The sequence below is a fragment of the Vicugna pacos genome, chromosome 1, assembly GCF_048564905.1.
Source record: "Vicugna pacos chromosome 1, VicPac4, whole genome shotgun sequence".
NCBI classification, from domain to species: Eukaryota; Metazoa; Chordata; class Mammalia; order Artiodactyla; family Camelidae; genus Vicugna; species Vicugna pacos.
This window is the reverse complement of record NC_132987.1, coordinates 104,120,614-104,192,702: the sequence shown is the minus strand read 5'-3', so window position 1 is coordinate 104,192,702 and position 72,089 is coordinate 104,120,614.

Below are 72,089 nucleotides of genomic sequence, written 5' to 3'. Positions count from 1 at the left end.
AAATGTAAATTCCCAGGCAACACTCAGAGCTACTCAGTCAGGATATGCGTTGCTATCAAGACTCCCAAGTGATACTTAGGACCATTAAAATTTGAGAAGAACCCCTCTGGCATCAGAGCTGCACATCGATCACTTGGGGGAGCTGATTCCTGAGTTTCACCCCTGAAATTCTGATTTAATTGGACTTACTTATGACCTGAAGCTTGGGATTTTGAAAGACTCCCCAGGTGCCTCTGATGCGCAGGGAAAGTTGAGAATCACCCCTCCAGGAGATGCTGTTTCATTTCTCCTCATATCCTCACACTGTCTAGCAGAACTGCTTGCACTTGTAGGTTCTCAATAAATGCTGATTCACGTAGGGCTTATTTTCCTTAGTGAGACTGGAAGTTTCTACCTTTTTTTAAAAAACAGAATTATTCTTATCTTCAACATGCATAACTGGGTGTTCCCTGCAGCTACAGCTTACAATTTAAAGAAGATATTCAAGGTAAGTATCTTTCAAATGGTTGTTTTAACAATGGCTCAAATTTCATAGACTTGATTCAGATAGAGACAAACGTCTTCTCTAAAAGAGAAGAGCTTATTAATAGTGGCATCCGAATTTTAAAAACTTTACCATTTACTATTTGCACTATAAAATAAATCCCTAAGGATTTATGCCAAGTTTACACTTTAGATAAACAGGCCGTTTTAAACAATCATTTGTGTATGTGCAAATGCACACACACACACGCATCTACACCTCCAAGGCTAAAGTTTAAAAATTTTCTAAGTTAAATCACTGTTTTTACAGATCCAACTCTTCCCAGATGGCTGTGTTTTCACTCCATAAACACTGCAATGTTCTGTACTGTTGAATGATTATGAGTTGATTTCATTTCCCCAAACTCAAGAGATCCTCATGTTCTAGAAAAGATGCATCAAAAGGGAAAGAGAAGAAGTCATTGTCAAATATAATACATAGTAATAAACCTACCCAAAGATACATACAGGAAACAAGATACCATTTGAATTTTTCTCAAATATAAGTCGCCATATAGGACAACAGTTCTTTTACCCCTGCTCTTGTAAGATACTATTCTAAGCAACAAGTATAGAATACCTTATTCTGTGCTTTGTCTAATTTCAATGGCATAACTTGTATAATTTTAAGTAAGTGGAAAATAATTTGGGGGAAATAACTGAAAAAAAAATAAAGAGAAGCATTAGTCTTGTTAAGGTTTACTCTTTGCACTGAGTTACTTTGGGTTTTTCCAATGTTTTCTACATAGCATTATAATGTATTATAATCTTCATTTCAATGTTAGTGCTGCTTATTTGTTATATTAAAGTTAATTCTTTCCCTCATGATCTATCTCTTCAAAGGGCTTCCTATTCCATGCTAAACAAATTGTTGTTTCAATAGAACACATTCAATTATCAAGAATGCTATAATCATTTCTAAGAACGAAATCTACCCTCTTGGGGCATGAGGTTAGTTTGGGGATTTGGCCACCTAAAGCTTGCCCAGGCAGTTTGTGAGCATTTGCCCTTAGGCTGCATTTCTGTACTTGTTTTGTTTGTAAACAAGGGACTTCTGTCTTCAAGGCAGTCCATCTGCCTGTTGTCTGCAGGCGGAAATTGCTTTGCACATTCTGGATGTGCAATGAGCCAGGCTTCCCAGTGAGAGACGAGAGCAAGCATTTTACGAAGCTGCATTAACTCATTCAGCCGCGGAGGTGTCCCATGAGCCAGTTCTATGGTTTCTCACTGGACAGACATCACTAGATAGTTTGAAGGAGTTGAAAGCGAAGTTGACAGGTTCAGTTTCCCTGAGAGGTTACAATCAATAATGTGAGGCTTGATGGTGTGTTCTAATCTGCATAAACCATCGTGAAAGTCAGTTATCTTGTCTGGAATTTACAAAAGAAAATTTAACTCCTTCTACAAGAACATAGAGTTTATTAGGCCAGAAAATGTCAGTTTCTACATTCTCTCTTGGTTTTCACTCAATGCTCTGTATTTATGTATGAATATTTGTCTTTTAAAATATTTTTATAATTGTTTCATATTTTATCAATTTATTTACAGCAACTTTAGCTAATAGAAGGAACAGTAGTTATGAAACTAAAACATGTCAGTTTTAAGGCTACACTTGTAATGTCCTTGATTATCTTTGCTGTTTCTGATATTTTTAAAGGCAAATAATAAGATGTTTTGTATTCTTTCTTTTAAAAATAAGTGGCTCAGGCAACTGTAAGTGGTCCGTGTGTGAGGATGTGTGTGTGGTGTGTGCGTGGTGTGTGTGTGCACACACCCACATGTATGTGGCAGACAGAGGGAGGGAGGGGGAGAGACAGAGATCATGAAAACTGTTACAAGAAATTTTTCAGTCGGTTTTATCCAGGTGTGTTTCCTCTACAGTGTGACCCAAGCTTTTAAGTTGCTCTGTTCTCCAGGTTCACATTGGAAAAACTGGTCCATCAAGAATGACCAAAATTTACTGAGCTTACAATCCTTTAATGACTATTCTCTATAACATTTATAACAATTTTCAAAACAGCTTTGCACACAAGTTATTTCATGATCTACCTATTGCTTACCTCCCCAATCTTATTTTGAATATCTCCCCTATATATAGTATTTGCTCTAGGTTTATGAAACTCATTGTAATAATCCAAAGGGGACATACAATTTCCAGGATATTCTAAACAAAGAATACAGTACGGATGATTCCCATTCGCTGTTTAAAAATTACTTCAAGAGACACTGCCTCTGGAAAACAATTGTACAAATTTCAGTACAAGGTAGACAGCTGCTTTTATGCCCACACATCCAAACTTACACAAAACTATCAGACAAAAAATTACACTATTTTAGTTTCACTGATTTACTCTCCAGATAGACTATAAGATTCTTATCAGTAGGAAACATATTTGAATCTGTTTCCCAATAACTGGCATTGAAGCTGGTACGTGGCAAAATCTCAATAAATTTTTGTTAACTTCGGGTAGGTGATTTTTTTTGCAGTATTTGTTGTCAAACAAAGTGAGCCTCCAGTATCATAACCTTTGTGAAGGAGGATCATTTGTATTCATTTTAATCAGGAGAAAAGTGTTGAGTTCCAACATTAATTGTTTCATGTGTGGATTGATAAGAAGATTGCTTTTACAAGTATATTTGTGATCAACGTCAGTAACAAGGCACGGTGTGCCTGTTTTGAAACAGCTACGTTTTGAAAGCTGTGACTTTCTTGGAATGTCCTTTCAGAGTTGTAATATTAGGAATCAAATTTAATAGCATGTTTTTACTGATTAAAAGATACCCTAGAATTCTATTTTAACTGTGACAGTCTCAATAGACCCTTCTCTCTTCCCCTAAAAATTAAACCTTTCAAAAATTTTCCACCAAACTTGTAGTACAATTGTATCCTATTCATTGTTTTGTAATGCCTTCTATTAAAATCACCCACTTCCTTTCCTGCCAACCAGTTTTCTTACAGAGACTGGCTAGCTAATCTTGTAGCAAGAGAAAAAAGAAGTGTTTTATTTAAATTTACATTAAAATGAATTTTAAGGCAATTCAGAATGTTGGCTTTTGGCAGGATTTTACTTATTGTGAAGAGGAAAAGAATAGGATCTGCCCATCAAAATGATGAAACGGAGCACACATCTGCCAAGCACACTATGCGTGTTGCTGAAATGTATTATTAACCTTGAACACAATATGTTTGTCAAATAAAAGAAATCCCATTAAGACTGCCAATTTTAATATCAGTGACATAGCTCTATTCAAAAAACTACAAGGTTTTTATAAATCATGAAAATTCAAGGTAGAGGTTTTTTTTTTTTTGGCAAATCTAGTCACTTTTATCTACACATGAAAATATGATGTGAACTATGGAAATTTTCTTATTAGTGGCTTTTGTCTAATAGGAAAAAAAATCCAAGTCACCCTCAAATAAAAGCAGTTATTTTTTAGCAATCTTTTAAAACTTCAAACATACTGTTGAAAAATGATTTTTTAAAATATTTTGAAATTCCAAGGAATCAAAACATTGTTAGTTTGCTCACAACTCAGTATCATAGACATCACAGACCACTTTATATCACGAAAGCATTCAGAGCTTTATTGTTGCAGAGGCTTATGAAGAGGGATGCGCAGAAAGAGATGGGGTCAACTGTACGATCAGCCAGTATATGTGGCAAAAATAGTGCAAATTCTGATGTAATCCTGCATTTCTCCTTGAAAATGTCAGGTATACTACAAGTATTTGTTTTGGTTGCTATCATAAACCTTTCCTAGTCTACTCTGTAGTCTGCTTCTTTTTGTCTTCTGGATGTTTATAATGAATAGCTACATTTTTTGTTTTTGTTTTTCCATTCAGTATTTTTCCCTATAGATAATTCCATGTTTGTGATTATTGTTGGAATCTTTAAAAGCTAATACATTTCCATATAGGATATATTCAATTTTATTTTCATTCTTAAAGTAACATGGACAGTATTGGAATATTGCAGTGATTAAGCAAGAAACACCCATGGTGCAGGGATGTGGGGAGTGCATGCATCTGTAGGAGGAAGTCATCAAGAAGATGTGACCACCAGTTGACCCTCTAGCTGGACCAGAGCAGTTGGAGGTTCTCCACCCCCTGCCCTGTCCTTGGAATGTACAATCCTTTTGTCTTCCCTGTTCCCAGAAGCTGCTACAGGGATACAGCCTTGAAATAGAAATGTGGTGTTGAGATGATTATGTGAACTGGGCATGTGACTAAACCCAGCAAACTCCCTTATATAAATTTTTAAGATTCTGTCAGGCAGGTGCAAAAATCTCTTCAACTTGTGGCCACTCCAGTCAAGCCTCTTAACTAAATTCCCTTGCTTGCTAAACCTTCCACCTACCAATCTGGAGTGGTCTGCCTATTTTTCATCTCTCCCTGCCCTCTGCTTAGCAGGGCTGGTTTCAGATCACACCCAGAAACCTCCCCAGGCAGTAGTGAAGCAACAGCATCTCAAATGTGAGTGGGCCATGTTTTATATTCCCAGAAGTGAAGAGCCTGAACTCAGAAAGCAGGGCCTATGATCAGATCTCAAAGGAAAGCATCCCGTTTACTATTGTTCATGATAAAGCCTTTGAGTGTTGACTCAGATACGGAATCAATATGTGGTAGTGAGATAAACTAGGAAGGTATTAGAAAGGAATTACAAAATTAGTGAGTGGTGAAAAGTTAGCTCAAGCATTTACATGTTAAAACTAGATCTGTGACCCTGCATTGCACTCTTTCCTTGAACCTAAGGTCAGTAAACCTTAGGAGATTTTCAAAGTCAGATTTGTGACTGTTTTACTGTAACTATATGTATCTTAAGTAGAGTATAACACCTAATGGAGTGACAGACACTGTCTCATATTATGTATTGATCATCTATTAACAAACACCTCTCTGTCCAAGGTTTTTAGGATGTAATATGTAAAACAAAAGAAACACAATGAACTCTAAACTGCGACCCCGTCTGGTGAACACACAGATCAGCAAGCAGGCTAGTGTGGTCAGAGCAAAGTGAACAAGGAGGCTAAAGGAGCAGGCTGTCCTAAGGGACCCAAAGTGTCCACACCCCCTCAGTTTTAGCATTCTAGTTGCTCCAGTCTTAGGTTAACAACAGCCTCAACCACATTATATTCTGATCTACTACATTCTATATTCATGCTATATCTGCTTTATTATTTCATCATTTTTTGTTGGGGATATGGGCGGAGGCCATCTGGGAGAAGAACTGTGGATATTCCAAACCACAGCTAAAATCCTGTTCATGGTTAGGCATGTGCCCCAATCTGATGGTGTTTAGATAAGGAACATTTCGTTTCTTGTAATTTTGGTTACACTTTCAAGTTCAGAAGTGTCTGTTTTAGAATCAGATATCTTTGCTTTTGCCTCCACTCTCCAAATATTGTTCTCCCTTTAAAAAATGCAAATATTGAACATCATACTTGTAATTGTAAATGCAATATATCAGAGTGCAGAACTAAACATTATTCAAGAATATAAACAGAAGTGTCTGGTTTTGATCAGCTATGGAAGTAAAAATGAGGAGATGGTACAAAATAGAGAAGGGCAGATCGAGAAAGAGAGATTTTTCTCTAACTGGAATGCAGAGAGGTAGAATATTTCAAGAACTTTGAAGACATGGTAATCTATTCTGAAAGCTCTTAACTGTTTAAGGCTTCTTAACACAGAGCTGGGATCTCTGTCTTCTTTAGCGACTTAGAACATTTCTCCCTAGTGTTTTTCATATCGCAGCTCACTGAGAAAATAACAATGTGTTAGACAAACGGAAGAGGCAAACTCTAGTAAAAGCAATCATTCCATGAACCCTGAAAGCCCCAAGCCCCACTGACCACTGTAAGCGTTGAGAGAATCAATAGCACAGCATTACTGTTGGAGTCACGTCTTTTGAATGTTACAGTGCTTGAGAGGTTCTAGGTTGGAGATGAGTAAGGTTTCCAATCACATTTGCATTTTTCTTTCATACTTTCTAAATTTGATGATTTCGCCAATCACCTTCGTATTCAAATATTTGATTTTCATCTGCCATCAATAACTAAAATATTTTATACGCTTGACCAAATCCTACTGGGCTAAAGTCTGATTCTCCCACACTTGGTCTAGTCATTCCGACCTTTTATTTATCTTCTTTTTTTTTCTTTCCCCGACTTGTTACATTGAAGGAAAAAACGAAACAGTGATCTCTGCCCTAGCACTGAACTTCTGGCTCATGTTGTGTTACCAACATGCAGGTAAAAAATCTTTTATATATTAAGATTCTTTACCTGGGGTTCATGATATAACTTTTTAATGTAATTTTCTTGTACAGTGAATATTGATCTACTAAAAATTCAGTACACATTCTAGATGTTAAAAGTAGATTTTCATTAAAAATGATGAAATGACATCACTATGTGTGATTACTTTCCAAAATGTGTTTAAAACACATTCACAATTGAAACAAAATTGCATTTCCAAGGGAACACCACATTATACTTTTAAGATATATGTAGGTAATATAATATGTAATAACAAAGAGCTTTTATTAATTCAGTTCCAACACTTTTTGAATAGTCAGATATATCCGCATTATATCAAATTCCACTAAATTAATAACATATAGTCAATTCCTTTTATTCATGCATACTTAAATGTAGCAAAGTAAAAGCATTGGCATATTTCAATTCAAATATAAGCATTGAAATTATGTAAGTGATTTACTAAAACTCATCACAGCATAGTTGGCTTATATAAAGAATATTTATTTACCAAGCCAGAATGGCCTTTCTGGCAAAAGGCTAATCCACTGGTTAGGAAATATTCAGAATGGAAGTCCAGAAAGAAGAAGTTGTGGAAGACAGCTGATTATAACCTTAGAGAGGGGTCCAGGTTTTGATTTTGATTTTTGCTTTCTTTTGAGAGCAAAAGTTTTCATATTATTCGCTTTATTCCTGTTTTATCAGCATGTATGAAACATAAGAGGGCCTTGTTAAAAGTAGAATTGAATGGATTATCCTTTTTCAAAAAAGGCTTTTCACCATTGTCTGACACCATCTGAAGTGTACTTGAGGAATCAAAGTTGGTCTGTCAACTATATAATTTCTGCTTTGTGATTTGAGAGAACTTTTAATACAGTAATACAGTGTGAAGTCTGGAATTATACAAATATTATTGAAGAAGCTTTTATGTTTTGGAAAATGTAACTATTTTACATTATACAGTTTAGACAAAATTATAACTTCAGTAATACGTATTTCCACTATACCAAATACAGAATAGTAATTTCTCTTATTAAATGGAAACAATATTAAATTATATTTATAAGCTGGAATATATCATCACAAAATGGTATAAATGTGTTTCCTACAATGATCTACTGACTATACAAAAAGGAAAAATTATTAGTTTTCTGCGAAGTTAGATTGGCTCATCAGATTCAAATGGGACATAAACTGGAAAAAAAATGAAAGTACACCCTTTAATTAGTATCTTGGAAACATGGAATAACATTAGATTTTCTTTCTATACACAAGGGAATTGATATTCTAAGATATTTAACTTATTTTAATCTGATTAGCTTCTAAAAATCGACAGAGCTTAAAAATGTGCACTGAATAAAATAACAAAATGTGCACTAAGTGAAATAAAATAATATATTATCTCTTTCTCTTCTTCTCATATATTTTCTCTGTTATCTAATATAACATGTCAGAAGAGGAGTATTTCTCTTCCATAAATAAGCTATTATTTCTCAAAAATTTCTGTCCTGAAGAAGGTGATGATAAGTTTAAAGAGTTATCATGTTTCAATGCCATATCTTGGCAGCTATTCAGCGAATTAAACATTAACCAGAGTAGAGAAAGATATAAAGCTTTGATTAAACAATTCATAATACTGATGATGTTGGCACAAAGAAAAGATTTGTTACAGGATTCTAAGTTATAAGAATAGGGATTTTCCTTAATCATTAGATGGCTAGTGCACACATTTAATTTAAAGCAAAAAAAAAAAAAAGTTATAGTATGGCATGATCATGTTGGCATTTCCTACATTGTAAAGAAAGTCAAAAACTTGAAATATAACTTTCAAAAATTTTTATTTAAGTATAGTTAATTTACAATATTGTTAGTTTCTGATATACAGCAAAGTGATTCAGGCACATATATACATATATATTGCACACATATATATACTTTTTCATTTTCTTTTCCATTATTGTTTATTACAGGATATTGAATATAGTTCCCTGTGCTGTACCATAGGACCTTGTTGTTTATCTATTTTATATATAGTAGTTAGTATCTGTAAATCTCGAACTCCCTGTCTTTTGGTTGGAGCATTTAGTCTGTTTATGTTTATTTTCTGTATCTGTAGGTCTGTTTCTATTTTGTTATATTTATAAATTTGTCTTTTTTTTTAGATTACATATAAGTGAAAACAGGGCATTTTTCTTTCTCTGTCTGATTTACTTCACTGAGCATAACACTCTCCAGATCCATCCATGTTGTTGGAAATGGCAGCAATTCATAGTTTTATGGCTGTGTAATATTCCACCATGTATATATGTCTCATTTATTTTATCCACTTATTTGTCAATGGCAGTTAGAATGCTTACATATCTTGGCTATTATAAATAGTGTTGCTGTAAATATTGGGGTGCATTTATCTTTTCAAATTAGTATTTTCATTTTCTTCAGATAAATGTCCTAGAGGGTGAAATTCCTGGATAATATAGTAATCCTATTTTTCTTTTTTGAGGACCCTCCATTCTATTTTCCAGGGTGGCTGCACCAATTTATATTCCCACCAACAGTGTACTAGGATTCCTTTTTCTCATCCACACTAACACTTGTTACCTCTTGTCTTTTTTATGATAGCTCTTCTGACAGGTGTGAGATGACATCTCATTGTGGTTTGGATTGGTATTTACCTGATGATTAGTGATGTTAAGCAGTTTTTTCTTATGCCTGTTGGCCATTTGTATGTCTTCTTTGGAAAAAAAAATGCCTATTCAGGTCCTCTGCTCATTTTTAATCAGACTGTTTTTTTTTTTATATATTCAGTTACATGAGTTTGGTATATTCTGATATAATTAATTTTACTATTATCTCCATACAGTGTTCAACTAGATAATTTAGTAATAACTAGGGACCACTATACTAGAAAGCATCTAAACAGTTTTTCTCTCTTCTGTCTTCTCTAGAAGAATCTTTTGAGTTCTGGTGTAGTTTTTTTTTAATTTAATATACTTATTTAGATCTAAGATAAGAATAAAGATAAACCACAAAATTGGAAGAATTTGTTGAACTTTACATGCTTGTGTAAGCTTCCATTTTTTTTCCAACTTAAACTATAAAATAAGACACAGTACCTTTCTACTTACACAATGGTCTGATACTTGAAAGCCCAATCATTAATGTACATTCATTAAAACATATTTTTATTTTTTTATTTTTTAAACATTTTTTATTGATTTATAATCATTTTACAATGTTGTGTCAAATTCCAGTGTAGAGCACAATTTTTCAGTTATACATGAACATATATATATTCATTGTCACATTTTTTTCTCTGTGAGCTACCATAAGATCTTGTGTATATTTCCCTGTGCTATACAGTGTAATCTTGTTTATCTATTCTACAATTTTGAAATCCCAGTCTATCCCTTCCTGACTCCCGCCCCCTTGGCAACCTTGGCAACCACAAGTTTGTATTCTATGTGTATGAATCTGTTTCTGTTCTGTATTTATGCTGTTTTTTTTTTCTTAGATTCCACATATGAGCGATCTCATATGGTATTTTTATTACCCTTTCTGGCTTACTTCACTTAGAAGGACATTCTTCAGGAGCATCCATGTTTCTGCAAATGGCATTACGTTGTCAATTTTTATGGCTGAGTAGTATTCCATTGTATAAATATACCACTTCTTCTTTATCCAGTCATCTGTTGATGGACATTTAGGCTGTCTCCATGTCTTGGCTATTGTAAATAGTGCTGCTATGAACATTGGGGTGCAGGTGTCATCCTGAAGTAGAGTTCCTTCTGGATATATGCCCAGGAATGAGATTCCTTGGTTATACGGTAAGTCTATTCCTAGTCTTTTGAGGAATCTCCCTACTGTTTTCCACAGTGGCTGCACCAAACTGCATTCCCCCCAGCAGTGTAGGAGGGTTCCCCTTTCTCCACAGCCTCTCCAGCATTTGTCATTTGTGGGTTTTTGAATGATGGCCATTCTGACTGGTGTGAGGTGATACTTCATTGTAGTTTTGATTTGCATTTCTCTAATAATAAGTAATGTTGAACATCTTATTTGCCTTTTGGCCATTTGTACGTATTCCTTGGAGAATTGCTTGTTTAGGTCTTTTGCCCATTTTTGGATTGGTTTGTTTGGTTTTTTCTTATTAAGTCGAAACATATTTTTAAACATCCCTAACTTGGCTGAAGTAACTTGAAATTTAAACTTATGAAGATCTTCTCTAAATAATTTGATGAAGTAATATACTTACAGAAATTGCAAAATAATAAATTATAGACTACATCATGTACATTGTAATAATGTCCATTCATTAAAAATTGATTCATATTTTCAAATAAATCCTAAATAAAACCCCAGTAGGTTTTTGTGAAAACTGATAACATTGTTATAAAATATATATAGAAATACAAATGGACAAGAATAATTAATCTAAGACGAATAAAGAAAGTTCAAGAAAGAAAATGAGGCCAGAACATACCAGGTATTGAGGTTTAAAAGGAAAAATTTAAGAGAGTGTGGTATTGGCATGTACGTAAATGGGCTAATGAAGCATGACAGAATCCAGACATGGACCCACACACATATTACAAGTTGATTTATGGAAATGATGACGCTATGGAGCTGGGATGGGAAATAGTGCTGGGTCAGTTAGATAGCCACATGTGAAAAATGAAACTTGTACTCCAGATCACATAAAGAAATGCCAGTCCTAAGTGGATTATTGATCTAAAGGTAAAAGGTAAATAAAGCAAGCTTTTAAAGGAAAATATAAGATAATATTATCTTGGCTTTGGGATAGGAAATAATTTTTAAAATTAGACACAAATCTGCTGTCCATAAAAGTACAAATAGATATATTGGATGTCATTAAGATTAGGAACTGATTATTAAAGAATATCTTGGAATGAAAGAAAAGCCACCAAGTGGGAGGAGATATTTACAATATATATTACTTACAAAACCCCAATACCCAGACTATAAAAAGAACATATAATAATTGAGAAAATACAGGCAATCCAGTAGAAACATAGAGAAAATACTTAATGAACACTTTTCAGAGGAGGATATCAAAATGATCTATACACATATTACAAGGCAACCAGATTCATTAGCCACCACCCAGAACGACTGAAATGAAATGTGGGAAAATGCTAAAAGTTAATCAGGATATAGAGCTACTGTTGATGTGAGAATAAATTTGTTAAAAAACGTTTTCAGAAAACTGGCAATTCCATCAAAATCATACTCTAGGTTTCAGAAATTCCAATTCTATGTATGAATGTTCATTGAAAGGCATTAAAATGTCCATCACTAACGGAATAATCAAGTGAACTGTGGAAGATTTACATATTAATTCATACATATGTATTAATGAGAATGACTGAATCACTGTTACATGATTAGCAACAGATTAGCAACAGATCTGAACTCTTAAACTTGAGGAAAAGAAGCAAGAAACAAAAGAAAAACCACTTTATAACTGATTTATATAGCTTAAAAATAAGCAAAACAAACCTAAAAATTTGAAAGACAGGTTAGTAGGTATTTTTCAGGGCCTGTAATTGAGAATGGGTTTGTGAGGTCTTCTGGGTTGCTGGTAATACCCTGTTTCTCAACATGGGGGTTAGCTATCTGAGTGAGTTACCTTTATTAAAAAAAAAAAAAGCCAAAAATTGATTTGTGTAATTTTCAATAGGTATGTTAAACTTCAAGATTAGAAATCAAAATGTAAAAAAAAAAAAACTATGTGTTTGGAGATATGAGTTTTATTTAGGATATTATCTTACTTTTTTTTTCTTTCCTGACATATTTTTAAGGAGCAAGAAAAGTGACTGCTCAATGTCATGTTTGTCCAAAATAAATTTGGCAGTTAATGTTAGTTTCAACATTCTTTTGGCTTTCATTTAAGCCATACTTTATAGAAAGGACAGTTTGCATAAACAGCTCTAAAGTTTTATGTCTCAGAATATCAATTTGGGAAATAAATGCTCTTGGTTTTATACTACCATTATTTTCCCTATAAATACATATTTCTTGTCTTGTGTCTGAATTAAAATGGCTGCATTTGACAGTAAAATATGCTTAAAAGGAAAGTGAATAATCTATTGTCTAAAATGTTCACTATAATTTTGGAGAAGAGAATAAAAGAAGAAACAATTATTTTTAATCAAAATTTTCTTGCCTTGATTACTGTGAATTTTACTTTAAAGTCACCTTACTTCCATTTTCTCTTTTCAGATGTGAGAACAGCAGGGCAAATCCTATTTGATGGAAGTGATGGTCACTAAAAAAATAGTTCACGTTGAGAATCTTTCCACTGCATTTGAGGAGCCTGTTCATGTATTAATTTTATATGTGTATGTATGTGTACATCTGCATATATGCGTATGTAAGTGTATATGTTGGTCTCATGAAAAATTAGAAACGGTATCAAAAAATATGGTCCTTATTAAATTATGTGTTTTGCTCAGAGTTTATGAATCTTTCCCTCTATTTGAATTTCCTGGATGAAAGCCTGAAACTATGACCATTAGCACGTGTGGTTTTCAAAATGTAGCTCATTTATAAATAGATAATGATAAGAGGGCTAAAAAGGTTAAGATGTCTGAAATATTCTAGAAAAAACATCTCACTATTGCAATGCATGTTCTAAAATAATCACTGAATCAGAGAAAAAAGTTTTTCCATTTGTGACTGAAAATAAGAGTTTACTGTTCATATCTTCTAAAAACTGACAGTGCGGATGTTGGACAGGCTGAGGTCATAGTCGGAAATGAGGATGGAACACTTCGTGAAGAAATGTCAAAGTTCCAAGATGAAAATAATAATATATGACTAAGTTTCAGACTATCAGACTGAAAGACTGTGACTTCAGGGAGAGAAATATAGGAAAATTACATCTATAGGTGTTTTGACTTATTGCCTAATCCACAGATGAAGCAATCCTCCTGACTAAATAAACAAACAAAAAAAATCAGGAAGCGTTAAGTGACAAACATGTGACCTAGAAAAGGGAAAGACCTATGTTTATGATTCAATTCTGTTTTATTTAGTATACTTTGAAATGGACCAAAACTATGTTATTAGAACCTTTTATCCTTAAAAGGGTATACTTTAGCCATCTTCATCCACTGGCTCTCTACAACCACATCATTTTATCTACAGTTGCAGTTTAGCTTGGTTAGGGTAAGTCATGAATTTCTTATTCTTGAAAATATCTGGTGTTCTAGTCAGTCATTGACTCTCAGGAGATATTTTTACCTCAGTGTTTTATTAAAATTTATTTCAAATATATGGCTATAGTTCCTATAAAGAGCAATGTGATGATGTTTTCAACCCCAGGCAAATTATCTCCTTGAGTTTCAAGATGAATGCAGGGAATGGGATACAATTAACCACAAGGAGAATAATTTTTGAAATCCTATTTTGAAAGTAGTTAGATCCAACAAGTCAAGCTTAGTGGACTGTAAGAGCTTTGCAGCATCATTTTACCCTGCCCTCTCGTAAGTTTCATAGAGAAGTTCATGTATGTGTAGAATCAAAACTGTGCAAGGATAGATAGTAAATCCTTACTAGATTATTCCTGTCCAATTACATTGATCTAAGTCAATAAACTCCCTTAAAAGCATGTATTCGCAAATTTCCACCACTTAGAAAAATTAACTTTAACTCAAAGATTTTCTGATATGAAGCAAAGAATTTCAAAGAAATGGAAGGGAAATACTGGACCAGGAGCCCCCCTGAACTATATCTGGATATCTTAGAGTATACTTCTCTGTAGCATATGATGGAAGAAATGTTCACCCACTGAGGTTTGAGGAAGTCATTCTGGTTTATACATGATTTAACTTGAACTTTAGGCTAACAAAAACAGCCTGTTTGTGGCCTGTTAAACATGCATTTCACATCTGCTTTAACCATCAAAAAAAAAAAAAGAATGCATTTAAAAATCAAAATGGAGTAATTGTATTTCTGGCATCTAAAATGGTGCTGGGTGGCCATTATGGATGTGGTTTTATACATGTTCCTGTATTATTAAGAACTTGAATTTTCTGAAGTGTATCAGACTCAAAAACACTACCAGTTGTTCTTAAAACAACATTTGCTAGCAGCTGCCAGCTGTAACCTTATGATCTCAAGGTCTCCCTTTGTAACTATGCAACCATTTTGGACCCTAATTAATCCTTACATAACAAGCACCCTTACTTCTTGCCCAGTCCAATTAGAATTCTTGACAAACTTATGTAATTTTACATATTTGCCTTTATAAGCCTCCCCTATTTTGTACTCAGCAAAACACAATTCAAGTGCTTCTTGAATCTGTGTCTCTTGGGCTACTGTCCCCAGTTTGGCTCAAATGAAACTCTGTTCTCTTCTTATTGTAGATTGTTTATTTCCATTGACACTTAGAACGTCTGGCCAGCAACATATTTAAAAGCTATGTATTATAGTGGACTCCTGAACGATATGGGTTTAACTCTGTAGGTCCACTCATACATGGATTATTTTTCAATAAATACATACTACATGATCTGCAGTTGGTTGAATTCACACATGTGGGACCACATCAACTACGGAACTTTAGTATCTGCCATGGATGTTGGTATATGTGGCAGGTCGTGGAATCATTCCCCTACAGATACAGATGGATAACTGTATTTTAAGTTTTTATGGTTCCTTCTTCCTTACCCTCAGGAAGTGTGTGTGTGTGTGTGTGTGTGTGTACTTGCACTTACACGAGCCTTTTCTTGACAAAACATAAGACTGAAGTGGTGCCTTTTTATAATTTTTAATATATTGTAGTGCTTGATAAATACTTGGATGACTAAATATAGCAATCAAAACTGAAAATATGCAGAGTTGCTAAGGTCTAAAATGATGAGAGTCTTTTCAAGGACTGAAATAAAATAAAACCGAGATCAGATATAATGCTTGAAGACTAAGTCCAGGCAAAGAGAACATACACAAATAGGAAATTAAGAAGGGGAGAGAAAAGTGGAGTCACAGGCATTTATTCAGAACCATCCCCAATCTTTTGTCCCTTTATTGGGCTACTCTGGGTGACATATGAATTATCTGACTTGGCTTTAAGGGTCAGAGATTGTTTGGGCAACCTGCTGGTAAGAGGTATATAAGACACATTTTAGTGAATTTTCAAGAGCTGTTATTCCAAGAATAATTTAAGGCTAAGTTTTATCATTCATTTCAAGGACATAAAAGCTCTTTTAAAAGGTGAACATAAGAAAAACAGGTACTTATTATTAAGCTCTTTATAGCCAAAAGTATACCTCTGTAAATATTTACCTTCTGATTATTTTCCTTGAAATCCCAAACAAATGAACTAAACATTTGAAAGAGCAGGAGATTAAAAATATTTGATGCAATAAAATAAGGAAAAGAAACTATTCATGTAGATCTTATATAATGAAAATTAATTATCCCAGAATATCAAAGCCCATCATCTGACCCAAAAGAAACAGCTGTGAACAAAACTCTGGGCATAAATGGAATTCAAGCTTGAAGGAATCGTTCTTGATGGTAACTATTAGGTCAATTCTGGCTCAAAAGGATATGGATCCAATGAGTTAGAAATGGAAATGTGATAGTAAAGGACATAAAGGACTTCAAGTAAATACTTGAGATTGCTTATAATCATAACATATTTTCTTGGGTCCAAATAACCATTCTGAATTGATCATAAAGGTCCCTAGGAGCAATAATGCTTCAGAGGGAATATATTATATATTCTATACATATGTGCAGTATGTATGTGCCAGCAGATAAGCCAGAAATGGCCATTTACAACAGAGGGCTCCAAATTTCCTGTTAAAAACATATGTTAACTTCTGAGAAGACAAAAACACAAAAACCAAGATGACTTAGGGACCTATTTGAACAAAAGCAATCACAACGTAAATTAGTATTTTTTTTTTCAGGTTGTAAAAAAGTATGATAAGGATGTTGATGACAATATACAGTGAAAAATATTTCTAAGATTGAACATCAGTTGTCACACTTTCTCATTTGGGTTCCATACCATCCAAGTTTTCTTCCTACCTCATTTCCACATACAACTCCATCAATTATTCAATGCTTCTTCTTATGTAAACTTTTACATACCAAAATTCCTTCTAATATTTCATTATTTATCCCATGAGTTACTTAGAAATTTTTTTTTATTTTGTCTTTGTGTGAAGATTTTACTTACTAATTTTTTATTGTATTCTTACTTAATTACATTGGGACCAAAGGACCTGATTGATGTTTATGACATATTGTGACATTTGATGATATTTACTATATGGCTAATACATGATCAACTTTGCAAATATCCTATGTTTTATATCAATGTTAAGTATTTAAAGCTCATTAATTATAGTATTAAAATCTTTATTCTTAATAATTTTGTCAGTGTAATCTATAAATAACTGACAAACATAAAGATACATCATTTATGAAGGCAAATTTTTAAACAGAAAAGGAGTAAATCAATTTTAATAATAGCTTTCTATTGCAGTGTATCAAATTACCACACATTTGGTAGCTTTAGTTAATCCACAGGTTAACTCCTGCACAGCGTTACTTTCTTCTCCATTCAGGGTACCACAAGGCTGATATCAAGATGTTGGCTGAACTCAGGTCTCATCTGGGGGCTCTGGGGAAAATTTCTCTTCCAAGTTCATTCTTTTTGTTGGCTAAATTTGTTTTCTTGCAATTTTAAGACTAAGGTCCCTGTTTCTCAGCTGATTGTAAGCTGGTAGCTTCTCTTAGATTCTAGAGGCCACTTGAATTTATTACTATGTTCACCCTGCCCATTTTCAATAAGTCAAATCCTTCCCACACTTCAAATCTCTGACTTCTTTTTCTAATACTTGCTTTAAAAAACTCTTGTGATTAGGTCAGGTATTGGATATTTTCCTTTTCAAAGTCCATTGCACCATGTAACAGAACGTAATCATGACACTACTATTTATTATAACAGTCTTGGGAATTATGCATGGTGTGTATATCAGGAAGGGCAGAAGTTTTGGGAGCCATCTTAAGATTCTACCTATCACAAATATTATAGTAGCCATTCTCATGACAGAAAATAGTTCAGTAGTCTGTTGATTTTTATTTTTTAGAGTTTATCTCTTTTAGGTTTGATTGTCAGGATTTTTCTGGCTTCAAAGTGAACTTAGACAATTTCCATTTTTGTTCAGGAACAATTTCTATAATGTATCTATTCCATGAATGTTTGAAATGACTCTCCCCACAAAAGCATCTGAGGCTGAAAGTTTCTTCAGGCTAATTCTTTACCAGATTTTAAAAAGTTCAATCTATGAGCATTTGTCTAATTTTTCCAGTAAATATTAGACATTTTTATTTTGAAAAGTAACATACTTTACCCTAATTTTTAATTAAGAGATGTACATAATATTGTTTTGGATAAAGAAAATGTGGTATGTACATACAATGGAGTATTATTCAGCCTTAAAAATAAAACTCTGCAATATGCCACAACATACATAAAGCTTGAGGACATGATTCTAAAGTAAATAAGCCAGTGACAGAAAGATAAAAACTGAATGATTTAACTTACACGAGGTATCTAAAATAGTCAAATTTATAGAATTGAAGAGTAGAATGGTGGTTTTCAGAGGCCAGAGGGAGGTAGAAATGAGGAGTAACAAATCAATGGGCATAAAGTTTCAGCTTGCAAGATGAGTAAGTTCTGGTTCTTGGGTATATAACATTGTACCTATAGTCAAGACTGCATTGTATGCTTAAACATTTATTAAAGGATAGATCTCTTGTTAAATGTTCTTACCACAATAAAATAAAATTTAAAACAATAAAAAAATAAAGATTACTCATGAGGTATACTTTTGGTATTTAATGTTATGATTAATCTCATTTTCTAAATATATATTTATATATCAATTTTTCACCCTCCAATAAATTCCCAGTGCTGGAACATTTCTTTTCATGCATTTAATGTCTTTGCCTATGAAAAAAATGATATTTTTCTGGTTTTTCTTCAGTTGAAAAAGTTCTCCATTTTATAACCATCATATCTTGACTCTGATCCCATAATTTTAAAAAACTCATTTTTTTTGCACGTTGACAGTTTCTCAGTTTTGACAACAACATTACTAATACCCAACTTGGATTGTGAATTTTTATTTTTAGTTCAGTTTTCAATTGTGCTAACCATATTATGTTCATTTAGTCTTTTCTGAGTTAGACCTATTCATCAGAGTCTATTGTTTTAGCATAACTCCATTTAATTTTTATAAACATTTTATTTTAAAGGAATTTTAAATTTATAGAAAACCATAAAGATAATACTGTGAGTTCCCATATACTCCACATCCAATTTACCCTTATTAACATCTTAAATTAGTATGATAAATTATCGATTTTAAAAATATTAATTATCATTATTAAAATTCATATTTTTTTCAGATTTCCTTAGCTTTATCTAATGTCCTTTTTTTGCCCATTCCAGAATTGCAATAGAATACCACATTAAATTTAGTAAGCCAGTCTCCTTGGCCTTTGCTTGTCTGTGTCAGTGTCTCAGAATTTCCTTGTGTTTAATGACTGCATTAGGTCCATACTGCTGCTGTAACAAACTACTACTTAGTGGCAAATGTAGTATCTCACAGCTTGTAGATCAGTCTCTGTGTAAATTCGAGGTTTCAGTAGGGTGAGTTCCTCTTGGAGGTTCCCCTTCTTTGTTTTACTAGCTTCTAGAGGCTGCCTGTCTTCCTTGACTCATGACTTCCTCACATTCCAGCTTCTGGCTTCTATCATCCCATCTTCTACTCTTCACTTTGATCATCCTACCAGTGTCCTCCAAGGACCCATGACTTTCCCTATGAAATTTAAACTTGACAATCTGGCTGACGTAGTGGTTTTCAAGTTTGTCTACTGTAAAGATTCATACCCCACTCCCTTTCATAAAGTATTCTTTGGAAGGAAGTCATTACAGCCTACATGTAAAAAGTGGTAGTTATGCTGGCCCTTCCTCTTCTTCTTTTTTTTTTTTTTTAATATGTTTTTAAAAACTGAAACATAGATGATTTACAACATTATAATGTTGTGTTAGTTTCTGGTGTACAGCATAGTGATTCAGTTTTATATATATATATATACACACACACACACACACACACACACACACACACACATACACACACACATACTTTTTCATTGCAGGTTATTACAAGCCATTGAATATAGTCCCCTGTGCTGTACAGTAGGATCTTGTTTATCTCTTCTGTACATAGTAATTTGTGTCTGCCAACCTCAAACTCCTAATTTATCCTTCTCTCCTGCCTTTCACTCTGGTAACTATAAGTTTGTCTTCTGTGTTTGTGAATCTCTTTCTGTTTTGTTAATAAGTTCATTTCTGTCATTTTTTTTAGATTCCACACATAAGTGATATCATATAATCTTTGTCTTTCTCTGACTGACTTACTTCACATAGTATGGTAATCTCCAGGTCCAACCATGTTGCTATAAATGATATTATTTCATTCCTTTTAATGGCTGAGTAGTGTTCCATTGTGTGTGTGTGTGATATAAATACATATAACATTTTCTTTATCCATTTATCTGTTGTTGGACATTTAGGTTGCTTCTATGTCTTGACTATTGTAAGAAGTGCTGTTATGAACAATATAGTGCATGTGTCTTTTCAAATTAGAGTTTTCTCTGGATATATGCCCAGGAACGGGATTTCTGGATCATATGGTAACTATTTTAATTTTTTAAAGGAACTTCCATATAGTTCTCCAAAGTGGCTACACCAGTTTACATTCGCATCAACAGTGCAGGAAGGTTCCTATTTTTCCACACACTTTCCAGCATTTATAATTTGTAGGCTTTTTGATGATGGCCATTCTGACCAGTGTGAGGTGATAACTCATTGTAGTTTTGATTTGCATTTCTCCAATAATTAGTGACATTGAGCATCTTTTAGAAATGTTAACATAAACTCCATGTTCACACAGGAAAATTTTCTCCACATAGTTAGCCCCTGATTTTCTTCATCAGTTTTATAGTTTTTCACGTATAGGTCCTGTACATATTTTGTTAGATTTATACTTCAGTTTTTTTCTTTTTGGAGGGGTTGTTCATAATGGTAATGTATTTGGTTTTCTTTTTAATTTCAAATTTGTGTTGTTTTGTTTGGTTGTTTATTTCTTCAGCATACTTTAAGCTTATATTGTTCTTCTTTCTATATTTTCTAAGATAGACGCTTAGGTTGTTGAATTTTGATCTTTCTTCTTTTCTAATATATTTACTCAGTGTTATCAATATCTCAGTAAAGTCTGTCTTTGATGTATCTCACCAATTTTGATAAGTTGCATTTTTATTTTTATTTAGTTTACAATATCTTTTAATGTCTCTTGGAACATCTGGCTTTCTCATTAAGAGAAAGCATCAATATGGCCATATTTAATTCTTCAAATTTGATCCAATATCACTTTACTGAGGAGAAAGTACTGGATATGACTCCTTTGTGGTGAAATTCTTACTACTGATGTTAGTAAAATATTTCTTTTGCTATTTTTTGAACATAGACTACCAATAGATATTTCTGGAGAGTCCCACTTTTATTTACTTTTATATACATTTATGAGAAGAAAAATATAAGGACAGATACATACTGATTACATTTTGCATTTCACACTACATGAGGCTGGAAGACAAGATTAATAACCATTTCTTTATACACTTTGGCTTATTTGAATTGTTGCCTGACCATGTATTGTTTTGATAAATAAAAATGTTTTATAAAATTTTTTAAAATGTATACTTAAATCTGTGGTTCTTTAAATATTTACGTGATAAAATAAAACCATAATTGCCTATTCTTTATGTATGTTTACAAAGATAGCATATTTTTTCATATATCCCTGTTTATTAGCTTCAAAGTTTTATTCACATCTAGTATTTTGGACTTTCATTTGTAAATATATATAGTCATTTATATGGTATGTATATATTTATATGCATTATATGCTCTCTCTTTCTATATATATAAAACTGCTTTCTATATTGTCTGACAGCCTTTTATACTGTGTCTTCATTTTATTTTTATTCTCAGTCAACTGGAATATGTAATAAAAAAGTTTTTTTCATGAAGTTTATGTGGATGATATATTTTGTGAAATTTTTGAATAGCTAAAGAGTTTCTTTTGATTAACTTCACACATGAATAACAATGTAGTTGTTTTGAATTCTTATATCATAAACTCTTCCTCTCACAATAACACAGCAATATACTTTTTGTCCTTTGACATTTTGTATGACAGAGGATAAACCCAACACATTTTTCTTTCTTTCCACATAAATTAATTAGCTGTTTTGGAAAATCTGGATTTTTTGGAATTATTTAAATGTATTCATTTTACCTAAATTAATTGAAATGTTTCCCTTGATATTAATCTTGATTGAGTTTAAATAAGTCACTCATTTAGCACACTAAGTCTTTCTTCATCACACACATTTTACTTTTCTTTTTGTTCAACATCTTTTTCAGTAACAAGCAGCATTTTATTCTGTCTTAACTCAGATCAACTTCTCCTTTATGATTTTATTTCTAATCTTTACATCTCTGATATCTGTCTTCTCCTCTATTTTAATGTTTGTTATATATGTTGCACATTCTACTATGTCTAATATAGAGATTTTATATGTACTATGTCATTTTAGTAATCTCTGTACAGTTTTTTTATTTTAATTGCTTTTCTTTTAATGCCTACTTCTCTCCATGTCCCAGTTTTAGCCTTCTAGATAGTGGATTATTATTACTGCATATTTTTACAACTTTATTAAATTCATATTTTATAATTACTTCTAAAATTATAAAACCAACGTTAATGATTTTTCTTTTAAATTAATCTTTTTAAAATGATGTAATTCCCCTCTCTCCTAAAAAAATTATTTCCTACTTTCTGGGGGTTGTAGAAAGTTTCCCATATATCAAAATGTGTCTATTTCATCTTTTATTCTTATACCTTCTTCCTCCCTTCTTCTTCTTTCTTTTTCCTTCTCATGTTTTTCTTCTTTCTTTGACAAATACTCCTCTTTATCATATAATTTTCCTCAAATTAGGAATAAAATGGCAGGAGAAAGGGGCAATTGATACTGAACTGGTGCTTTCACCATCAATTAGGATTTTTTCTCATTAAAATAAAGAAATTCTGTATTATATTTAATATTGATAACTCTAAAGGCATGCTTGTTTTAATTAAAACAACATAGTTAAACTAGATTTTATTTATTGAAGATTATCCTAAATCACATGAACTTAAAAAACTTAAAATACATTTGGATTAATTTTTATATTTCTGGAGAGTATACTTGATTTTATAAATTCTTGAATTTCTTTAAACCAATTAAAAAGAGCTGTTTAAAATTAAATTTGGCAATACCATTTGAAAGTAGAAAAAATACCACACATCTGTAACATACATACATTGGCATACATAAGTATACAGACAGATGCAAACAGATCTTATAGCTTTTGTTTTAAAACTGTAGACATGAGACTGGTATGATAATACAAAACCTCATCAGTTTATATAAAGGAACACTTAGATCCAACTGAGACAGGAAGGGGGCAGGGCACAGTCATTCAAGGAATGATACAGCAATTAACATTAAAATGGTGGCAGATTCAACCCCTAGTAGGCCCTGAGGCTCAAGATGGTGGGAGATTTGACTTCTATCAGATCTTGAGCTTCATTATACGCCTGTTATAATATATTAGCATGGTGAATAACACGCCCACAGGTACCATGACAGTCCCAAGGCTAACCACAAAAGGTCAAAGAGTGGGAAATGGCCAGCTTCCTGGGAATCCCAGCCCTTTCCCCAGGGTAGTTAGACCGGTCCTTCCACTTAGTAGCATATGAAACCACCAAGCCCGTATAAGCAGGCAACAGGGTGCCTCAGGGTGGCTGCAGCCCTCTCTCTCCCTCTTCTGAGACAGCCCACACTCTCAATGGAGTGTGTACCTACTTTTAATCTGAGCATCCAACCTCCACACCTTGTGGCTTTCTCTTGCCTTTTAATGTATCTCTCTAAATAAATCTACCTTTACTCAACTGTAGCTCTGCACTTCAATTATTTCCTGCTCGAAGCCAAGGACCCACACTTGACAGGGCACATCCCGGGGCTCAACCGAAGCCTGGGGCATGGCCCTCCTCATGCCCCACATCCATTTTTCCTGCATCACAACCAGGTTTCTAGCAGATGTTTTAAGTTAATGTTACCTGCTCAAGTAACTTAAACTTTGCACTAATATTTATGGAGAAGATTTTAAAATTTTTTCATTTGCCTAGTTTCCAAGTAACCTCTCAGACATTTTTTTATTTCCTAATTAACAATTCTCTCCCTGGAGCTTGTATTTCAAAGAGATGGCCCTGAGTTCCTAGAGAACACCAGTTCGAACATTTACATCTCAAAGGCACAGAGAAAGAATGCAATTTTCTCCAAGAAGGAATTCTGTTTCCTAAATTCAGAACTTTTGCAAAATCTACAATTCTTTTGAAATGAATAAGGGAGGTTGTGAGATTGGATAAAAAGGATAAGTGGGCTTTTTTGTTCTTGTGAAGACTCATTTTGTAAGACAAGATGTACCAGTGGTCCTCAACTTGTCGGACAGTGGTTTTTAGACGAGATCAGGCGCGTTCAGGGTGGTATGGCCGTAGACTGACAGTGGTTTTTAATTCTTCAGAGTATTAGGTTGTAACCTGAATGATATCAGCCAACTACATTATCTCAATTTGCTACTTTATATCATGAAGATCTTCAACTAAATTATAAATTAAGAGATTTCTTTGTTCTAGATTTAGAGTTGTTTGTCTTTGGAATGTCTGTCTTCCCTTGTGGGTATACAGTTTCGTTTTAGTTTAGGGGAGAAGGCCTAAAAATGTTACTCAGGCTTTGAATACCAGCTTCCAATTTAGCCAACTTTTGACCATAAGGCTACTTAAAACAAGACAAAACAAAATTTCAAATATTTTATCAAGTTACAGCTGGAACAAATAGCAAACATTCTTGGCAGTATTGAACAACCTGATGGATGCCAGTGGCATCCCCAAAGAGGATACAAAAGTTATTACCCTCCTAAGATCCAGAACCACTCCCAAATGTAGTCAAAAGAAAGATTTAGACAATTCCCTGGAGAGTGGGCAAGAATTAGTAGGACCCTATCTTCAAATGGAGTGTAACCAACATTTTTTGTCTGGCTATATCTAACCACAAATGAGGTACAACACAAATTGATGTCCTACTGTATTTTGGGGCTCACAACCTGATTGATGGTCAAGCTGCCTGTATGTACAAGAACCAGCAATCTGCACATCCAGGGCAGACAGCAAGCCAGGACACAAAATGAGAAAAAAATAAGAAGGCAAGAAAGGATTGATAACCAAGGGGTACCCCAAACCCATATTCATAAGAGTCCGGATTTGGGGGAAAGAACAGACAATAGATTTTTATCTTTCTTTCTTGACTAGGCATTATAGACAGAGATTCAGGAGAGTTGACTCTCGTAGGAACTGTCACCCTACCCCAACTTCTGCCAGTTGTTCCAGGATCCTATCTGCATGTTCTGGAGGGAGTGATTTTAAGTAGAAAGGGTAGCCTCAGATCTACCAGAATTTGGCAGAGTTTTCTATTCATATTAATTTTAGCTTCCCCTTGGGTATTTAAGGGTGTGAGTGGTAGCAGTTTACCAGATTACCAGACCAATCTCTAGGAGCACTGCAAACCCTAGGAGAGGTCCATATGGGGGCCCTTATTTGGGGTAGTTATAGGGATGTCCTAGTTGGTATGTTAGGATCTGACATAGCCTTGGAGGATAATTTTATTTTTTCAGTGTTTCAGTTAATTACAAATGAGATACTGATTTCTGGGCCAGTGTTTTGATGACAGACCCCTAAGAGGCCCAGGTGTTTCATGTTTCTGGGCTTGGAGCTATTGTGATGGTAAGGCCACTAAGTTGGTGGACTTTTGTTTATGTTGAGGTCTCTTCAGATGGAAAGGTAATTTGGATAGAAGATTAGTAGATTGTGAGCTTTAAGGCAAAAGAGGATAGAGGGCAGTAATAGGAGTCATGCCAGTCTTTTAATCTTTTGTTTTAGGTACCTCTTGTTCCTCTAATTTTCATTAGCCTTATGCAGTTGTGAACGAAAATACTGCAATGTGAGTGAAAATACTGCAAACATATCAGTAAACAAAGAATGCTGAAACCAAGTCATCAGCAGCTGCCGCCACCCCCAAGTGAGGACAGGCCTGTAGCCTGGCCTCTGCAGCCACTCACAATGGTGCGCTCTGAGGAGACTCAGAATAAGAAAGGACAGGATACCGGCCCTAGATAGCTAGGTGCTTGTCAAAGGAGTGAATTCAATGAGCCCAAATGTTTGCTTCCTCCCATGCATAGGAAAGCACTAAATTCTTTAACTTGAGATTCCTGGTTGTCTTTAGATAACAAGTAATCTTTTATTGTTCCAACTACCTGGTCTTTGTTGTAAAGCTCCTATATATCCTAGCTCCTCCCCTACCTCTTGGGAGCAGTCCCTCAGAGCCATCTGAGAGGCTGTCATCCCAGCTCGAGTCCTCCCGCCAATAAAACATAACTCTTAACTTTTAGGCTGCGTGTTTATTTCAGTCGACACAATGAAGGCTTCTGCGTGTCAATTAAAATAGGCATCCCGTTCTGTATGTTGATTTGGGCACCCTTGCTTTCAAGTGTACTTATTAAATGAAAAATCTTGTCTAAATGGAACACTCCCTATAATGGGCATTGTAAGTTTAGGTTGTTTTAGTTAAAATTTGGCCATTTTTGTAGACATATAGCTTCTAGGACCACAGTTTTTGGACATAAAATGAGCAGGTAATGCTGGGAGGTGGCGCACTCAACTCCTTGAAACTGAAGGATCCCATTTCTTTAGCTAAGTCTTGGGTCTCTCAGAGCCAAATTACTATTTAAGAGGGACAAGGCCACTGGGTTGAGGATTTTGTGGTTTTTACAGTTTACTTCACTGCATGGAAATTTTGAGGTTGGTGGGGGACCTAGTGGTTCTGTGGCCAACTTATCCTAGCACGGGGGTCCTAGCCTTAGGTGGCAAGAGCTCTAACAGCTTTTAAGTGTTCTAGCCACGCCCACCAACTTTATGGCTTTGGTTTCCAAAATTCCCACTAGCAATATATCTATTGTTTCTTTCATGAGGAGATTTCTTTTTGGTGGTAGACCCTAATGGCTTTTAATAGTCCGAGTTGTGCCTACTTAGATTTTGATGTGTCATTCGTCAGTCTGGAATTTCCTGTCTTAATTTATTTCTGTAAGTCTCTGAGCAATTAATGCTGTGAATTAACTCAAGCTTAAGTATCCTGACCTACTTGTATCACACACCCAATATAACTACCCTGGAAGATTTCCTGGACCCCAGAGCCTTTCTGAATATATATTCATATTTTTAAAATAAAATTTGGATTGGCAAGCTGCATGCAAGAGAGTGGAACTCAAATCCAAGAGTGACTTACCTCCAGCCCTCAGAGGTGGCGAGGACACTGAACCAGGAGAGCTCAGCAGGAGCCCTGCCGGCATCTCTCATCCTACATGGTGCTAACAGTTAGCTTCGGATCCCATTTCTTGTTGCCAAAACTGTTAAAAATAATTAAAGACGACAACTTAGGTAATGCAATAACCTTTATTTAACATTTCATGAAGCAAATAGTCTCCTTTCAGAGAGCTGTAAAAGGAGGCAGAAGAAAGGGAACTTTCATAGGTTAAAGAATAAAGAATAAGGAAGAGACAAATGGAAAACATCTAACTGGCTGAGGACACACAGTCAACTTTGCAGTGAGAAGGCCCAGAGCTGGTTTGGCGTTTGGGGACTGGCTGACGGAATATGTTGTGTTTCTTGTCAAGTGGAGCACTTCCAGGGACGCAAAAGTTATCTAAGTTTTGTTTCCCTGACTCGCACCCCAGGGAGGAGTGGCTCCGTTTTGGGTCTAGAAATTTATTTCTATATCTGAAAGCATTACAATAATATTTCTAACGATGCCAAACATTAACCAGCTAAAATTACTTGAGAATCTTAATCTTAGTATCGTTTACAGTTCACTCAGGAAACCTGAGCCATTATAAACATAAGAGGCCTAAGAGGATATTGGAGTTAAACATTATCTGAAGCACTGGCAATCACACTGCCCTCATAGATGGGACCAGGAAGGATACGCTCATGGGGACGACTAGGGAAGGTGTTCTCCGTGTGGAGCTACAGGGACGGGTCTGCTATGAGCCTGGGGCTGCCATGGGTCAGCAGCACTGTGTGTGAGAAGATAAGCTGAGTCTGGAATGAAGGATGCTTACTGGGTACTTTTTATTTTGTGGTTTTAGAAAAAATCCAGACAGTTTAATAAAGAATTTATGAATTTATTGGTATTCTTTTTAGTTTTCATGAAAAGACCAACATACATAATGCATGCATATTAGGCACGTCACAAAGTAAATTTTAAAAAACCCTTTCTCAGTTCTATAGAAATACCTGTGAGGAGGGCTATAAGCCCCACCTGACTATATTACCAGTGCATTCTGTGAAAGAATCATTTTACCCATAAAAATCTAAGACTGGTTAACATATAAATAACCAAATAATGCCACCTGGTGAATGGTTATTTACTAGGAGGCTTTGTTTTAAACATCATGGGCTCTTTGGAGTAGAAATAAAATTGCTAAGCAAACAAACAAAATATTCATGAAATTGGAGATAGATTCTTTTCATCAATAAACATTGGGGACCAAGTGCTAATAATAAACATGTATCATATAAATATTTTTCTGCATGAAAAATTAGATAAAGAAAAGATTGTATAGGCCTCACTTGCATATTATATGAGCAAGTATAATTAATGTAATTGAAAGAGCAGAAATGGGAACTTGCCCAAATTTTTATAAAGCCCATTTCCATGTATCACAGGGGATTGCTATAAAGGTCTTTACCACAGAAGAGTTGGTTTCTGTGGCCTTGGACAGCAGCAAAGTGATGAATGCTTCCCTTCAGGGGTGTCAGGACACTTTTGCTTTGGCTCCTTTTCCCCCTCTAAAACAGCTTCCCATCATTTGGCAATATATTAGACACTACATAAACCCAGTTTGTTTATTTATTTAATTTAATGTTTTGACTTTTTAAAAGCTGCCTCTCTCTTGACTGTCTTCTAAAACTTAAGCCATTATCAGAGATTGTTATTTGTACATGTGTAAATCAGCTTCAAAATCTACCCCAAGAGTCAGTTTTTAAAGAAGCACATAAGCAGAACAATGGTAAAACTGAGAGACGCAGCATGAGATACGCACGTATCGCAATTTATCTTGCATCAGTGATTTGATAAAAGTCATAGGCTGGTAAGTAATCATGATTGTATTTTTATTTAAAAGAACAGGGTTTATTATTAATTGTCTTTTAGGATGATGCACACTTCAAAGTCCAAAGTTATCCTTGGCCCAGTAACTTAATTTCCAGGATTTATCTTACAAATGTAATCACATCTGTAGGAAATGACTATTTATAAGACTATTTATTGTGGCATCATTTTTAATGGCTAAAATTGGAAGCCGACTAAACGAAACAGAGATCTAGTCAGATAGATTTGCTTCATACTCACATAAATAATGTGTATTTCTGGGGAAAAAAAACATAAAATGTCTCTGGCTACTGATATAAAATGATCTTCAGGAATATTAAGTTAAAAGCCAAGGTGCAGAACAGCGTGAATAATATCGTTTTCTTAAAAAGAGGAGGAAAAATAGGTACGCTTATTTCTTTGTTTTACATGGAATATCTCTGAAAGTTTACTTTAAAAAAATGATAATTTGGATGTTGCAAGAAGGGAGAAAACTGGGGAAACTAGATGGTTTGGGGAATAGATATAAATAGGAAAATATTAACTGTATATTCTTCCTAGAGTTGACTTTGAAACGGGTAAACATATTACCTATAAAAATTACACAAACTTATGAACAAACAAAAAACAGATGAAAAACAAAGAATTACTTAAACATTTATTTATTTATTTATGTATTTTAGCCTAGGCTGCTTTTCAGTGGAGAAGTGTTTGAAAATGCTATATGATATCAAATTTATAGTAAAAATTTTCATGCAAATTAAATGAGTACAGTATAAACAACGAAGGGATCAAATCTATGGGGTCTACAGGAAAAAGAAACAAACAAAAAAAAAGAGATGTATACATTAGGCAGTTAAACAGAAATGAGCACCAGGCAGGGGGAGACGAAAGGGAAAGGACTAACCCAGAAACTAACAATACACCTGAGCTCAAGATAAGGGGCTTCAAAAACTTACTTTCTCTAAATGAGGACCAGCAAAGAAGCTGGTTACGATGAAACGCTGCAGCTGTGCAATAAAGCGAGGGGCCCGGCTTAACCTGGCCCAGTGCTCATTATAATTAACGTTACAGTTTGAGCCCCCTCCCTTAGGTTTCTCTGTGTGCATCCTGAGTAAGAACCTGCACGGAAGGGATGGGCATGCCTGAGCACAAGGAACTGAGCTGTCAGTCAGCCTGAGCACAAGGAATTGAGCCATAAATCAATCAATCACAAAAAAACGCCCCTAAGCTAGGATATAAACAACAGGAAAAACAAAGGAGCGGCACCACTTTTTCTCTCTTGGATTGGCAGGCTCCCAATGCTCAGGCGTGTACTATATTTTACCACCTGTTTATCAATAAATCTTGTTTATATCATGCTTTTTGTATCTCGTTAAAAATTCATTTTTCCGGGTGACTAAGAACCAAGGTAACTTTTATTCCCCTCCTCCTGGTAACACATATACCATTTGTGATAGGAAAAATAAGTAAATTCCCTAATTATAGGATAAGAGATATAATACAAAAATTAAAAACAAAAAACATAACAGAAGATAGCTATATATTTTCTACACTTTTTAAACTACAATTTTTGGGCCTCAGAGTCTATTTTTCTGTATCTTCCAATTTTTAAGTAAAGAACTTTGAGTGGAGATTACCTCATGTTCATTATATGATTACTTTGAAAAATGTAGAGAGCTCTATCACATAGCAATTGTATAAAATTTTACTTTGTATAGCTACTTAAAAATTGCTTTTCCTACCTCAGAGAGCATGCATATTTAAAATTATGAGTCTAAAAATGAAAAAGCAATTTAAAATGTGTTCTGTTTTTAAATAGAAGGTGGCAGAGTTTATCAAAATGTATTTTCAGTGTCCTCTGACTATATTTTGATAGCTCACTTACTTTTATTGTCCAGAAGATGAGAGTATGAAAAAATAAAGAAGAAAAGTTAAGATTTCTGAAATATTTTTCAAGAGAAGAAAAAGTATGTTTTTCTGCCCTTGGTAAGTTGCTTCTAGTATTATGTTGAGTATATTAAGCATAATTTTACCCTGAATATATTTACTTTTTATGATTTTAAATATCATATATAACTCAAAACCAAACAATAAAAATATATAAAAAAGAAAGTAAGATGTACGCTGATATCAGTATCCATCTAGAAGTAAACATTGCTATGTATACATTGGTATATATACTTTATGGATTTATGTTCTTTATTAACAAATAAAAATATAAATTTACTAATTTTAAACAATGTAGGCTCTTACCTACATGCTGTTTGCATTTTTGTGTTTAAAAGTACACCGTGGTCAGTGGTTCATACATGTGATTAGATATGCACAGATGCACATGTATATATATATTTGCAATGTTGTTTATGTATCTATGCACTACTGTTTAATTTGTATCTCAGGAGATCAGACCATCAGTGGAAATGGGATGTGTACCTTGTTTAACTTCAATAGATACTGCCAAGTGGCCCTCAGAAAAGTTGACCTGACTTCACACTCATCATACCCTTTGCAATTCTGGCTTGTCTTCATCAGTTCAGGCTCTTATAACTGAATGCAATAGACTGGGTGGTTTATGAAAATGGAAATTTACTTTTCACTGTTCTGGAGACTGGGAACTAAAGATCAAGGTGCCAGTAGGTTTACTGTCCCCTGAGAACCAGCTTCCTGGTTGGTAGACAGTTGTCTTTCCACTGTAATCTCATGGCAGGAGGAAGAGGCAGCACTCTGGGGTCCTTTTATAAGGACACTAGCTCATCATAAGGGCTTCACCTTCATGATCTAATCACTTTCCAAAGATTCCACCTCTAAACACCATCACATTGAGTATTAAGCTTTATCATATGCATTTTGAGGGGGATGCAAATGTCAGTCTACAGTAATAAGGATTGCATTGATCTATGGATTGCTGTGGGTAGTATGAACATTTTAACAATATTAGGTCTTTTAATCCATGAATATGAGACATCTTACATTTATTTTAGTTATCCTTAATTTCTTTCATTATGTTTTTTAGTTTTCCATATACAAGTATTTTCAACTACTTAGGAATAAATCTAAATTTATATGTAAGTATTTTATTATATTTATTTTGGGGGGTGGGAGGAGGTAATTAGGTTTATTTATTTATTCTTAGAGGAGGTAATAGAGATTGAACCCAGAACCTAATGCATGCTAAGCATGCACTCTACCACTTGAGCTATACCCTCCCCCAGTATTTTATTCTGTTTGATGCTATTGTATATGCAGTTATTTTCATAATGCCCTTTTGGATAGTTCATTTTTAGTGTATAGAAATGCAACTTCTATTTGCACGTAGATTTTGTATCCTGCAAATGCACTGATTTTGTTTGCTCTAACAGTTTCTTGGTGTATAGTGTCTTCAGGGTTTTCTACATATAAGATCATGTCACCTGCAAACAGAAGGAATTTTATTTTGGGTGCCTTTATTTCTTTTCCTTGCCCTAATTTCTCTGTCTTGGACTTCTAGTACTATGTTGAGTAGAAGTGCTAAGAGTAGGTATCTTTGCCTTGTTTCTGATCTTAGAGGAAAAACTTTCAGTTTTTCATTATTGAGAATGATGTGAACTTGTGAGCTTTTTATATACGGTCATTATTATGTTGAGATAAATTCCTTCTATTTCTAGTTTGCTTAAATTTTTATCACCAAGGAATGATGAATTTTGGCGAATGCTTTTTCTGCATTTATTGAGATGATTATGTGGTTTTTATCCATCATTCTGTTAATGTGCTGTATCACATTAATTCATTTGCATATGGTAAGCTATCCCAAGGATAAATCTTAAGTGATCATGATGTATGATCCTTTTAATGTGTTGTTGAATTAAATCTCATAGTATTTCATTAAGGACATTTTGTGTCTATGTTCAGTAAGAATACTGGCCTGCAGTCTTCATTTTTTGTAGTGTCTTTGTCTGACTTTAGTATCAGGGTAATGCTGGCCTCATAAATTGAGTATGAAAGTCTTCCTCTCCAGTTTTTTTTTTTTTTTGAAAGAATGTGGAATGTGATAAGGATTGGTGATGATTGTTTTCACACGTTAGATAGAATTCACCAGGAAAGCCATCTGATCCTAGGCTTTTCTTTGTTGGGAAGTTTTAGATTACTGATTTAATCTCTTTCTTCTTTCTTGGTCTTTTCAGATTTTGTATATCTTCATCATTCAGACTGAGTAAGATGTGTTTATAGAAATTTATTCATTTCTCCCATGTTATGCAATTTGATGGTGTGTAACTGTTCATAGTAGTCTCTTGTAATCCTTATTATTTCCATGGCATGAATTATAATGTTTCCTCTTTCATTTATGACTTCACTTACTTCTCTTTTTTCTCATTCTAGTTAAAGATTTACCAATTTTTTTTTCTTCAAAAATCAAACTCAGCTTATCAATGAATTCAGTCAAGTTGCAGGATACAAAATTAATATACAGAAATCAGTTGCATTTCTATACACTGAATGAAATAACAGAAAAATAAATTAAGGAAACAATCTCATTTACCATTGCATCAAAAATATTAAAATACCTAGGAATAAACCTACCTAAGGAGGCAAAGGACCTGTACCCTGAAAACTGTAAGACACTGACAAAAGAACTAAGATGACACAAACAGATGAAAAAATATACCATATTCTTGGATTGGAAGAATCAATGTTGTTAAAACAGCCATAAAATCCAAGGCAACATACAGATTCTGTGCAATCCCTATCAAATTACCAATGACATTTTTCACAGAACTGGAACAAAAAATGTTAAAATTTCTATGGAAACACAAAAGACCCTGAATAGCCAAAACAATCTTGAGAAAGAAGAATGGAGCTGGAGGAATCACACTCCCTGACTTCAGACTATACTGCAAAGCTACAATAATCAAAACAGTGTGATACTGGCACAAAAACAGACACATAGATCAATGGAACAGGATAGAAATTCCAGAAATAAACCCACACACTTATGGCCAATTAATCTATGACAAAGGAGGCAAGAATATACAATGGAAAAAAGACAGTCTCTTTAATAAGTAGTGCTGGGAAAACTGGACAGCTGCATGTAAAAGAATGAAATTAGAACATTCTCTAACACCATATATAAAAATGAACTCAAAATTCATTAAATATCTAAATGTAAGACCAGATACTGTAAAACTCCTAGAGGAAAACAGGCATAACACTCTTTGACACAAATTGCAGCAATATTTTTTTGGATGTATCTCTTACAGTAATGAAAATAAAAGTAAAAATAAACAAATGGGAACCTAACTAAACTTAAAGGCTTTTGCACAGAAAAGTAAACCATATACCAAACAAAAAGACAACCTATAGATGAGAGAAACTATTTGTTAACGATGCAAGTGACAGGGGGCTAATTTCCAAAATATACAAACAGCTCATACAGCTCAATATCAAAAAACAAACAACCCAATCAAAAAATGGGCAGAGGACCTAAATAGACATTTCTCCAAAGAAGACACCCAGATGGCCAACAGACACTTGAAAAGATGCTCAATGTCACTAATTATTCAAGAAATGAAAATCAAAACTACAATGTCACAAACCAGTCACAATGGCCAACATTAAAAAGTCTACAAACAATAAATGCTGAAGAGGGTGTGGAGAAAAAGGAACCCTCTTACACTGTTGGTGGGAATGTAACTTGGTGAAGCCACTATAGAGGACAGTATGGAGGTTCTTTGAAAAACTAAAAATAGAGTTACTGTATAATACAGCAAACCCACTCACAGGCATATATCAGGAGAAAATTAAAATTTGAAAAGACACATACACTCCAACATTCATAGCAGCACTATTTACAATAGTCAAGACATAGAAACAACCTAAATGTCCATTGACAGATGATTGAATACAGATGTGGTATATAAATACAATGGAATATTATTCAGCCACAAAAAGAATGAAATAATGCCATTTGTAGTAACATGGATGGACCTCGAGATTATCATATTAAGTGAAGTCAGACAGACAGAGATAAATTTATGATATTACTTCTATGTGGAATATAAAACAAAACAAAACAAAACAAATTTTACTTACAAGCCAGAAATAGACTCACAGACATAGGAAACAAACTCTGGTTACCCAAGAGGGAAGGGGGACAGGGATAAATTAGGACTTTGGGATTAACAGATATACACTACTTTACATAAAATAGATAAACAAAAAGGATCTACTGTATAGCACAGGTAACCATATTCAATTACTTAGAATAAGCTATACTAGAAGAGAATCTGAAAATATATGTATATGTATAACAGAATCACTTTGCTGTACCCCTAAAACTAACATTGTAATCATACTGCTAAGTGACAGAATGCTGTCTGAAAAGGCTACTAATTCTAACTATATGCCATTCTGAAAAAAGTAAAAGTATAGAGACAGTAACAGATAAGCGGTTGCTCAGTGTTTAGGAAAAGAACAGAAGGGATGAGTACGTGGATCAGAGGAGATTTTTAAAACAGTGAAACTATCTTGTGTGATATTGTAATGGTGGATACATGACATTATCCATTTGTTAAAACCAGTAGAAATACAGAACAAAAAGAGTGGATTGTAATATATACTATGAGCCTTAGTTAATAGTAATGCATCATCATTTTTCATCACTTTTCATCAACTGTAACAAGTGTACCAGCCTAACATTAAATACAGGAAAAACTGTAAAGGCAGAGAGGAGAGTAGAAATGGATACATGCAAATTCTTTGTACTTTCTGTTCAATTTTTCTATAAAAGAAAAACTTCTAAAAATAAAGTATATTAATTAAAAGCTGAAGGAGGAGGAAAAGTTAAAGGAGAAGAAACAGTGAAATAATGACACCCGTATTCTCTAAAGATGTCAGTAGTCTTAACTCTGCAACATGTGAATTGTTATTTTACATTGCAAGAGGGACTCTACAGATGTGACTAAGGTTAGGTTTATCAAGACAGGGTGATTACCCCAGATTATCCAGGTGATTTCAAAATAATCACATAAGCTCTTGAACAATGAAAATTATTTCCTGGCTTGAATCAGAGAGGTACCATAGAATAAGAGGTAGGAGAGATTGGTTTTAAATATGGAGGAAGAGGAGTCCCGAGCTGAGGGATGTGGGAAAGGCTACCGCTGACAACCACAAAAAAACTGAATTCTTCTAACAACTTGAATGAAAAGGAAACGGATTCTCCTCTAGGGCCTCCAGAAGGAATGCGGCAGTACTGACACCTTGATTTTAGCCCACTGACTCCAGTGTCAAAATTCCAACCTATAGAACTGCAGTATAATACATATGGATTATTTCAAGCTGCTAAAAATGTAGTAATTTGCTTTGGCAGCAACAGAAAACTAATACAGAGACTAATTGAATTTGTTTTATCATTCTCAAAACACAAAAAGGATGAACTCTCTCAATTGGAATGGATGTGCATCCAATTTCAGTGTTTCTAACTGAAGCACTTTATTTTTTGGCACAGCATATTTTTCTTATGTTTTCCTTACATTTCTTATAAAATAATGTGTATTATATTATATTACAATAAAAATGTCTTATATTTCTTATATTATTTCTTTCTAGTTTTTCAAAGATACATGTTTATCTAAATAAATGTATAAAAAAAATGGGTTGGAAGAAAAAGCTTCAATGTACTTGATAGGCACCTCAGAGAAGCATACGGAATTGGGAAAGGAGAATGAAAGGACTAATAATGTAATATAAAACAAATTCAAAACAAAGAAATATAAAACAAAACCCTTACAAGCTCAATTCAATTCTATGCAACTATAGACCTCAAGAGTGAAATAAGAAAACAAGAAATTACATTAAGATTGGATTTTTTAGATATTATACCATTTTGAATGCCAGAGTTGCACAATCACAAAACATGTTCTCAAGTTAAATTATGCTTCTTCATTTATGGAGAAGTTGAGGATTAAACAAAGAAATACCTCTTTGGGGTAACACATATTCATCTTCTTTTAAAACATTGATTCATATATAAATTAGATCTTTAATATATTTTTCCAGATGCCTTATCCTGGGGTTAAGTATATTATCGTGTTAAATACAATATGTGTAGTTAAAACTCTCAGGTTAGATACTCAGATCTGGCAGTTGGCTGAAGCACAAGCTTAGTCAAATCTTTGCACATTTCTTATTCTTAGTTTAAGCATTGTCTGTCACTGAAGGTAATGTATATGAAAGTACATTATAGACTATAAAGTCCTGAGCACTCTGTAAATCTAATTCTTCCTATCAGGCACTATATTAACTGTGCCATTACTGTAAATGAAAATAGTTACTTTATATTTTTTCCTCTCATTTTGCTACTGAACTAATTAATATTTCCCCATGGTGATTAATTTCTAGCTGATCCAGGACATATTTCATACTGATACTTAATGACATACTAATTTAGGGGGCTTGTTTCTACTTCAAATTATCTACCAGTCCACTTCTTATCAGAATAAACGGGCAGTAAATACAGGAATTTCCTTATTTCACCACTCTCAGCCCCATCTCCATGTCATCTACTGCTATTCTCCATATAGACACAGCCATGCACTGTGATCACACTCTAAAATGATCTCATCTATCTACAGATTTTGCTTACAATTTGACTTCTTCCCCATAAAAATGTAAGCCCCATAAGAACAGAGAGATTTTTAGTTTTATATGCCAATTAATAAATGCATGCAGAATATATGTCACACTATGCAAATAAATAATTTATACATATTGAAATAACAAGATATTCTATAATGCTGCACAGGCCAAAACTGTAATTTGCATACATATTTCTCAGAGCTTGTTAGAAAATCTGGTATCGAGGCTTAACTCAGTCTTTAAGGAGTATCCCAAGCTATAGTGAAGCCAGTGTCCATGACCTCACTCTCAGTATTGATATCACTACTGAAATGAGTATTGAATCAGACCTCTGACACCCTTTTCAGCCTTCAAATGCAAAATATTTGATGCTAGTGGCAGTTGCATCCAGGCTTGGATTTTCCATTCATACAATAGTATAAAAATAAATACCATATTTGCTATCAGATGACAATGAGGATCTGGGCCTAGAATAGCTTTATTCCAACTTTATTTTTAATATATTCAATTTATTTAAACTTAAAAAAATAGTTCATTCATTTCTCCATCCCCACACCCTGCCTCTTGCAACTCTTGCAACCACCATTCTTATCTTTGTATTGTCCACCGAAAAAAATGAAACCTGAAAGTTGAGAATTATGTTTTATTTGGCAGATTTGCTGAGGACTCAATCCTGGGAAGCAGGCTCTCAGACAGCTCTGAGGGACTGTTTCAAAGAGGTAAGGGAGGAGTCAGGATATACTGAAGTTTAAAAAAAACCCAAAGGCCCAAAACAGGTAGTGGGATCATCAAAAGACTACTGTTAAATAAAGAAAGCCAGGCATCTCAAGTTAGTGAATTTAGCGCTTTCCTATGTATGGGGAGATGCAATCATTCCTTTGATATGCACCTTAACTATCTAGGGCCTACAGCCTAGTGGGACAGTTTTTTTTTTTTTTTTAAACAATTGCTTTAAAAAGTCTGTCATATAGAACGATCTGGAACATACTGCATCAAAACGTTCTTTGTGGATGCCACTGTATTTTTTAAATTTTAATTTCTTTGTTCTGTTTTATTTTTTAATAAAGTATTATTCAAGAAAAATAGTGTAAAATTAAAGGGAAAATAGAGTAAATTTCACTTAATTTGGTATTTTTGAATAAAATACTTACCTTCCCTTCGACCCTGGTACCACCTGATATCCCTTGGAACTTGTTTGAATCATAGAATAATTATCTTTGACTATGTAGAAGCAAAAACAAAGGATAAAAAATTCTAAAAATTATAAATAACAACAATAACAAAATCTGGGTGGGAAGGATTCCCAAACTCAAATCTCCACAGGGGTCTTGTTGGATATTTAAGTGGGTAAAATAAGCTGGGTTTAAGGCAACTAGACATTTGCTAGGCAACTAGACACCATGGTGGGCACTGCCAACCAAGGCAAGCAGTCACAACTCAATTGCAGCCAAGTGTTGGCAGGTTAAAGATAGCATTCATTGCCAACAGCACTTGCGGTTTTTCAAGAGAAGCTGTATTTTTGTACATTTATGTGAAATCTTCCAACTTGTAAATGTTAGTTGTAACTCCTTTTAAACACTATCAAAACCAAACATATCTGTAGAATAGATATGTTCCTCATACAGGAAGTTGCATCTCTTTTATTAAGGATCAAGGCCAAAAACTTAAGCCACAAAGTGGCAGTAAACAAGAAAATGTCTCTTGAGGCTACTCAAGAGGCTGTGGCACTGGACTGGCTCTGCAATGATTCTGCTTTATTTTTTATACAATTTATGTTTATATGACTGGAAAATAACATTTGCTTAGAGGATTCAGGGTTGGTGTTTATTTACAAATATTCAGAATATCAAGTGTAACTCCATTGTAGACAATTTATAGCTGGAAGTGTTGAGTGTGTGAAATTGTAGAAATAAATTGCAGCTGCAACTGGAGCAGAATGGAAATAGGAACAAATAAAATAACCGTGCTGTTCAATGGAATCATACTCAAGGATATCAGACTTTCTATTTCACTCCAGTAAAACTTAATTTGTGGTACAGCATTTTATCGTGAGCATCTCATTACGACTTTGGTATATTTCTGTGGATGCTTGAAGGAGACTAGCAAGAACAGGGTTCAAAGGATGTCATTTACTTCTAAAAAAAAAAAGATGGAAAAGGCACAGCTTCTAAATGTGATTTCTGAAAAAAAAATCATAGAAGTATATGACTGTTTGAATGTTCAGGATAATTAAGGGATCACTGTGTGCTTAATAATGCTTAACTGAACAAACAAAAAGAAATAAAAATTAAGGGAAACCATCTTGTTTTCACAAGGAATGCACTAATTGCTCTAAATTTTATCTTTCTTTGATGTATATGGTTCTTCAATAGATAGGTCTTTTGATCCATTTACAGTGTGAATAAATAGAGACAAAAAAGTACAATAGGCAATGGAAGAAAAGGAAAGCTTGAGCAGGTTTGTGCTAGCAAACATTTTCAGTAGTCTGCAAGTAGAAATCCTCCCTCCCATCACACGGTGCCAGATGCCGCTTTGTCTGAAGCCACGAGCTGTGGTGCATCCCCACGGCACTATAAACAAAATCAAACCTGGCACTGTTATCACAGTTATAGAAACAGCTATGCTAAATAGCTCTGTGTTGTGAAAATGTGTGGAGTCTATATGCAAAACCTTCACTATATTCAATTTTTTCAAACACTTGATTAAATTGCCCATTAAAGAATGAGCCACAATAACATAGTAAGAAAAACCAGCCTTAAAGCACAAGAATATACAGTGAGCACGTTCAGCAATAGTCTTTTTATTCCACTCCCTAATTAAAGAGGCATAATAAAAGTACATGTATGGTGCATAATCTTTTTTATGTGTTGTTGGATTCTGTTTGCTAATATTTTGTTGAGGATTTTTGCATCTATGTTCATCAATGATATTGGCCTATGGTTTTCTTTTTTGGTAGTGTCTTTGGCTTTGGTATCAGGATGATGGTGGCTTCATAGAATGAGCTTGGGAGTACTCCCTCCTCTTCAGTCTTTTGGAATAGTTTGAGAAGGAATGGTATGAGCTCTTCTTTGTATGTTTGATAAAATTCCCCAGTGAAGCCATTTTGTCTGGACTTTTGTTTGCCAGGAGGCTTTTTATTGCTGATTCTATTTCACTTCTAGTGATTGATCTGTTCAAATGATCTACGTCTTCTTGATTCAGTTTTATTGGACTGTATGTTTCTAGAAACTTGTCCATTTCTTCTAAGTTGTCCAATTTATTGCCATGTAGTTGTTCATAGTATTCTCTTACGATTTTTTGTATTTCTGTGGTGTTGGTTGCAATTTTTCCATTTTCATTTCTTACTTTATTTGTGTCTTCTCTCTTTTCTTCTTGGTGAGCCTGGCAAGACGTTTGTCAATTTTGTTTACTCTTTCAAAAAACCAGCACAGACATAGAAAACAAACTTACTGTTACCAGGGGGAGAAGGAAGAGGGAAGAGAAAAATTGGGAGTTCGTGATTATCAGATACTAACTACTGTATGGAAAATAGATAAACAACAATTTTATACTGTACAGCACAGGGAACTATATCCAATATCTTGTAGTAACTTATGGTGAAAAAGAATATGAAAACAAATATATGTATGTTCATGTATGACTGAAGCATTATGCTGTACATCAGAAATCGACACACTGTAAAGTGACTATACTTAAATAAAAATATATATACAAAAAAAGAATAAGACGAATATTTAAAAAGTACATGCATGCATATATTATATTTATAAATATATATGTTCAAGTGAAATATGAATATTATAGTTGATTCAAGCTCTAAATAATCTAATTTTCCCATGGAAGAACTTATATTTAACTTCAAAGAACTATTATTCCATTGTTCCTTCTCATACTGTATTGTCTTTCTTTGGAATATTTTGACTAAATTGATTAGCTGAGTATATTGTCTATATTAAGTATTGATTCTGCATATTTTTCATTGTATTGGTAAAGCAGACATACACTTTCTTTTCCAAGTTATCAGTATAAGTTTGATCACAGGCATTTATTGGATAATTGATTCCTTTGGAAGACTGAGTTAATGAATACTTAAGATAAACAGATTATCCTGTAAGACCAAAGAAATTTTAATAAAATGCTGGCATGACTCTGTCCCCATCTTATGAAATATCTGAAGATATTTCAAACTCAACTTAACTACATTTCTTTTTTACTTTTTTCTTTTCCTCAGTGGGCCATTGGCATTGTCTTTTGTCTAGCAGTGTTTTTCCCATCTTGTGATTAAGGTATAGTTAGATAACTAAGTCTGGGTCCCTTCGGGCCCATTCATCTTTCCGCTAGTTTTACAGAGAAAGTACCTGGCTGTAATGTGGAATACAGAGGAAGATATGAATGAATCTCACCAATAGCCTTTTGAAACAAGATTCTGGGTGGTGCTTAGCATCATCTATCTACACATTTTAGTAGTGGCAAATGACTGCTGCTATATACCCCAAGATGCAAATTGCTCTTGTAATAATGTAATAATGACCTTTAAGGAAAACAACTTTTATATATCTGTCAACTTCATTTACTGCTCACTGCTCCTGTTCTTTCTTGTAGCAGGTATTCTTAATGCCTTACCCAGATTTTCTTTACCAGGCTAGTATCCCCACTAATAGCTGCTATACGTGTTGAAAGTTAACGGCTCATACTTGCGTCTATCACTCAGAATTGCCCACAATGGGGCAGTGCTTTGGGAGTGTTTTAGTCTCTCCCCCACCCCTTCTCATTCTCTTAGATAGCCTCTGATCAATGACTCAGTGACTCAACTCAATCCCCTTACTTCTGAGTGGGGTTTAAGCTTCAAAGCTACTTATGAAATCAGATAAGGCTAGCCTTCACCTGAGTCCTCATCTTCTTCTCCTACCTTTCTCTCAATTCTTTTTAAGTTTCTCCTGAAAAGACTCTCTAAAATCACTTGCATATGTATCTATGTCTCAGACTTTGCTTCTGAAGATCATTGCCTTAGACAAACCTGTTTATCTGGAAGATGCTTATGAAAAGGATGGGGCTAATGAATAAGTTGATAAGACTAACTCAAGAATAGTTAATAAATATAATCATAAGCTTAGTAGACTTTAAGCAATATGATTCTTGGTAGAATAAACATTTTTGATTTTCACTTGACATGGAAATTCTAAGTGAAGCAATTTTCTTGAGATTCTTAAAGCCAACTAATCTTGGTTTTCCTGGCAATCCAGGAAAACAGCAACTACTAAGGTTTTATAAACTGCAGGACAGGGCAGTTATGGTAAAACAATTCATAAACCATTAAGAGAGGGTTGGGGTGTGATGCCTATGCTAAAAATCAGTTGCAACAATTTATTATACAGGGTTTCTAAAAAGGTTCCAGTTAAGCATTGGTATTCTGAGAACTTTTGCTGATAGTCAATGCCATTCTCTAGAATCTCGAGTCTAGATAAGCAATGGGATTTAGGCACTAGCTGAGAGATTTGGGAAAATTGATGCTTCAGTCAACTTTACTTACATTCTCTCTAAGGATTGTATTGGGAGGAAAAAAAAGTTAAATTTAACTCCTACTTTATCAATTCCCTTCTTTTTTTCCCCTACCTATTCTTATTACCTTCTAAATAGCAGCAGCTATCTTTATTTATCAATTCCAATTCTTTCCTCGCTCACTCTTCCTCCCATTTTTATGATATGGGATAATTCTGCAGTCTCTATACGTGAGCCTATGCCACAGGAACTCCCTTCATAAAACACACAGAAGTGTGTTTCCAAAACTAGGAGTGGATGTGTTTCTGAAAACGGTCATCAAAGGTCTGACAGGGGTCAAGCCTGGGATGAAGGTATCTATAAATTTGGAAAAATTGGTGGTGGGCTTTGTGACAACAACAAGAGTAAGTAGTCTGGGAAGCTGCTGCAAAGCTCATTTTAAAGATGCTTTCATAGGGCAGTCTATTCTCTCTTTGATTTTTATTTAATACCTGACTATATAATTATAAAATTTTAAAGGATATATGAAAAATTAGTTTGAAATTTTGTGGTGTCAGAAAGAATCAGCCTGATTTTTGAAACATGCAACATTGTATAGGTAATTCAGACTGAATTTTCAATCTGTTAAAACTTTGGTATAATGACCGTCAGGGAAGAATGAAGGAGCCACGTTTTTTAATTGGTCTTTTCTAATGGGGTGATACTTTAAGGCTCATAGTTTTTATATGGTACATGCAATTTTAACTGCTGCTCTATTGTTTTATGTATTCTAATTTAACACCTTACATGTTTCACTTGGATCCTTAAACTGATCTAACCATGAAGGACATAGTATTATAAATTGAAGATTGGCTAAGAGAAAGATATAAGGGATTCAAGGAAGAAGCAGAGAATGTAAGTATATTTAGGAAGGTTAAAGCCCAGAATTAACTGAGACCTTTATGGAAAGTGAAGGGCAAAGCAGCTACTTTGGAACAGTTCAAAGCATGAAAAAAAGTATCATTGTGGTGTGAGTTGTATTTTTAATAAAGGACAGATGTAGAGGATTACTTGATTGTATTTTGTTTCTATCTTCGCTGTCCAAAATAATTAGCTTTAAATTAAAAATGATAGATTAAACATACTTAAGAGAAAAAAACTTACAAGCAATAAAATAAATAGTTTGAATGACAAAATAAAGTTTTAAAAAGAATTCAGCAAGGTAGCAGGATACAAGATTAACATTCAGAAATCAGTTGCATTTCTTTACACTAACTATGAAATATCAGAAAAGGAAAGTTCAAAAAAAAATTCTCTTTTAAAATTGCATTAAAAATACCTAGGAATAAACCTGATACAGGGAGTGAAAGACTTAAATGAGGAGAACTACAAAACACTGATTAAGGAAATTAAAGATGATTTAAAGAAATGGAAAGATATCCCATGCTCTTGGATTGGAAGAATAATATTGTTAAAATGGCCATAATACCAAAAGCAATTTACAGATTTAAGGGGATTCCTATCAAATTATCCAGGACATTTTTCACAGAACTAGAACAAATAATCTTAAAATTTATATGGAACCACAAAAGACCCAGGATTGCCAAAGCAATACTGAAGAGAAAGAATGAAGCTGGAGGAATAACCCTCCCAGACTTCAAACAACACTACAGAGCTACAATCATCAAAACAGCATGGCACTGGCATAAACAGAGACATATGGATCAATGGAACAGAATAGAGAGCCCCAAAATAAACCATAGACCTATGGTCAATTAATCTTTAACAAAGGAAGTAAGAATATACAATGGAGAAAAGACAGTCTCTTCAGCAAGAGGTGTTGGGAAAGTTGAAAAGCCACATGTAATCAGTGAAGTTAGAACACTCCCTCACACCACACACAAACACAAACTCAGAATGGCTTAAAGACTTAAATATAAAATAAGATACTAAAAACTCCCTAGAAGAAAACATAGGCAAACATTCTTCCACATATATCTTAGCAATGTTCTCCTGGGGCAGTCTACACAGGCAATAGAGATGAAAACAAAAATTAAAAAAAAAATAGGACTTAATTAAACTTATAAGCTTTTGCACAGCAAAGGAAATCATAAGCAAAACAAAAAGACAACCTACAGAATAGGAGAAAATATTTGCAAATGATACGAATGGCAAAGGTTTAACTTCCAGAATATATAAACAGCTCATCCAACTTAATTTAAAAAAAACCCCCATAACCCAAGCTAAAAATAGGCAGAAAACCTAAATAAGCAAGTCTCCAAAGAAAACATACAAATGGTCAATTGACACATGAAAAAATGCTCAATACCACTAATTATCAGAGGAATGCAAATCAAAACTACAATGAGGTATCACCTCACACTAGTTACAAGGGCCATCATTCAAAAGTCCACAAATGATGACAAATAGACTTCTATTCTATTCTATTCTATTCTATTCTATTCTATTCTATTCTATTCTATGCATATATCTATATTCTATTCTATTTATTCTATGCATATATCTATAGCATTATCATTTCTTCTTTTACTTTGGCTTGGAATTAATTTTAATGGTTTTTGCAATAAACAAGATGTTTGTTGTTGGTAGGTATGCATATTGTTTCACACATTAAATAACTTAACAGAGCCCATTCATTGTTATCTACAGTGATATAGTTCAATAACTTTCTGGAATCTCAATCTCTGAAGCTAAAATTTTGATTATGGCTACAGATTTTTTTTTTCTTAAGTGAGTACTTTGTTATATAAAATTATTCAAACAGAAGTTGAATTTTGACTTTTCTATTATTTCAATTATTTTACTCTGGTAATTACTACTCTGGTTTTTATAACTTATGTCACTCTCAAAACATTGTGCATCTTCAGATTTGAATTGTTCTGTCTAATATGGTGAGAGGTGATCTAGAGTTTCTCCTGCATTTTAGAATAATAGATAGTCTTGGAAATCCAAAGTTTCATAAAAATCTAAGAACAACACTCAAATCAGCTTCAAAGTTTTATTAGTTTAGATGCCAGTTTTTCTGTCTTCAAGGAAGATTTTGCATATGTGTAATTGTGTCCAAAAATGTATCATAAATTAAAATCTGATAGCTTATTGCTATATTGAAGTATCTTGTAATTCATTTCCCCAATTTTCCAGTGGGAAAGGTATAAATTGTATGCAAAGTAGAATAAGAAACTGATGTAAAATATCAATTTCCTCTTTAAAATAAAATGACATCCATTCTGAGATGAAGGGAATTATTCTTTAAAAACAATACCAAGCTAAAAAAATCAAAACCAGCATTTAACATAGGCCTCAAAAAATTAGTCTTTTTCTTCCCCATTCTGAAGTCCCTTTATAATTACTGCCTCACCAACCACTTCTCTTTAAAGAGAAATTATATGTAGCAAGAGATACTACAAATAATGTTTGGTAAGTCTCCTGCTTTCCATAACTCCATTCCATTTTAGAGATCAGAGAAACAGAAACACACATAGATAAATTGTGAAATAGAATCCAGTTTTTCTTATTTAGGATATAGACTAAAAGAATTCTAACTTTTTAGTGAGCTCTTCAAGTTTTTGAACTATAACTGTTATAACTTGAATTTAAAAGTTACTAAAACATGACATAGATAATTTCTGCCATATTGTATGTTCCCAATTTTGTTGCTAACAGAATATAACTACTTTCTTATAAACACATTTCATGCCACTTATTAACTACCTGATAATTTTATCACATCTTTAAATACTCTCTTTTTCTTCATTATCTGCCTCATACTGCATTGTTGTAGGAGTGTGTGGATGTGTGTGTTTTAACATTTTCCTTCTTTATCTCTTTCAAGTATCAGTGAATATTTTGGGTGGGTAGTTTTCAAGTTAAACTATTTATTTATTACCCTTTTATCCATGTTCATCTCCTCAATCACTTGTGATAGTCTTCACTTTCCCAAGTGCACTTCGGTAAGTAAATCATCAATCTGAGAACAAGACTTGGGTACTTAGCTTCAGTGCCTGGGATAACGCTGATCATCTGTCTCAGCTCAGGTTATTCTTCTCTAATTTCATACTTTCATCAGAAGCTGTCAAACTCAAGAGAAGACCCCATGCAGAGTCAGAAATCACCGCCAAAATCAATAATACAGTGGGCGGGTGGACACATCTGTCAAATGACCAATTCCAAAATGGGAGTATTAAAGGAAGGCTGAGGTGTGTTTTTCTAATACATGCTTCAAAATGTTGGAAGTTTTCTTTTTCCTTAAATGGGATTGTATTTTATTTCTTTAAAAACTATGTGAGAGTCTTGGACCATCTAAGACTATATGATCTTAAATATTGTGAACTGTATGTTTAAAAAGATAAATCATATTCTTTTTTAAGTTAGGGGAAATAAAAGAAAAAAACATTGTTTATGTATGCTTGATGACAACCATCATTATACATATGGGTAGCACTTGCTATGTATTATACTTTGGATTGAAAAGTAATGAAAAAGTGAGGACAATCATTATGTTAATGAAATGTCAATGAAGGATGATTGCTTTTCCCACTTGCCATGAAAATAGTCTTGCTTCATCTATTAGATTTTATCAGAAGTCAGAAAAAATAGTCAGTGTTATGCAAATTATTTTAACTACCATATTATAAACTACACTCATGCCTCAAGAGCTAGTTAACCAAATTCTACACCATTTATGGAAGTTACAATGTAAAATTACGTCTAAAAATATTTTCTAATATTGTTCTGCTGTCTAATATACCTACTAGATTTGTCTTTCTGAAAATTATATTAGCATCCAAAACAAAATCTAACAAATATTTATGGAGAGCCCAAAGCTCACTAGATCCAGGATCACCTCTATTACAATCACTATTGCCAGGTAGAACACGTGGGAAGATGGCAGCTTGACTTGGGTACGCTTCCTTCTGCTCCCAGTGCTAACATACAAGCTTGCTTCTCTATAATTAAGCAGAAGTGGAAACAGGTTAAGTATGTGGGTTCAAATGAGATTTCTGGAATTATAATATTCTAACAGAGAACACTATTACACAATTTTATCCTTTAGAATAAGATCACATGAGATTGTGCCTGGTCATTTCCTTCAGCAAGGATTTGAAGATGGTCTGACTAGTTAGGCTAAATCTTTCCTGCTCTTGAAGTTGGAAGAACATGACCATCATAAGCTATTGTGTAGCTTCCTTTTGCATTTTTATCAGGATGCTAGACATGACTGCTGAACTCTTACTGATCCATATGCAGATTTTATGCTACCACTTCTAGGAATGGCAATACTGAAGATACATTTCATTTAGTTGTGGTCAACATGGATTAGACAAAATGGAATAACTCTCCATCACAAGTGCCAAGAAAAAAGAAAAGAAGAGCAAACAGAAGATGGAGCTTCTGGAGAAAACTGCGAGAAAAATTTCCAAAAGTCTTTGAAATGAACCCAATTATCAGTGTTTCTGCCTTTCATTATCCCTTATACAAATGTACATATCTGTAAGTTGTACATAACCAATATCAATGTAAATGATAATAGTCTATTAGACGTATAATTTTTATCGGACTTAGTCACTGTTGAAAGCAAAATGGCTCAAAACACCATGAGGAACAATAAAAAAATCAATAAAGCAAAAAGATGTTCAAAAAAAATTAAACTGGGAAAGCACTAGCAAAACTAATAAAGGTAAAATGACAGGAGACCCAAACCATCAATATCAGGAATTAAACAGGATTTTGCTACAGATCCTGCAGTCTTTAAAAAATAATAATAACACTACAAACAATTTTATGTTAAAAAATTCAACAACCCTGAAGAAATTAAGCCAGCTTCTTAAAGGCCATGAAATACCAAAACTCATCCATGATAAAATAGATAATGTGAATAGATTATAACCATCAAATCAATTAAATTTGTCTTTAAAAAGATCACAAAAAAAGAAATCTATAGGAATAGATTGTTTTATTGGATAATTCTGCTAGACACGTAATGAAAAATTAACACCGAAATTGCAGAGATGAAAGATTCAAATGCCTGCTAATAAAGCAAGTCGTTTTCCCCCAAAGACCAACTGAGTCTTCAAAGAAGACGCCAGAGAGGTAAGGAGAAAAGGCTGTGAGGGGTTAACATCAGGAAGAGTTATGTTCTTTAGACTTGGGCAGACTGTGTATGGTACTCAACATCAAATTGTCCTCCAGTATGGGATACTGACATCCCTCCACTCCACTCTCCACCTCTGTCTGCCCAAGTTCTGAACATTGTTTAACTTAGATCTTGTGCTGAACACAGGATATGTGATGGGGCCTGATGGATGGCAAAAACTTGCTCCATGACCAGTCAAGGTGAAACTGAACAGAACTATAGTGGTGAATGTTCTGATGAGACTGAAAAACAGTGGACGTACTAACAATGACACACATTCATTTATTCAGCAAAAATGTATTAAGTGTCTAGTATATGTCAAGCACTATGCTCAGGCCTGGAGATACAAAGATTGATTCCTCTAAATTCAACAGAGCAGAGAAACTGGATCAAGAGCAATCGCAGCAGAAACACAGAAATGTGACACAGCACTGTTCTGAAAGAAAAAAGACGAACCATCCCTGAGTGAAGAGGCAGTTATAAAACTGTTCTGCAGTTTTGTGTGTCAGAGAATAAATCTCCCAAAGGCACATCTTTGACAAAATCTCCTCCAATCTTTTATTATCTTTTTTTTCTGGAACACCAGTAGGTAGAATTATAGAAATAAGGTTAATAAAATCTATGATTTTAAAACACTGAATTTTAAACTTTTCTAGAGAGACAGCTACCAAGCATTTTCTACATACTCTTTAAAAGCTCATTTTGATAAGCCAAAATATTCAGCAAATAAAAATGAAAGATAAAAATATTATTCAGGAAGGCATTCTGACTTGCCACTTTCGGGTAAGAGATTTAATATAAGTCTATAGTGAGTAGAGAATGACATTTTCAGTGAACTTTACGTTCTTTGGATTTTATGGTATATGTGATATGGAATATAGATTCAATATATTTCATTTTCAGTTGTACAGTTTTGAATCTTTGTGGTTGGTCTTAAGCATGTGTGTGTGTGTACATTTGCCGCTTTAATACAGAGTGCACAAAAAGTAAACGATACAAGTGTAGCTGAATGAAAGGATTTCAATCTAAAACAAAATTGCATTTTATTCATGCATGTGCTCTCAGAAGAATGGAACTTAAGAACTGAGACTTACATTTCTCTGATAATTAGTGATATTGAGCATTTTTTCATGTGCCTATTGGCCATTTGTATGTCTTCATTGGAGAATTGCTTAAGTCTTCTGCCCATTCTTGGATTGGGTTGTTTGTTTTTTTATTATTAAGTTGTATGAGCTGTTTATATATTCTGGAAATTAAGCCCTTGTCAGTTTCATCTTTTGCAAATATTTTCTCCCATTCCATGGGTTGTCTTTGTTTTGCTTATGGTTTCTTTTGCTGTGCAAAAGCTTAATGAGGTATCACCTTACATCAGTCAGAATGGACATCATTCAAAACTCCACAAACGATAAATGCTGGAGAGGGTATGGAGAAAAGGGAACTCTCCTACACTGTTGGTGGGAATGTAGTTTGGTGCAGCCGTTACAGAAAACAGTATGGAGATTTCCCAAAAGACTAAAAACAGACTTACCATATGATCCTGCAGTCCCACTCCTGAGCATATATTTGGAGGGAACCTTAATTCAAAAAGATACATGCACTCCAGTGTTCATAGCAGCACTATTTACAATAGCCAAGACATGGAAACAACCTAAATGTCCATCGACAGATGACTGGATAAAGGAGTTGTGGTATATTTATACAATGGATATTACTTAGCCATAAAAAAATAATAAAATAATGCCATTTGCAGCAACATGGATGGATCTGGAGATTGTCATTGTAAGTGAAGTAAGCCAGAAAGAGAAAGAAAAACACCATATGATACTCATATGTGGAATCTTAAAAAAAAAAAGACAAAAACTTATTGAGACTTGCAGATACTAACTAATACATATAAAATAGCTGTGTGTATAGCACAGCTATAGCACAGGGAACTATATTCAGTATCTTGCAGTTACTCATGGTGAGAAAAAATATGAAAATGAATACGTGTATGTTCATGTATGACTGAAGCATTATGCTATACATCAGAAATTGACACAACATTGTAAACTGACTATACTTCGATAAAAATATATATACCAAAAAAACTCCCAAAAACTAGACTGATTTCCATTAAACACTTGATGTATAGAAGTCTGAGACTTATTATGTGACCAGTGAACATCTAGTCTTCCCCAGACATTCACCAGACTCGCCTGTAGCTGGCTACAGCATACACTTCCTGAATTGCAATCCTTCCACTATTCGTCAATAAACTCAATTTCTGGTAATTTGAACTTGCCTCAGTTTACCTCTGACAATTGTAAGTATACATTTTTATTAGATGAATTTTAAATAATTACAGAAAAATGTCTTTAAAAGCCTTTCTGTTTAGTTTTTCACATGGTACCTTACAGTATGTAGCAAATTATTATATACAAAGTCCAGTGCAACTCTGATTTTCTTAGTTCTTTCTTTTCAGCATCTTTAGTCTATTTGAATTTATTTCTCTGCTATCTTAGATATCTTTGAGATTGGATCATTTATCTATTGCAATAACAACATCCAAGAAAGTAATATTCCTCATTGTATTGGACTTTCAATTAAGCCAAGTAGTGTAAGGTCAATTCAATATTGTAATTGGGAAAAGATTGTTTTATTGTTGGCTGCTTTTGGCATACCGCCCATGGGCTATGCACCAGGTTAATAAAAGTATTCAGTGTTTGGTGTCCCTGATATTTCATATCTTTGCTGCTCCCAAACCAGGGCCAGTATGTTCTCTTTGAGGTTTGCAATTCATTTTTCCCCCTGAGTCAAATCTCAAATTGATGTGACTTGACTGTGATTAGTAAATTGATAGAATTGACATTCATCAAGTAGACTGTTTTAGGCATATTCATAAAATACTTATTATATTTATAAAAAGAGACAGAATCATTTTAATTTTGTTTCTGGTAGAAGAAAAGGAAATTCAAGTTGCTGCTTTTCAACAAACTACAGCTAGCTCATGGGTCAAATCTGGCCTGCTGCCTGTTTTTGTGTATAACATTTTAAGTCACAGCCACACCCCTTCATTTGCAGATTATCTTTGGCTGTTTCAAAGGTCAGAGCAAAATAATCATGCTACAGCCCCATGGCCTACAAAGCCAACATTTATTTACTGTTGGGCCATTTACAGAAAAAAGTTTGCTGACTCCTGATATGAGAACTAATAAGTTTGAATTTTAGTTGTTGTATTGAAACTTTCATTAACAATAATAAAAATAATAACTAAAAACTGTAGTACAGGGCAGATATTATTCTAATCATTTACATCTATTAAATTATTTAATATCCGCAACTAATATTTAAGAACTATAGGTTATCCCAATGTTAAATACGACAGGCCTGAAGCAGACAGAGGTTAATTAGCTTGTCTATGGACACACAACTAACTAGTAAGGGGCAGTGCAGGGTTTGAAACCATAAGATCTAGGTGCACTGACTAAACTTTAATCACTATGCTATTCCCATGACTGTCAGATGAGATTACTGTTTAAGCTTTGTTTTTTTCTTGAGTTCATTGTCATCCTGACCTTATAAATTTTATACTACATTCTATATTTTAACTTGGAAAACCACACTATATCAAGAGTAATTATTTCTTTGATATTATATATGTACTAGTAAAGGAAATCTATAAAAAAGCCAATGTATTTCAGATTCATCTGATTTCCTATTATTCTAAATATGAGAAAACTATTCTGGGACTTTTTCTCAGCAAAAACGCTATAATAATTGTGAACACTATAACTCTGTAGCACTTTCCAGTATTTTATCATATCAGTTTATTTTTACTTTGTAAGTCCTTGAAAATTTAATCACTAGCCAGAACATTTGCTCATCTAGAATACTTCATTTGCAACCTCTCCAATGAGTGTTTTTCCTCCCTTTATATAAGAAATGGGACCATTCGATGAGGACAAAAAATAAATTAGTCACATCAAGTCTTGTAACAGACAACAGTCACCTACTCAGATCATTTTCGATCCATTTTATCAACTCTTTGTACTCATCTCTGAGGTGCTGTAAATTTGGCTGCTCAGGATTGGCGCCTGTGACCTTGAGACATGTGGCCTTTGGCACTGGAACCCTCTCATCTCTATGCAGAGCCACATACATTAGCTAGTTTTATGTACACAAGCCCACAGCCTGCAATCAACAACTGATTAGTGTGGGGTTGTAAAACCCAGTTCTTTGACTCAAAGAGGGACAAATAGGTATAATTTATATTCCAGACCTCCCTGCAGAATCAGAGGGAGTGTGAGACCACCCCTACCTACCCACTCTAGCTTGGCATCTTACTATCTTCTGTCTTGTTTCCTGCATACACTTACTGGTTTCTCCTGAGGGCACCTCCTTAATCCATCACTTTTACCTGAATCTATGGCTCAGGTTTGCTGCTGATAGAATCCTCCTGGCATATGGTAGATGGAAACCAAGATAACAAGAAAAACCAGGATGCACTCCAGGCTGATAAGGACAGATAAACAAATGTTTAAACAAAGGGGAAAAGGCCATAAAACATCAAGAGCAGCAACAAAAACTGTAAGCAAAAAATCTGGCACTTTTATTTCTATGATCCTCCAGTTTATCACAGCGACTGAAGAAACAGAAAGAGGAGAAAGGCCATGAGGTAGAAATCTCTCCTCAGTCTACACATTCTTTTCGTTTTTGTCTTCCTCATTCTTTTCTACATGAAGGCTGCTTTGGCCTAGCTTAACCTGGAGTTTATGCATATGTGTGTTTGTGCATATGTGTGTTTCTGTTTGTCTGTAGTTATACAAATATATATGTACACGTGCGTGTACGTATGTGTGTGTATCTACACGAAACAGTCATTCACACGTTTATTTTTCCCTTTTGGTAAAAAGAGGCAAGTAAGGAAGGGAAGAGAAAAATGTAACATTTCCATGGTCTTCATTTTCCATGATTCTCAAATTAAACTTACAGTCTCAGCAGAGCTATTACATTTAATACATAATGGTTCTTGGAACACTGAAATAGATTTTCTTTTCTTTGTATTAATTCTAATATGTTGTTCAAGGTATAGTTTTGTAATAACCTTGATTTCACAATTTGTTTTTAATTATAAATCTGAATATGTTAAAGCACTAAAGAAATTCAGGAGCTTCAGCAGATACATGACTCAAGAGTGAGTTTTCTTAGACTCGTTTATAAGCAGGGGCAGTCAGCGCATTACACGCTGAGTGGAAGGAGCATTTCCCCTCCTATATTACACAGAATGACGGACTTCCCGTTGGGACAGCTACACCACATACAAACAAAAGGCCACATCTTCATGGTCCAAGTGTCCCATTTCCTAAAGTTGATCTGCGTCAGAAAAGATCTATGACCCAGTGGTATTCCCTTCCTCAAGTGTCCTTCACAAGGGGCTTTCCTGACTTTCCAAGGACTATCACATTTTACTCCGCTTATATTATATTTTTATGCCCTGTGGTGCAAAATCACGGGCAAGGTGATAATTCCTGTCAATAACATATTTACAAGGAAGGATTCAATGAATCAAATGCCTAGTAACAAAGCACTTTTCAATTTAGGTTATTCTCAAATCATCATTTTAGCAAAATTGAAGAACTTAATTTAGTTATCTACTTCCAGATATTTAAACAGTTTTATGATAAATCAGAGTAAGATTTGGATATAATTTAGAAAAACTTGAAGGAAGTAAGTTATACTGCTATTTTAAAAAAGGTTATTCTATTCCCTTCTACTTATTTATGGAGACAACTTTGTTAAGAAAAAAGAGGGCAGTTCTAGAATTAATACTAGAATCATCTCTCATTCTGATAGCAAATAACCTGTGTCCATGTCTACGTAGGCTGACTGGAAAAAAACAAAGCTTTTCTCGTACCATTAAAAGCTGTATTTTCAATAAAATAGTTTCTTTTAAGATTTAATAAAGATAAAAACTTATAAAATATTCATTTAGCTTTGATCAGTTGTGTGCTTGCACATTAAATTTTTAACACCCAAAGGACACTGCAGCTTCTTGCCAAGATGGAGTTACACATGTAGGTCTATTTCTACATCCTCTGTTCTGTTCCATCATGCTTTAACTAATGCTACCTTGATTTATGTGGCTTTACAGTAAGTCTTGAAATATAACACTGTGAATGCCCCAATTATTTTTCTTTTTTCAGAATTATTTGGGCTATTTTGGTTCACCTTTCCTTACCAACTTTGGAATTCAGATGGTAGTTTCCTACAGATATTTCACTGGAGATTTCAATTGGTTTGTATTTATTCGGTAGATTATGAAAAACTGATATCTTTACCATGTTGAGTCTTCAACTTCGCAAACATGCTGAAAATACAAACTAGGTGTCTGCCATTTCCTCCTCCAGTTCTATCTTTTTCCCTTCTCTACCCAGGACGCTGACCTCTGTGGACTGTATCAAAGCCTTCCTTATCCTCTGGATTCCAGTGGCTTGGACCAACTACAGGAGACCAAACAACAGAAAATGAGGGAGGGTGAGTTTCTTTACCAAAGGCACAGCCCCTGTCGTGCAGTCTTCCACGATACGCACTCTTGCTGGGTTTTCTCCTTCACTAACTACTATTCTTCACTGATTACTTTTAAGTCTGCCAGAGCCTTTGAAATTGGCCCTCAATTAAATTTTCTTAAATTATGTCTTCGGAATGTGCCATTACTTTACTGCCATGGCCGTAAAGTATCATTGTGTATGTGTTTTCAGGTACACTCTTATTTTCAAGCAATGTGAATTTGATTACACACACACACACATGCATACACACAGAGTTTCTACTATTGGTAAATATACTTACATGTTTATGACTCAATCAGATGACCAGTATCCTTTAACATACACTTTCATTTTGTGGGGCACAACCATGTTTGTATATAGAGAGGATTGTTCATTTGAATTAATAGATTTCCACATTCCATGAGCTTTCTCATAAACCAAATAGTATGTTACATGCTATGAATTATGAAATCATATAGTACATATAATGGAATACACAAGGTGAGATTATTAATTCTCCCTGGATCTAAAAATTTCAAATTGGAATATCAAGAATTTCAAATGTAACATGTGTTCTAAAAATAGAAAATTTTGTAGATATAAAGTGCTATATTCTACTTGTAGTTTAAAATGTGGTCTGAAAAAATTAGCTTATTAAAGGTGTATATTATGGAGTCACATTTGGAAAAGAGAAAATTGTGAAGAAATTCATTTAACGTGTTCTGTTGAACAAGAATGGACGTGTTGCCTTGAAATGGGAAATATTAAATGTTATAAACTGTCTTCATTGTAATCAGAACTTTGAGAAGACAATGGAGTACAAAATAAGTTAACTCAAGAGGATAAAAGCCTATGTCATCATTTTCCCACATATCTGAATTATCACTGATGAGAAACTCCTAATTAGCATTTTGACCTTTAAGCAGATAATTCAGTGAAACTTTCATTAGTAGTAGATCAAGAAGAAACTGCAAATTAAAATCCAATTTTCTGACTTGTTGCAAACTGCTTACTGAATTTAAGGATATCTATATATAATTACATAATTTTCATTATCAATGAACATGCTAATAGTAGACTCATTCAAAAATATGTTACAAAGGATATATACTTTGAAAAAGTTTAAGAAACTAGATTTTACCTTTTCCACATTACTGAAATAACTAATTTAATGTAGAGTTGTTCAAAATTAGCTAAAGAAAGAATATGTACTATTTGCTCCCATTTCATTAAATTTTAAGTACTGTTTTCCTTTTCAATTCAGTTATTATTATTGAGATTTGGCATTAAAATATTTTTAAGAATAAAATAAACAAATTTTCTCTTCTCTCAATTTTTCTAACAGTTTATGGCACGTAAGACATAGAGAAAGTTTATTATTTTCACCGATTTTTTTATGAGTGGGTATGGAAAATAACCAGTTCCACATATGACCAATTTTTCTGACTTGGTTGTTTGATATATCTATAAAAAACAAATCTTTGCAATGTCAAGCTTACCGTGCCATTTATGCTTATCACTAGCAGCCTTTTGGAAAACAGCAATATATATCTTCCTGTTACAGATTGATTTCTCGTCACTGAACAAATTAAAGTGTTACTAATGATGGCAATGATTCTGAACCCTCAGGACAATTCCAGAGACTCCGTGTGTTGATGATGTTACTGTTTGCTATTTCTGGCCTTTTGAAAAGCCCTAGGCTTGTTCCTGGAATAGTTAAGATCATTAAATGCATCCCATGATTATACGGTACCTGTGATGGCGTTGTGGAATAGAGCAACCGTGAGAAGATTAAAAGTATGACTGTCTTTATCCCAAGGCTTATTTGCACAAATTTACTACAAGAAAATTAAAAAGTAAAATTCATTTCACAACATCAAGACTAATAGCTTGATACTGGATAATAGTAAGAGATCTTATTTTAAAACCTGGTGCCAGTGTATCATTGAGGTGGATTACCTAGGTGAGGTTTAAGAGTACTAAAATTTTCAACACAGTCATTGATTTTAAATTGTACATTTTCAGAACTTAAGCTTCATATGTTTTGAAGTGAGAAAGTTATGTCTAATGCATTATCTGTAAGTATTCGTGGAAACTTAAGAATCACTTTCTTTTTCTTATTTGGAAAACTTCTAGTAAATGCATACTGCATTCCTGAGAATGAAATGTGCCATTTTCTGGTGTTCAATACTTTATATAAAAGGGTTGCAGGCATTATATAAAATTTGAGAAATTTTTTATATGATTAGGAGTCCCAGAAAATTTTACATTGTACCTTCATAAAAGACAAACAAACAAACAAAAAACACAAAAAGAAACCTCCAAAAGACTTTTCATAATTTATATCACTCAACCTTAAGTATCTGTTCCTCTGGTTTTTGCTTTAGCAACAATATAATCAATATGTGATTTGAACTGTCAGCAGAACTTAAAAAAAATGAAACATAGCATGTGATTTTAATGTTTAAATATATTTATCAGAAATAGTCAAATATTCTTAAAGAAGAAATGGCAAGCTTTTGAAGTGGTCTCAATGAAACCAGGTATGATGTATTGTATTTGCTTTAGAGTATTTTCATCCAACTGTGTGCCAAGTCTACCTGATGAGACTGCAGATTAGGGAAGAACGTCACTGAAGACTGAAAATCTTTCAGAAAATGATGCTCAAAATACAAGACAAAGATAAGATTAAAGAACTGTGAAATAAGTAATAGGAAGAGAAGAATGATTTAATAAAATTAGAAGGGAAGCCAAAGAGCCTAGTTTTTAAAAAGCGTCAATTCTGTTAAGCAGTCAGGTTCGCAACCACCTCAGATATTCCTTTTACCATGTCCATGAACAGGGACCCACTCTGATTACTTTCGTTAATGGAGATTCATCATATGTATATAATGAAGTAAGGACACAAAATATCAGTTGCTGCAAAACTAGAGTTCACAGAAACTTGCAATAAAATAATCACCAGCAGGATGTGATGCAGCTCCAGCATACTGCAGCAACGATGATTCTAAACAATTATTCCAATAGTCCTATTTGTGTCCACTTTGTCTACCTGTCCTCTCTTTTATTTCTTCTCACCATCTTACTGTGATACCCAGCAGCTGTTCTCCTTCCTGCCAGCCCTTGGCTCTTGACTATTAACACTTCACTTCTGCTTACTCACTCAGTTTTCTGTGCCCCTCCAATTTGGATCACTGTAATCTCCACTAACTTTCCAAATATACCATGTTCAGGTTGTCAAAAAGAGATCTGGCTGAACCAGCCAGTCATCATCCAGCTTAACATGTTCCTGACGGGCTGAGCATCTTACTGTTTGATAGTCTACTCTTTAAATAGGAGGAGTCCTGGATCTCAGATATCAATTACTGTTTGAACTTTTAAGTCCGTTTGGTACAAAGCATAGCCTGATATGAAATTCTCTTTGAAAAACTCTAAACTTGTAATGGATTCTGAGAAATATATGACCTTTCCTCTAGCCACCTTTAGGTATAATGATCTACACAGGTCCAGTGTCTAAAAAGAGTTGGTTAACTGGAGTAAATTATCCAAATTCCCAAATTCCTTTAAATTCCTGTTGTTTCCTTTTTTTTAAAAAGCAATATATGTGTTTTATTAAACAAATTGAAACAATGGAGATTTATGTAAAATAAAAAGTAGAAATTCCCTGTAACCCACCTTGAGAAAATTACTCTTAAGAACTGGTTGTATCTTCCTTAGTTGCTAAGCATATTATAAAATATTATGTTTTTTACATTGGGATCATAAGACAATAATTTTCTGTAACTTGTACACACATGTTCATCATAATGGCTACATAATATTCTACATAATGTTATTTATTTTTGGTATTTTACTATTAGAAATAATGCTTTTATATGTTATCTCTCTAGTTATATGTTTTATACTTGTGTAAGGACTTCCACAGTATAAAATTCTAACATGAATATATTGGATAAAAGAGTTTTTACAGATTAATGTTTATTAATTAAGTACTTCAAGTATATCACATTCTGTGTGAGATGATGGTGAAGGAGTCACAAAATGGCTTCCTTGATGCCAAGACAGTTTATAGAATTCACTGTGATTGATTGTTTTCTGACTATCCTGTTTTTTTTTTTTTCTTGCTACTGCTATTGTATAACTTTCTTGAATGATTACCTGCTATCCTATGATTTAAGCCCTACCCTAAATAACTTGTATCTGAAACCCAGAAGCTATTTTCCAGAAAAGGTTACAGAATGATAACAATGCAGGAATGGCTAGATCCTCCAAAAAACCTTGTGACACTGGAGGGATCAGACCTGATAATGCCAAGGCCACAGGCAAAGACCTACTTAATGGACCATAAAAGACTCTGTTGTTCTTTATCACTGATATGCTCCATTCACTTTGCCTATATAACCACCAAGTCCCAACACCAAGATGGAGTCACAGTTTCCAAGGCATTAGCCTGTTGTCCCTTTGCTGGGCAAAGCAATCAAGCGGCTCTCTTCTTTGCTCCCCAAACTCCGCCTCTGAGTTTGAATCTGCTTTTCATGGTACAGAGGCTGTTTTTCAGCAGCGATGGTAGTACAAAGGTCAAAGTGTTATATACTTTACCCCATTGTGCTTCTCTTTTGCTATCATCTCACTGAGAGTTGTCAACTCTATACGTGGCCCTTAGATCACTCTTCGGCAGAACAACCTCACTCCAACAGTGTCTAACAATCAGCCACCTCTGGGCTTTTCTCAAGACTTTAGTGTGTTATAAGAAAAGAAGAGAAAAAAGAATGAATACATGAATGAGCCCCTGTGCTGTCATGGTTAGCAAATTCAAGGATTCCTAAAACCTGCTGCCAAAACTTCCCCAGTTTTCCCTTGTTTTGCTCTACTTCTTGGCAAGTGTTCTTCATTCTTCATTTTTCACAAAAAGTATTCAAAATGAGTCTATTCTCTATAATTCTTTGAATCTATACCCTCTTTTAGCAGATCATCTTGCCTTATCCATCATACAAAAGAAGCCACCTGATCAAACCTCTCTTAAAATCCTGATATTAAATTAGTCTTTTTTTGTTCCCCTTCTGGTAAAAACAAGAGTATTACCATTTCCTTAATCTAAAGGTTTAAAAATACCAAAGAACAAAATCTTGTGTTACCTGAAGAAGACAGGTGCTGGCTGGTAAAGGAAAAAAAGAGAAAGGGGAATCAACAGAATCTAACCTTCTCTTTTGTAGATTCAGAACCTCACTCTTTTCACTATTTCTGAGATGAATATCTCTGGAGTCCTGTTATACACACACACACACACACAAATACAAATATATACAGCAAACTAAAATAAACAAACAAACCTATAACAATAATGTATATTTAATAATTCAGAAATACATATTTCCATAAAGAGAACTTCAATCGCTATGAGGTCATTCAAGGCCACTAGTCAATGACTATTCTCACTTTCAGTGAGATGTATGGAAAACTGAGCTAAAACCACAAGTTCAGTTAGCACAAAAACAATAAATGGAGTTACCTGCATGCTTAAAATACCTGATATATCTGCTTTCACAGTAAGGATATACAGGAGAAAGACACCTCTTTCTTTACAATTGTTTATTTTTCTTTTAATTTCTGTTATTAACTCTAAAAGTTGAGCAATTCTAGGTGAACACTACCAATACCTTGTGTAATATAAAGCTAGGAGTGGCTATTCGAAAGTACCTCATGCTATTTGCATAGGACCTCAAAAGCATTAAGCACCTACTACGTGCCAGGCACTTTCATCCATTAGAATAATTCTTGGCCTTATACCTGTATTTGACACATATATATTGAGATTATGAAGGCTCTCTGGAAAGTAGAATTTGAAAAAACAGAGGCATACTTTTGTTTTACAAAATTTATTTATTTTCATCAGATTATTGACCTATTTTGGTTTGGGAACATAATGAATGTCTAAAATAGTGTTTCCTTTGTTGGATAAAAGCACTGAAGAAGAGACAGAACACATGGCAACTCATTATAATGAATTAAATTTCCTTTAATCTCTGTGAGGTCATATGAACATTAAATCTTATCCTGTTTTTACAGCAAGATCTGAGAGGCAAAAGCTGAAGTCTTTGGCGAGACAAAGACTTATAAAATATTATTACTTTAAACATAAAATCATTATGTCTAATTTAAACAGAAAAGCTTAACGAGGTGTGAGAGTCTACAGAAGAAACACTAGGTTGTCTACTGAAATTCTTGCTTCCACTCGGCAGTATAGTCACACGTTGGCTAAGCTACGAGATGAAAGAAGAACTGGTCCTTTCTTTAGAAGACATAGAAGGTGGAAAGAAATCTTATGGATCCAAGCACTAGATGCTTAGGTGGGTGAGGAAAATTTTTTCTTTTTTCATAATGATGGTAAGAAAACTTAAATAATGAATAAAGAACACTTAAATGAATAAAGAATTTGTTGTTATAAATACAATGGGAAATTATTCAGCTTTAAAAAAGAAGGAAATCCAGCCATATGCAGCAACATGGAAAAACCTTGAGAACATCATGCTAAGTGAAATAAGACAGTCACAGGAGGAATGAACTTTTCAGACACTGAAATTTGGGGGTATTGGGTTTTTTTTGAACAGCTAGTTTTGTCTTTCCTAATACTGTGAGTATGTGCAGTCATTTAAATGTACATTTCTTATAAGTGGCCTCGAAATATTTCATGGGGTTAAAAAAAAAAGACTCTTGACTTCATGAAGCCTACATTTTAACAAGAGGAGAAAGGCAAAAAAGAGTTAAGCAAATGCATGGACAGATCTTATATCTTAGGAAGCCAAGCATCAGTAAGCAGAGTGAACTGAGAGTGACTGAGGATGGCATGGTTGCATATTTTAGAGAGGATGTTACAGCAGTGCATACGTGAAGAGGTGATGATCAGATAGGTGTAAGAAGGCAAGAACAGCATGCCAAAAAAATGAGGGTGGGCAAGCACAGAGGGCTTGAATGTGCTTGGCTGTGAAATGAACAAAATGAGGCAAGATGGAATGAGAAGGTGGTACAAACTGAGGTTGGATCTGTACCAAGAGACAGCTCAAGCAGAACCTTCTACTGAAGAGGTTGGATTTTTAAGGGCAATGAGAAATCATGAGGATGCAAGGATGTTACTCACTTTGATTTATGTTACATGGATCATTTTTGTCTCTGTCATCTGGTTGAAGGTGAAGCATAGTGGAACCTTGGGTAACAAGAGAATTCTGCAATTTTCCAGGCAGGAGATAAAGATCGCTACAGCCCTGGTACTCACAGTGTAGGTGGAGAGCATCACAAAAATTCATCACAAAAATTTAAATGGAAAGTATGTTCACATGGAATGTGAAATTTCACTTCCTCAAATACTACTCAGGCAAAAGTTCTATTATTAGGAAATGGAAGGAAATATTTACCGACTACTGATGCTTTTCAAAATTTGTTTTGGTCCAGATATAAGAGTTAGGTATATTTGGTAAACTTCCTATATAGAAAATTAAATAATACATTTCAGAAGTAAGGAGATCATTCTCTATATGATTTAAAAACTCTCCAACAAAAGGCAAATGCATTGGATAAAATGTTCAAATATTTGTATACTTTTCTGGCTATATTTAATTGAGTACAATGGAGTGGCATAGCTTTGAAAATATTTTTGTCTGCCCTTATTGAATTTCCTTTACTATTAAGTGCTTTTGGAAAACGACAGATTGATAAACATAGAAACTTCACACAGGAAGCCTCAAGCTGTAATTTTTTTTTCCTAACTAGAATGCTATCTGGATTTTTATCTCTACATGAAATAAGGCACTAATACTTTGGTTCTCTATTAAAATGCAGTGTCACTTTGATGAAATAGGCAATGGGCTGATATCAATAGATGAAAACAATGCATTTCAGGAGAGATTCAAAAGGCCTTATGAGCTTAAATCCAAAGATACTGAACACTGAATGCTAAGTAGTGATTAGCAACAGAATATGGAATTTGAGAATGTTAATGTGTGCACATGAATGAAATCTAAAGTGGCACTAGAACTCTTTCAAAGGCTATGTTTATAGGACATTATTCAATATGTTAATTTACATCAAGTAAAAAAATTAAAAATAATTATATACATATGAATCATGGAATTTGTATGAAAGATCTATCTTACTAAATATGTTATTTTTATCAGTGTGATTTAAAGAATGTGGTTGTGCAAATGTGAAATGAGGCTGTTGGCTAATTGCAAGACAGCATGAAGCAGACCTATAAAATAGTTCATTTGAATAAAACAGATTCTGAATTTGGGAGATTATTATGTTTGATGAACTATGGTGACTGAAATCATAGTCCTGATTCAATGGATAACTATACAATTGCTTTCATGGTTGAGAATTCCTCCTTTTTCCCCTCTTACTGTTAGACTTGCTCTAAAATCTGTAGCTTAGTTTATTGGAAGCCTCAGTAGTTCTCTTCAATACGTAAGACAGCAGTAATTCACTCCTAACTTTAATCATCTGGAATTGACTAGGTGTGGTCCATAAAATGCTGAAATATAACTATGACACAGCTAACAACCTTAGCAGAGGCAATGAGTTATGATTACCCAGATGTAGCTATTAATCTTCCTATAGCTGTGCTAAAAATACAGAGTAAACTCGTGTTCTTACAGTAAGTGTATGTGTATGCACTGATGTTTTTGTGTGCGTGTGTATAGGTGAGTCAAGAGCTCAAAGCTATTTGAATCACAAGATGAAAGAAAGAGACACACAGTGGATTCTCATTATTTGCAGTAACGTGCTGTAAAGTCACCATGAACACTGAACTAGGGGATATTGAGTCATTACTCCTAGAGGAAATAGGGTTGGGTTCCTGGAAGCCTCTAGTCAAAACATTTTATCAACCCATCACTACATAACCTTGTATATATGAGTGTTTGTTTTCACAGACATCTTATTTAGTATTTACTGTTGATTCATTAGTATTGAACTTACAGCCAACATATTAACTCATGCCTGAATGAAACTTTCTTAAACACTTATTTTCTCTGTAAAGTACAACCTAGCCTTCCTGCACTTAGTTAAACTACACAGCACTTCAGCACTACAACCTAAGAGCAATCTTAAACAGCTGGAATCACTACCATCACCACAACCAAAAGACAGAAAAATGCAAAAAAAAGTGCAGCACAAATTATAATGCAAAAATGACACACAATGTGAGAGCTGAAACAAGAAGGCAGAGGATCACTTTGTTTGACCTCAGCTGGGAACATGAACATCATGTCACTCAAATTTTTTTTACTGTTCTGGGCATGTGCAAATGGAGTGGAGTTATGGCTCCATGATTCTTCCTATGTTGACTCGTGTCAGTTGTAAATTCTACTATGGGACAGAAATTGGAGGAGGTATGTTACAATGACAATTCAAAAAACCATGACTAAACACCTACATTATGTTAGGCACTTCGTTAATTGCAAGCATGTAACAAAATAACCCTGGTCTGCAGTCTTTGGGGAGTAAAACTTATGGTGCCTTATCAGTCAAGAGTGTTCAAACAATTGCTGGGTTTTGTACATACCTGCATAGGTCTGCTAAGATTCCTCTAACGACTATTAAAAAATTCTTATATTTAAATGGAAATACTAATTGGCTTGAAATACTATGTGACTAAAGACATGGCCGTCATTTTTAAATCAGTTGAGAAAAGGGGATTCCAAGGCAGCTCTCTTCTATCATTGAAATAGTCTGTTAACATCATTGATAGTGAAATATTAATTACTGAATTAATACTGATAACTCTTAGTTCTGCAAAATATTCTAAATACGATTAATTGCCATTATAGATGGCATAAAAGGAATATACCATGTCTTTATAATCTGCACAGAAGGTAACAGGACTTACTGCCAATATTTTGGATTTAAAATTTAAAGAGAGTAAATTGATCTGGAAAGAAAAAATTGAACAGCTTGTAAATTGTACATACACACACACACACAGATACAGATGTGTGTGTATAATAATTTAAGATGAGTTTTTATGTTTATAGAGCATATTTGGGGGATTTATAGTATGTCAGTTAAGTTTGTGTTTTTATTGGTGCACAATTTACCAGGATTACTTAAACCTGAAGGCAGGAACATCTGTCTGATTTTACAGTCAAGTTCTATGACCATTTTACCTCTTTCTCTGTCTATATATTTTGCTAAGCCATGAAACTTGAACTGATTATGATATGTGAAAAATCACCATTATTCCATTATCGATATTGAAAGGTAAAATTAAAAATGAAAATACTCTGAGGGTTGGCCCATACTATCATTGACAAACAAATGTCAGTCCAAATGACATGCCATTGCTTGAGACATTTTTCAACCAAGTGTCACAGTCATCTTTGGTGAGCATCAAGGAAATGTTTGGAAATACCTGGAACATTTGAAGATTTTATTTTTCAACGGGAATCTTCAAACTTAATTGACAGACCCAGAAATCTAAAGAAAATCTGATAAAAATTTAGAATATTCCATTGTGTACTCTGGGATTAATATTATTTTAGGAAATGAAGTAAATACTGGGATATTTTTAAAATTACATTTCATAATAAATGATTACATAAAGTTTTATGAAGATAAATTTACCTATGTATCTGTCTATCTATCTATCCGAACTCTGTATTGATTTCACATTCAAACCTCTTTATCTACATAATATGAAGGGAGATGTGTTATTATCTGAGAGGGGAGCCATATTATTTTCTAAGGAACTTTCAGGCATTTTTTAAAAAGTATTAAATTTCAGAGAAGTCAAACATATTTTTTTCAAAAATAAGGATTAACATAAATGCCTCTATCTACCTCAAATGTTTATAAGTGAGCTTATTTTTAATCAAATTAATAAATGTTAATAGAAATAAAATGATTAATACAAATTCTGTTTTTAAATAGACTGTTATCTAACTTTGTATAAATTACTTTCTTCCTGTTTACCAACTTCACCTGCCTTCTCTGTAGGAAAGTTCCTAAATCCATTTTGAAAATCTGGTGGTGACTACAATGACTTAAAAGATAAGCATAAAATATGTTGTCACTACTGATGTGTTTATATTACACTTGCACTGAAACTGGGACAAATATTTTTGTCTTGAAAACAAAACCAGGTGAGCTTGAAGTACTTGTCTGTTTTAACCACTGAACCATTAAATTTTTAATGACTTTAAGTTTTAAATTATAAATAACTTTCTCAAACTTTTTTTGGATCCCTGTAAAAAGTGGATTGATGTGGAAAACATATATATACAAAGAAGAAAACAGGAAAATAAGATAGTCTTACTTTGTTGTTTGCATTGACATTTGCTAAGTAGCACCAGGTGATATTAAAATAATAAGTAAGGTTGTTTAGAGGTTTTAATGGAGAAATTGGCAAAAAAGAGAAATAATTTTTTTTTTTGTAACTTCCAATGATTAAATGCCTCAATTTGATTTTAGGGTCATTCCCATAATGGAAATTTTAAGTAAAAAGTTGTTTATTTTAGTATTAATTTGAAAATATTTAAACGTGATGGCCAATGATTTTAAATCTGTTTCCTTTCAGAGTTATCTGAAATTTTTTTTAATCAGGGTACAACCAGGTAAACAAACTCATGCCAGGTAATTCAATAGAGGAAATTTAATATGAAAAATTAATTCCCAAAGTGTATAATAGGAAAAGGGCAATTAGAGGAGAATGAAAAAATCTCTATTCTAAACAACTACCGGAGGCTCCTACCACTCTTCAGACTGAAGAAACACAGGGCGGTGGTGGTGGTACCAGCCTCAAGGGGTTAGAGCTCCCCGTCAGTGCCGGGATCACAGCAGATGTGCTTGTCAGGAGTGAGGAGCCTGGGAGCATAGTCGGTGTGGTGAGAGCTGGAAGTGTAGAAGAGATGCAGCTTCCACCAGAGATGCTGCCCATGGAAGAAACTTGTGAGAAACACCTGCTCTTTGAATTTCCTTCCATCCCCAAATCCCCTTGTCATGTCTCCTACTGACTGAACGTAGCCTGAAGTCAATAGGCAAGAGATACTGGGAACAGCTTATACTCCCCACTGTTATGCCAAGAAGAGCAGGGGCAAAGCAGTAAAGAGAACTGACGGCAAGTGACTAACACAGTCCTTCTAAAAGCATGGATCAATTTATTATGTCTCCTGCAACTTTTTGAAGTCTCAAATGCTCCCCACTGCCAACTGTAAAGGGGTTAAATACCCCTCCTCAGCAAGTCCATCAATGCTCTGGCATTCCTGCACCAGTCTAATTTTCCAGGCTGGTCTTTCACCACTCCCTATCTTTCAGTCTAACATAGGGGTAAAAAAACCCAAATGTTAGTTATTTACCACATTGAGTAACTTCAGGTAACTAAACCTTGTTCATCTTATGACTTTTGCTCACAGTGTTTTTCTTGGTCCTCCTCCTGAGCCCAACATTTTGTACAATGATTCTTAACATCTTAGAAAATCAATTCAAACATATCATTTCTGTGGAAGTTTTTGATATGCAGATAGAGTGAATTACTTTACAGTGATTAACCATAATATTATATGAGCATAATATTTATAGTATATTATTAGTAGCACAGTTTTGTTTCCTTTAATAAACAACTTTTTCAAGACTGGGACCAAATTAATAAATATAGTGAATGGATGATTTTCATTTCTCAGTAAACATTAAATATATGAATGCATTATATCTTTTTTTAGAAGCTAATACATTATATTTTTCAAGAAAATTTCCAATGTACTAATCACTGTGGCAACTTTCTTTTTGTATTTGTAGGTTAATGCTTTGTACTACTCAGGTTTACACTGAAATATAAAAAACCCAAAACACTTAATTTTGTCACTAACAATCTTTCTTGTTACTTTGTTAAAATTTCTCTTAAAAAACATCTTCTTTCTAATAAAATAATACATGCAACTTCACATGATTGGTAAAACATCATTTTTGTTATTTGCAAACTGGTAAACAATCGATACCTACAAGGATCAAGGAAAAATTATCATGAGCTTTGAACTTTATTAGTCGCAGCTATCATTTGTTTTCCACTCACATCCATTTCTTTAAAGCCCATGGACTGAAGTAAGAGTCCCTATGAAGTATGTGAGCTCAATTCTCTAGTCATTTGTAATAAACTCTTGGATAAACTATATCCAGTTATGAATAAACTCTTGTTTTAAATGGAGAGGAAGCATCCCTTAGAAATGTCTGCAGCTGCTCTCCTTCTAGCATTATGCTTGCATTTCAGTCAAGAGGAAGAAATGATCCCTTTTTCCAAAAGCTAAGTTCTTCTCAGTAAGTTCCCATTAGACTTGACTTTGTGTTTCTTTGGGCAGAAATATGTTACATGATGATCCTTAAAAGAAGCGAGAAATTATGTTCTTGACTTTTCAATCTCTATAGTAGAGAAAAGAAACTGAGAAAAAAAACTGAGACTTCATTCTGAATGAGCTAATTCACAGTATCTAACTAAACAATATGGAGATGTGGAGTTAAGAAACATAGTGTGACAGTGGAGCACCTTTAAGGCAATGATATCTCTTCTCTAAGCCACTTGGAAACCCAGTAACCAGTGCTGAAAGTAAGAATTTTGCAAAGGAAAATGGCATATGGAGATAAGACTGAAAGAGAGCAAAATGGAAAAAGACCACCTGGCCCCAGAGTAAAGAGAAAAGGAGAACAGCGGTCTGATCTGCTAAGCAGCCCAGCTATAAATTGAGCAATGATTCCCAAGGTTCATTAGTATCAACCCAAAATTGCCTATACTTTTAAGATGGCTTGAGAAGTATTTAATTTCTCTATAATCAAGTTTCCTGATTTATATGAGCCTAGATGAGAGTAAAATAAGTGGAAGTTCTGTCAACATCTTCTCTGTTTCTTTAGTATGTGTCCCCGCCTTCATATACTCTATGAACATACAAGAAAATCCATTCCATGAATGTATGTGTTTCATTCTCTACTATTTTTTTCATTTAAAATGATCAGCAATCTTGTGAAGAACCCGTTTAAAGGACAGCTTTTTTCAAAATTATCTAAATGTTTAGCCAATCATTTAGCATTTAATTGGAATCAGTCGGAAGCAAAATTAAGAATTAAATGTCTGTACTTATTCTAGTTACTTCATGATACACTTCTTTAATTCTTAGTAATGTCTACTTACATAGTTCCATTTGTAAATATTAGGATTGTGAAAATGCAACTAGAGATGATCACTTATTATTCTCCTAATATTATTTCTTGCTTCATCTACTTGCTATGCTTCATTTCTGTTTGTTATTGAACCCATGACTGTGGGATATTAGAAAGTTTAACATGTATGCATTAATCCAAAGGTTAACTGACAGATTTTAGCAATTCTCCCTGTGGAGGTCCTTCTCTTTTACTTCCGTAATATATCTTTGACCATTCTTACTAAAGTAGCACATTTGTTTATAAGATAAATACATCTTTTGAAAAGAGGCGTTGGAGTGTCAGGAAAAAGTACAAAGAGTAAACTTTAAAAATATACAATCTATTAGAATTGTGGTATGGCTGAAAATCAATACAAGAAAAGCTTGTTTTTTTAATCATTTAACATGATTCAATATTTGGTGATAGAAAATAATGAATGAGTAATTTTATTTTTCTAAGAATTCTGTTCATTTTGTATTACTTTTTGTGATACTAGGTGATCCCATGTGCAATTTCTGTTTAAATGTAATCCATTCATTATGCATCTTATAGATGCATCTTTCATACATGTCAGTGTGTATACATATCACATGCCACACATAAACACATATACACATGTATTTATTTGGGTTAAAACATCTTTACTTAAGGTGTTTTAACCCAAATAAATTAAGTAAAGTAAGTAAAGGAACTTTACTGTAAAATTCATCTTTGTTCCAACTTATAAGCATAAAACAATTCTGGATTTAGAAAAACACAAATATTCCATTTTTATTGTGACCGTAGTAAAATTATTAACACTAACAGACAGTGATAAACTCAGAGCAATCCTAGATTTTTGGATTGTGTTCATCACCTTGTCAGAGATGGCAAGTTATTTTATAACATTTCTTTGCCCACTCTTCTATGGTAATAGAAATGTTAGCTGGAGCTGGGTGCATAAATATCCAAGTAAAGACCATCTTGTAACAGATCATGTGGCTAGGATCTGGCCAGTGGGATGAAGTGGAGATGGTGTAGGCAATTATATTGTTCTCTCCTTAAGAGAAAAACAAATTGCTGGGATTTTTTCCCCTTTTTATCCCCTTTCTGGCAGCAGAAATATACATATGGTGATGAGCCTTTGGGGAAGATTAAAAAAAAAAAGATAAAATCTATACATGGATACCAAAAGATAAGCAAAAAAAAGACCCTAGATCCTTAATGCCAGAGAACTATGATTCTAGATCTTAACTACCAGTGTTTGGAATGTTATCTACTAAACATGCTTCCATACTGTTTAAGACACTTTTTAGTGGGATATTTTTTCAGCAGGCAAAATGTTACTCTAAATATTTTAATTGCCAATTATCACATCAATAAGTTCATGGTCATATATCATAAATGAAAGGATTTTAATGAATATGCTTTTACACTTTTGCAAATTTGATTAGAAAACTAAGTCTAATGGTTTTTAAACTAGCATCAAGAAAGCAAAGGAACTCATTACATTTCACTTAGTATATGTGATATGATGGCAAGGATAGTAGATTGAATTAAAGGAAAAATTCACTACTAACAAGGATATCAAAATGGTCTCTTTTCTAACATGGAAATTCAAAGTCACATATTCCTCAATGATACTTCGTTATCTAATCATTGGGTTTCTTACATTATGGCCAGAATGATGACTTAGTCGCTTTGATCTAAGAATTGGCACACTAGTCTCAAAATCCAAAATGTAGACCATTATTTTTTACCAGAAGAAATATTTAAAACATATATTACGTATTATTTATATTTTTCAGAAGTCTCTGAAATTTACAACAAATTATAATAGAATCAAACCCAAAATTTTCTGTATTTATTCTCAACCTCTAATTACATAATTGGGGAGAATTTTTTTTATATTTTCAATGGTTTCAGCATCTGCTTGGGAGAGTGACATCAAATTCCTCATACTTCAAAAT